At 38.2% G+C, this 60,948-nt stretch overlaps 2 protein-coding genes across 3 annotated transcripts; one reads left to right on the forward strand and one right to left on the reverse strand.

The window, feature by feature from the left end:
* Positions 1-28,159: 28,159 nt before the first annotated feature.
* METTL4 (methyltransferase 4, N6-adenosine) lies at positions 28,160-43,733 on the reverse strand. 2 transcript variants are annotated; one of them, XM_050321627.1, is made up of 9 exons: positions 43,511-43,733; positions 42,525-43,037; positions 41,710-41,772; positions 40,827-41,187; positions 38,618-38,687; positions 36,701-36,875; positions 36,386-36,492; positions 35,696-35,784; positions 28,160-29,464 (listed from the first exon to the last, which is right to left on the reverse strand). In XM_050321627.1, exons 2-9 carry the CDS (start codon positions 42,954-42,956, stop codon positions 29,322-29,324), a joined length of 1,440 nt encoding a protein of 479 aa, XP_050177584.1. In that variant the 5' UTR covers positions 42,957-43,037; positions 43,511-43,733; the 3' UTR covers positions 28,160-29,321. The 2 variants fall into 2 exon arrangements, with proteins under 2 accessions (XP_050177584.1, XP_050177574.1); XM_050321617.1 differs by having other exon boundaries at positions 28,160-29,467; positions 43,511-43,732.
* Positions 43,734-43,780: 47 nt separating this feature from the next.
* On the forward strand, positions 43,781-59,099 carry NDC80 (NDC80 kinetochore complex component). Its single transcript, XM_050321603.1, has 17 exons — positions 43,781-43,896; positions 45,581-45,846; positions 46,270-46,356; positions 47,111-47,234; positions 47,361-47,533; positions 48,715-48,817; positions 49,644-49,733; positions 51,001-51,094; positions 52,202-52,308; positions 53,138-53,282; positions 53,554-53,759; positions 54,792-54,944; positions 55,210-55,299; positions 56,202-56,294; positions 57,723-57,853; positions 58,345-58,447; positions 58,808-59,099. Exons 2-17 carry the CDS (start codon positions 45,746-45,748, stop codon positions 58,928-58,930), a joined length of 1,923 nt encoding a protein of 640 aa, XP_050177560.1. The 5' UTR covers positions 43,781-43,896; positions 45,581-45,745; the 3' UTR covers positions 58,931-59,099.
* Positions 59,100-60,948: the final 1,849 nt, after the last annotated feature.

The following is a 60,948-nucleotide window of genomic DNA, read 5'->3' on the forward strand; positions in this document are numbered from 1 at the left end:
GTCGATTAATGCATTCAATGTACATTTTCTTCACTGCCATCATTTTCCTGAGGCTCCACTATATATCATTTGAATAACACTCAACATAAATCCCAGATGGCGGCCAGGACTTGCAAATGATCTAGTGTGGCAGGCCCTGCATACATGCAAGGATTCATTGAAGAGAATTGCATTTTAATGGCAGTGGAAGGTATGCCACCTGGCTCCAACTGATAAAAAGCCTACAGAAATGCAACCACATTTCCCCTTCTAAGGGTCTCAGACAGATGGCTGAGTACAGGACCTGCTACTGGATTTGTATAGTCCAAGCAGAATCATATAGTAGAGCTGGACATACAGAAGGATGAGCATCATGTTCCCACATCCTAAGGCAGGCCATCTCAGAGCTGCTGCAAGGCACAGGTGTCTGGAGACATGAAGAGCAGTACAGTCACGCTGCTCTTGGCTGCTCAGAAGTCATTTCTGCAGCAGTGCCACTTCATTCCTATCCTGGACCTTCACGGCAAACAGTTTCCTCAGGCCGTGACACACTTGGGCTGAAGCCCCCAGATTGAAGCAATCAGAATTACTTACACCTGAAGTCCCACTCCCAGGGAGCCTAACCAGCAAGTTAGCAGGTATGTGGGTTGGGTTTGGAACAAAAATTTCAGCTTTGGTGAGCCAGGGGTTTAATTTACACTCTCCAAATTTTAGTCTTCACAAATTGACATTTTCCAGCAAACTCTTATTTTCTTGGATTTTTGTTTGTCAGCTCTCCTCTGCAACACAAATGTTGTTTAATGTGCTCCATTTGGTAATAAATGTAATGTGTCCCTTCTTTCCATATGGGTATTTTCTTCCAATTTTGCTCATATTCAGTCTTAAGTCTTCTTAAGTGAAATTCAAGAAGTAATTACATTTTTTATACCATATTTTCCTCTCATTTAAATATGATTAAATCCCATAGAAATCTTGATTTCTGTGCTTCCTTTTGCTTTTTGTTTCCTGAACTTTTTTCCAGGATGTCCTGAAACTTCCTGAATGTTTCTTGTGCTCATACAGTCACCAGTGCTAAGTGCCCAAATTAGCTTTATAAGTGGAAAGAATGTTGTGCACTATTTGTAATACAGTTCAGGCTTCAGCAGATATCCCTCATGAAGATGGAACATACCAGCAATATATTTCTCCTTCAAATGAAATCCTATTCTGTTCTGCTACAACCTCTTTTTTTTGCATACTTCTGCAGACTGTGCTAAATTGACCTCTAAAAAGGAGGAGAAAACAGAATTTACAGCACAGAGAATTTACATGGTTCAGAGGAATATATGATGTCAGAGAACGGTGGGTTAGAGAAATCACAGATCTGATTCATTCTGGCAATTCCTGACTTTCCTCTGTTATTCTACAGAAATGCACAATCGGTAAAACGCTGGTCCTTGGCATACATCTGCCTCACTGATAGCTCTCACCCACAGGAGAGGGGGAGATTAGAAATTATTTTGGCAAATGTTTATGAAAAGGAGGAAGAAAAAAAAAAGGAAATGTATTGGGTCTGGCTGAGCTGGAGTTCATTTCCCCACAGTAGCCCTCACAGTGCTGTGCTTTGCTTTGGTAGGTAGAAGGGAGTTGATAACACGCCGGTGTTTTGGCTGCTGCTGAGCAGGGCAGGCACAGCATCAGCACTGTAACATCCCTTCCTCAGTCGAGGGCAAGGTCCTGGGAGGGGACCCAAGTAGGCCAGCTGACCCAAACTGACCAAAGGAATGTTCTGGACCATATGATGTCAGCTCAGATATAAAAGCTAAGGCAAGGAGCACAAGGCAGGCATTCATTGTCTCCAGTGGCTGCCTGCTGAGGAACCATCACGTGTGCTGGAGCCCTGCTGCTCGGGAGTGGCTGACCATTGCTGCCCACGGGAAGTAGAGAATAAACCACGTTATCTTTCGCTTTGCTTTTGCACACACAAGCTTTCACCCGGCTTCTACTTCAAAAAACTCCCTTATCTGTTACCCACAAGTTGTTTTCCACCTTACTGTCTCCCCTGTCCAGTTGGGAAGGGGAGTGATAGAGTGGCTGGGTGGGCATCTGGCATCCAGCCAAGGTCAGCCCACTACAGAATAAAACCATGAGTGAATTCAACCCACAGGTTCAGAGAGAGGCTAAAGGCAGAGTAAGGAACAAAGATGCTACCCTAAGGTGCCCATAGATCATTTCTCTCACGAGTCACTGCTAGAAAACACATGCTGAGTCACGAGCACTATGAGCAGTAGCTTTAGGAGAGATGATTGTTTGCTAGTTGAAATACTATGTGAAAGGTCCCTCAAAACACTAATTTTCCTTGGGAAATATTTTAGGTCATTCAAGAAGTACGCAAAACAATCTTCCCTAAAACCCAGCTGTCCCTCAGTCAGTTCAGGATCACGAAGAATTAACTGCTTATTTCCCTCATATTCCTATTAAAAGGTTATATATCTTAAACTCAGGAGTAATGAGAGGAAAAACAATGACATTCAACCTCTATCCCCAAATGAATCTCTGCTAGAAGTTTTTCATGTTAAATGTCGAGATCCTTAAACAACTGTATTTCAAATTCACACACAGGCGTACTGTGCTTGCATATTTAACTATGTTTTCCTGTACAAAACCTCCTTCTGTCTTACAGACTGAATCACTAGCTGAAATGTCCCCTCTGGCCACATTTAAAATCTTGATTATAATCCTTGATGAAACAGGGAAGTGAACAATCCTTGTATTTAATCATAATAAATTAAACTAATGAGCTTTCCTGGCAGATTTATTACTTTTCAAATGGATGAAGTTCCACTGACTGATCATATGCAAACCAAAGAAAGTCTTATGTAAGGGGAAGGGGTAGGGAAAGGGCACGTAATATTTTACTTGAAAAGAGGACATTCCTAATATGTTCCTAAGAACAACTGGGCTTGTACATTTCCTTCACACTTGCATGAGGACTGGAGAGGAAGGGTCAAAGACAAAGTTCAGAGACTCAGCAATGAGGTGGAAAGATGCAGGATAGTGCCAGGAATAGTTTTAGCTAATAGCAGTCCTATCCGACACAAGGAGATAGACTTTAGTTCTTTGCTGTTGCATTCACATAATGCAACATAGTGACTCTTCTGGTACCATTCTAAAATACATACTCCAAAACTGCATGTACTAATTTAAGACAATATATGCAAAAATGTAATATTGTCCACTTAAATCCAAGCAGCTGTTGGAGAACATTTCCTTTTTCACCAGGAAAAGAAGCTCAGGATGGAGTTCGGTCTTGACCCTGCAGAGCTGTTTCTCTGTAATAAGGGGGTAAAAGCCTGGATCCTGAGCTGCAAGCAGAATCAGATGGGAGAGCTTTTCTCCTTGAGCTTCTGGACTCTTTCAAGCTCTGAACAAAAAGTATGCCCTCTCTTCACGCTTGTCTCAAGGCTGTACTAATGTTGGCTGATAGCAGAACAAGAGAAGGCATCCTCCAGTGTGAGGTGACACTGGAAGAGAGTTGTGACCATACCTGAACTTTGATGGGCAGTATTTAGCAACAGGACTGCAGGTGGTGTAGCAATAAAGATAAAAAAGTTCAAGGCATGAAAGGACATAAAAATCTCCATATCTAAGTAATATTAATTTGCCCTTGTAATTCTTTCTCATTTTCTTTTTCTCCTGACAATCAGATAAAATGTGGGAGGCCAATTGTCTGCATGGGGAAGTCAATCACTGCTCTGCAGCCACCAACAGGGTGAATTTAGTCACTGTTTAAGGGGAATCACAGGTCTGAGTCAATTACTGCAGACTTTCTACACACCACACACTTGCTTCTTTACTCCAATAGAAAACCATTTTGAAATGCAATTCTACAACTTTTTTCACACGTCTTTCTGATGCACTTTTAACAAAACAGAAGAAGGAAAGTGTTTAATGTTTTTACTTCTGAAATTGTGATCTTCATACTAAGTCACTTTTTACCACATAGCACCGGTCCAAGGACATGGTTAAACTTTGTAGGCATGCCTTTCAAAGATCATTTGAGTTGCAGGCACCTTGTTACAAGAAATGAGTAATGTTGTCTTCCATTGCAGATAGAAGTTGTTCCAGACACAAGTTGCAAACTTGGGCATCAAAGAATTTCTGGTCCAGTGGAGTCCTCACAACCATGATCAATATATCAACTGGATATTGCTCAGCAGAGCAGTATCTGTAATTATTTTCTTCTTTTCACCTCATGAAATAACAAGTGAGAAAAATCCTCCATCCAAAAGCAAACCAAGACACAGAGATATACTGCAAAAGTGACAGTGAGAAAGCTGGGTAGATGCTTCATTACAGGGTTACGGGCTACCAACATCAAATTGATGTTCCCACAGCAAAAACCAAACAGGCTCTGGCTACTAACATTCATTTTTCTCCCTACTGCATGCCTCTCTCAAAAGTGGTAATCCTCTGATAATTGCTACTGGATTACCCCTAAGAAATGGATGAAATGGGGCTCCCAGCACACTGTGCAAAGGCAAACATGACAGAAAGAGAAGTGATATTAAATTGACAGTGTTCTAAATTTCCTCTGTCTAGGTTTGCTACTTCTGGGTGACTGTGGATTCAGTGTAGCTTACATGGAGAATTTAATTAAGGAGGGCCAATGGAAGCAAACCTTTTTCTTCCCAGCACCTGTACTCTCACTTCAGATTTAGAAGCTTGCATGGTTACTGCAGGAAGCAGTTATACAGAAAAGCAAATCTTAATTGTTCTTCATTCTTAAACTGTTTGATTACATCTGGTAAATATTGTGCCCTTAAGTCATTTAATAATTCAGCTTTTCCACTTTGAAATTATATTAGTGCTGTATGAAAGGTTACCTGGAGGGCCAGTTCTAATTACTGAATACATACTGCATAAAAATATTCAAAATTCTTTCCAAACATTTGTCAATCCCAGCTTCAATAATATTCTTTTAGAAGGATAGTTTAATTTCAGTGTGCCCATTTAACTTCATTTCTTTTTCTGATTTAAATGCTAGCCTACTCCAGTTGTGGGTTCCTGGATATTTTGGAAACAGGTGGCTGTTAAACCAAGTTCTGGTTGAGAGGATAGCATTAATCAATATACTGCAATTTGCAAGACACTTAAGACTTGAATCCCCCATTAAATCCAAATCTACCCTCACAAGACACTAATTATGGAAATGTATTCATATATTTCAGTGATATTAGTTACATAGCTACATCTGCCTCAGACAGACAAATGAAAAAATACTGCTGTGGGTTAAACATGGAGCTGTTAGGCACATGAGAAGATAGATGTAGACCCAGACTACCACCTATTACGACAGAATTTTATTTCTGTACACTTATAATTGTTCCATAGTTGATAGATAATTTCCAAATACAGTCATGGAACAGAAACAGATGAAAATCAGAAGTGTAATCTTTCAGTATAAAAAACCTCAGATTTTTACATTGATTACAGTCCCAGACTAAGCCAATATTCATTTGGACTCACTAGACTATACTCTCCATCATTTTACATGCTGTTATTTTGTGCAATAAAAAGTATAGAAAGCACAGCAATATCTGTCAAGAGTATTGGCAAAAATAAGGCACTGGATTTCAACAATTTTGCTAGTTACGATATAAAAAATTACCCTATTACTATACCTATAATAAATAAAAATCTTTTCAAGGATTTGAAAAAACTGATATTACAGTCATGCAGATTAATAACGCTTGAGGTATCTAAATGGGAGAATAATGTCTAAGATAAGCAAAGCCTTCTAGAGCCTTCCCTTACAAACTACAGTCATACACTAAAGACAGTGCAAAGTTCAGCAAAGCCAGCTGGAAGGCTTCTGTGAGCCTCAGGAGGGATTGATCAGACCATGGCAAAAGCATTTCAGTCAAACATAAATGGAACTCACATTCATTCAATACTGGGACATCACTGGTTTGAAAGATAGAGAGGTTTTCTGTCTTGTTTCATTGAAGGTTCGATGTAAAACCCCTTACAAGTGGATGAAACAAAATGGATTTCACTACCTATCAGGTCACACACAACCCAAACCCCTCAACTCCCACCAGATTTAGTGTCTGTTCAAAATAACGAGGCACTTTCCTGTTTAAATTGCTAAGGCTTTACTTTTAGCACTGCAACAATATGGGGTGGTTTAGGTGGAGCTAAATTTCTCCACAGGAAAGAAGATCTGCTACTGCTTGAAGCCCCTCACACGCACACACACAAAACAAACACCAAAAAAAACCAAACAAAACAAACCAAAACAAAAAAAAACCACACTTTGACAGAGGGCATGTACTAACTATTTCAAAGTGAAAGGCAAATATTTGGCAAGGTTGTAATAGACTCAGATAGACTTCTCCAAATGAATACCATGTGCAACCCTAATTGCTCTGCTATAATGAATATATCTATTTCTTCAGGACTGGAACAGGGGTGCTGACAAAAATGCAAGTACAGAATCCAACACCTAACCTTATTTTTGTTAAATTTCTTAACAAAAGAGGTTATATGTGAGGACAGTGTGCTGCTTTTTGCGTTTTTGCTCAACCATTAGGCTGCACAGCCCTTGGTCTGTCTGGTTTACTGGCCTTAGAATGTGCTATTGGAAAGTCCTTCATTTATTTCCCATGATCACTCTATGATGACCTCACCAGCTGAGGCAGATTTGAACTTTCATTTAAAAGAAATAAAGATAAACCAAACAAACAAAACCAACCAACCAACCAAACAAACAGAAACAACCCAGACAAAAGGGACATGTCTACATCATTTGTCTCTGAATTGAAATTCTCTGAAGTGATTTGATGTTGTTGAACTTCCTGGTCAAAGAATGGCATTTTCCTGAGGTATCCCTACTGCCTGTTCTGAACACCACGAGAGAGGCTACAGGGGAGCAGGAGTTCTCTAAATAAATCTTTCCAAAAGCCCCAAGTGACCAGAACACAACTTGAAATGATCATAGCCACTTCTTCCTCAACGTACCTTCCAATACCATTCTCTCTAAAGTAAGGGGTAGAGAAGGAGTAAAAAAGCCTCAGCCATCAGGAACTTCTTGATGGAAAGCCCACTTAGTTTTGCAGGCATGACAGAAGCCAAAACTTGGACCTCCTGAGGTTTATCATCATTTGAAACTACACTGCAAAGTCTTCACTGCTTTAAGACTTCACCTAGGAAAATAAAAAATGGTAGAGAATGAGGCTGAATGCTACACGTCACTAGCTGAGCCGTTTTGGAAGAGATTCCAAGAACTCATTCTTGAAATCTATACTTGAGAGCACTGCTGGTACCAAAATCATCTTGTTTTATTGTGATGTTGCTTTCACCTAGGTGGGTAAACGTTCAGCTTCCAGCTTTGGGACAAATATCATCTCACTTGTGAGGTTCTTTGTCTTCCAAACAAAGCTTTGAATCTTTTCCTAAAGAATTTCAGCCTGATGGATATTGGCAGTAGAAGGTGTGTTAAATAATTCATGAAGAGAAGGATGGACACAAGAAGTGTCAGCTTTCCTTTTTATACCCTTTTCCCCTGCAGCCTTTGAAACATATTTTATGCAGTTTCTTTATAATTCATACAAATATATAAAGGCTAACCCTTCACATTAGGTTCTCATGAATATACTGTGCAAATTCATATGCAAAGCAGATGTAACCCTCAGGCCATTGGCACATGCCCAGCTGCAAAAGAGGTAGCACCGCGTCAGGCAGCATTTTGTTGTTTCTGGCCATCCCCTGAATTTAAGTCAGGAATGAAACAAAATGGAACAGACAAAAGCAGTGTATTTTACACTCCTTTACACCAAAAGTACAAGCACAGATCAGCATACTCTTTCTACCCTTGTGGGATTTTTAGCTGTCTCCAGGGTAAATAAATCGGCTGTTACTTTTGTTCCTTCTCTTAGAAAATATCATCAGTTCTGTCATTGTTTTGAATGTACTGGAGTAGTAAATACTTTTATATCAAAAAACCGATTCCATATGTACAACAAACATCCTTTATTTCAAACACACGTATATTTGCATTGCTTTCTTAGAGCTGGACTATGACTAAAACAAATGGATTATCTCATTCAGGAAAATCTTCTTTCTAATCATACATCTTGGCATCATATATTTTGACAAATACCTTAGCTTACTAGGAACCTGCCATAACACTAGTGTCAATATGGAACTGAAGAGAAGTATCTTAAAATGTTTGCTCCAGCATGATCCAAAGCCAACTGAAACTTCTGGAAAGACTTTCACAGTCTTTCCTGAACTTAGTCCTTTAATCCCTTCCAGAATCACAGTTTACCATTTATTGATACTCCCACCTAAATAAAGCTGAAATATTTGTGCATCAAAGAAAGTCTGAGAAAAGCAAGACCAAAAAATACTTTCAAAGAAGAGTTTCCACTAAAAATTTAATATTCATATTTTACCACTAGGCTAAAACACCAGAGAAAACAGCGTATTATAACCCTGAATGGTGACATAAGACATGCATTAAAATCTTAATTAAAGTGCATTCTGCGTAACAGCAAGTCTTGGCAGTGCAAGTCATCTACAAACACTATAAAATGCATTTGAGATTTGAAAAGAGCAGATACAATTCTTTAAAGTTTATATATATATATATATAAAATTTATCTCAAGAGATAAGAAGGAAATTTAATAGTATTCAAATTGCCCAACATTTTAAGTTTGCCTGAAATTATACACACATCATATAATCTGGTCCTTATAAATGTTATTATTTATCCTGCCCAAAGCTATCAGGCTATCTAGAGGGAGGCCCCAATAAACTGCTACTGTTACAGATGTAGACAAACCACAGCTTTTTCCAGAAAGGGCTTAACACTTGTAGCTCTGATCCAACAAATGCTCTCCACCATAATCTCTTTGGCATTAATAATTTATTATACTTAATGAGACTTCTAACATGCAGAAAATTAGACAAGTCATTATGTCTTCAAAGGCTCATTTCCCGCCAGGCAAAAGTAAGAAAGCAGCAGACACACAGTAGAAGAATGTGATCGTTCTGGCCTAGACAAACAGTTCACTAATTCTTTTTTCAAAGGTATGAATTAGTCATCTCCAGTTGCCTCTTATGAAGCCATTGCTACTTAGTTTTTATATGTAACTGTGTGTCTTAAATCTCTATTTTCAAGTGTTGCACAACTATCAACTAGCATTAATGTGATTGCAGGCTCTGTTAAGGTCTGTTTGTCTGACAGGCTTTTTAAAAGCTTAAAGGAGTTAATTTCCTCTCAGGTTGCTCCTCAGCATTGAGCCTAACTTCAAAACAGTAAAATCACTCTTTTCCCTCTTAAAACATCCTTCATTCATTTCACCAGCAGAAATTCTATTTCCTTTGTACAAATATTTTTGTTTATTGTCCCCATGACAGTGAGTTCCAGCAGCAGTAAAAATATGGTCCGTCTCCTCTTCCACTGCTTCTTCTCTTCCTTTGGATCTCTTGTGCACCAGACTGGAGCTAGACTAGAAGGGTCTTTACCAAAAGAGACTACTCCAGGCAACTTTCCTGGGTAAGGCTGACTGGTTCAGATTAAAACCTCAGATTCAGACATGCTTGAACATTGCTCTGACTTGAGACAACTCATCTCAGTCACACATAGGCAGAAGAGGAAGTTGTCCTTGCCATATAAGAAGAGCCATTGCACCTTTGTGAAGAAATTTTAGAAACAAGGAAATATTCTACCAGAGTCAACACCTGTTCCTAAACCTCGAGACTATGTGGATACAATTAGGAACATAAATTTTCTTCTGGGTCCAAAAGCAGGTGCTGCTAAAGGCTGGCAAAGCAGTAAGCATAGGTGCTGCACAGTGTTCTCTTGACTTCAGATCTCTCTTCCTCTGTTAAAACAGCAAACTGAGTCATTCAAAACACTGACAAAGCTGAGATGCAAAACCTTCCAGAATACATCTAAAAGCAGCAAATTACCCTTCCAGGAGAGATGTCAAAAAAATGTCAGCAAAGGACACTGCAGGTGTTAACTTGGTTTTGTACATATTATTCCCACATTCATGTGCATGGATCCTAAATCAGCCTGTACACTCACTGTGTTGCCTGTGTTTGGTTATAGTTTTATTTTAGAGTGAAGCATACTCAATAAACCAGATAAAAGGAAGTAATGAGAAAAATGGGAAGATGCTAAACCAGGGTTGAGGTCAGCAAAGAACAGATGGCAAGGTAGGCCGGATGTAGAAATAATAGGATATGGATTTAAATTTTGGAAACTGAATATGGTAGGATTAAATAATGCAGATGTATGTAACTTTCTAGTGTGTGGATCTTAGATTTTTAGTCCTTTCTTATCTCCAAAAGACATTCATTTCCAGGGTCTGATCTGGTTTCCACCTTTCCATTCAAATATGACAGATCCAGATCTCACTTCTTTAGGTGTAGGACCAGCCAATATGAAAGGAGAAAATAGGAGATGAAAACAGTCTTCACCTACTGTAGAGACTAAATATTTGCTCAAAACTGGACCCTCTTTTCTTTGAAGGAAGAGACTGCAACCAAATACAAGATTGATCTTGTTTCTTTAGCCTCTTGCACTGCTCCAAGACAGTATGAGTGTGAGCATAATTAGGGATGACCTGTTGAGTCACCAAATTCTGTGACCAGCATGGAATCAGTGTAAGATTCCTCTTTCTTTTTCCTTTGGGAGTAAGGGAGGGATTTAGCATCTGGGATTATTTTCTTGTGCTATGATTTTTTTAACTACTGCCTTTGCGATGTACCATAAAGAATACAAGTACCAATGCTTCTTGAGGTTTCTTCTGCATTTACCTTTTCTCATTAGAATTTATCTTAATAATCACACATTACTCCAGAGCAGCAAAAACGTGTCCTTGTTTCTGTCAGAAATATTGCGCTTAGTATGCAAAGTTGTTTTTAATCTTCAGATTGGTCTGCATACATATAGATGGTGCCTTACAGCATTGTTTTTGCAGCCTTAATGGGGAAAATGAAAGCGCTGGGGCAAAGTAATTGGATTTCAGCTGAGAAGCAGCATTTGAATGAAATCAATAAAGATTCTGTCATCTAATATTTTAAGTTTGGTACAATGTGTATACTGCAGGTCAGTGTAAATTCATTAAAAAGATCAATGCGATGAAATTTGTCTTGGGTGCCTTGAAATATCCTAGGGTGATTTGAGAGGAAGTTGCCAAGGAAACAAAGGATGCAACTCAGAGAAACATTTAGGTGTTTTAAGTTAATGTCTGAATTCTACTGAGTTTCTAAGATAGCATAATATAGGAAGTTGTCATGGAAACAAAATTAAACAAATGGTTAATGAATAGCCAAGATGGGCAATTACTGCAGGTGGCTGTGTAAAACAGTTTGGACTAGAACACCCTTAAAAATGAGAACTCTCCACAGGTTCTTGATTGTTGTGTTTTACACCAGAGAAAAAAAAGGAAATGGTGCTTAGGCACCAAAATGGCAGGTGCATTAGCAAAACCACTAACAGATAGACATCTTTATAGCTGGGTTAATTTTGGATGATATAAATCATAACTCCTTAACGAGCATCTAGAAGCTCTGCTATAAGTAGTAAAGTTACTTCGAATTTCAGATATACTTCCTATATTAATATTCATATCAAATGAAGCATTTTAATTAGAAATACTTTTGAAACTCGATTTGTGTCTTGATTGGTGTCTTTTCTCTGCCACAGGCTTTTGTTTGTGGTGATGTTTTGGTTTTGCTTTTTTACCCTGGGTTTAGTTCAATGTCTACTTTTCTTCAATAATAAATCCTTGCCAAAGTTATTTAAATACCTGTAGCAGAACATAACATTCATTTTCCAGGATCATGCAAGCATCAATGTTTTCCTTCCTTTATTATTCTGTTCCAGCTCCTCAATTTCCCTTCTCATTATGTCAGAGGCATTTCTTAGCATGTGTTACGTTTCTTACAGTGCTTTAGGATCTCAGCACTAATGGCAAAACTCATAACTTTCTATCAAATTCAAAGGAGAAATCTAAGAACATATACAGTATTATGCAATCCATATTCTTTTTTAATGCATTGAGGAAACAATGGCATTGGCATTCTCAGAGAGATTAGCTGATACAGGCATCATAACTGAGCATGCAAAAGGTATTTAATTCTGTTATATACAGACATATATATATACACATATATATATACATATACACACATATATGCACATTTAATACATATAAATACACATATATACACATATATATACATACATATATACACAGACAGATATATATACACATTTCATTCTGTTATATACAGACAGACTACATCTAATGTATAGATAAGATAGACAACATAACACTTCTGCATGAAAATTCCTTTCACAAAGCTACTCAAAATTCACAATAATTTTACTTTCCTGATGAAATCCTGTGTTTAGCCCTCAAATACTTGTTCCTGGGAAGTATTTCCTATCTAACACTCATACTAAGAACATCATGCTATTTAATTTGCTAAAAGCTTCTGGCCATTATGTTCTAGAATCAGCCTGTCACTTGGTAAAAATAACAGCTTTTTGAGATGTTTCACAAACAGTTTTGTCTGCCTTAAATAGCAAGGAATTGAGATGCCAAACACTGGATGACAACATTTGTAGCTACCTAACCATTTGAAGTTATAGCTACAGTTATAAAATTTAAATTTACCTTATGCCATTTCTCCCAGCTACACACGCACAAATTGTACATTTTGAAGTGTATCTGTGCTTGCACAGGAATGAAGCTAAAGAAAGCTTGTGTCATTTTCTTGGCCATTAGGCGTGCTCTGCACTGTAATGAGGTTTAGCTTTTTCATGAACATAAAAAATCTTTCCTTTGTCCCTTTCACACCCCCCTCAGCATATACCCCAAGTGTGACATAGGTTGGTGGAGTATCCATACACTCTGTGGTCCTGTTTGCCCTCTACCTGCTGCCCCAGGTTGATTCAGTGCAGCTGTACCGATGGTGGACGGGAGAAAAAATAGGAAATCCAATCCAAAAATACAAAATTTCTAGCCCAGCAAGACCTCTCTGATTTGTTGTGGGGTTGGTTTGGGGTTTTCTTTGAATATAAGATAGAGTGTTACTGTCATATTTGTCTTCACATCAGCTTCACAAGGTGCACGTGGATGATTGGACAGAAGAAAAAGGACAATCCAACTTTCACAATCTCATTAAAAGTTTTGAAATTTCAGCACTTCCCCAGAACTCTGAATAATGATTTCCAGGAGAATCTCAGCTTTTGAGTAAGCTTCTAGGCTTGGTGGTCATGTAGAAAAGGTGCTTAAAAGGTTTAGAAAGAGATGACAAAGAGACTAAGACCTGTATAGGATTGTTGTATGCTTTTTTTAACATCTACATATCTTTGAGAGGCTTAAATCATAATGCATGAATGATTGGAACTGGTCAAGAATCAAGACTCTAAATGTGAATCACATTTAACATGAATGCATGCCCTTGGAAACAACACACAATTTCTTTTTCCGTCAATCCTCCTAGCAGAAAAACTAAATAGAACTAGGATTTCACCAAGCACCAGATGCTGTCCCTGAGCTATGAAGAGTACAGTAAGATAAAGAGAGGAAAAATAATTCATTGTCATTCACAGCGTTGTAGTTAAGACTACCTTGCCCTTAAATGTATTTTGCAACCTGTATGATTTTGTAATTGTACAGCTCTGTGCTAAAGATAATAAAATAACCTTGAGTTCTGCTTCATAGCAACACAATCAATTAAGTACTTACATATGGACAAACACTTGAATATATTGTATTGCTTCTGGATGCTATGCTATATTTCTCTCATAGACTGCATTCAATTAACTCAAGGCTGTTGCTAGTTCCTGAGCACGCTGCAGAATAAAGTCCTTCACAGAAAGGGCATTTGCCTCTTGTGCGTCAAGATACTAAAACTTTAAACTTGAATGAATCCTCTGAAAGTTTAATTTCAACACTATTTGTGCTAGAAAGTCTCTTTTAAAGGCCTGTTGTAGTTTAAGGCAGCTGAGGAAGCAAATCAGACTCTGGCTTATTGCTCACTGCCCAAGGATGGTGGAGTCAGCTGGATAAAAGCAAAAACGCGTCTTTGTTTTCCAGGTTTGTTATGCAGTCAAACGCCAGATGTTCTCTGGAATTTTTTTTTATAGCATTTATTAGAAGTCATTAAGTTTCTGAGATCATGAGTAAAGGGGCATGGGAAACCTTTAAGTTAGTTTTTTCTTTCTTCTCTACTATTTGTATGAAAGAGCAAGAAAAAATAAAGCATTACGGTTTAACATCAGTATTTGCCCAGTTACTGATTTTGCTTGATGTTCTGCAAATACAAGCTGAAGAGATATTGAAGCTATGGAAATCCTAGGGTACACAGTTATGCTACTTTATTAATTGTCTGTCCTTCTTAAATGCTTATATGGGTTAGCATTCATGCAAGATTCAGTGGCATCACTGGGATTTCTTGCATACTTTGAAATGACCAGTGCTACTAGATTCACTCAGGGGTGACAAATTGTGCATTGCCTAACTAATACAATGATAATTTCAGACTCTGACTATTCACAAAAGGCTACTTGCATCCCTAAAAAAATATTCATGCTGAAATTTGTACAGAAATGTAATGCTTGTACCTGTGAAATTTGCAGCAATTCTATGAAGAAAAATGCAAAACTCCTCAAAAGATTCTTTATGAATGATCTTTCCAACTGTAAATGTGAAAATTGAACCTTAAAAAATTTCAACAGTCCATTTTCAATTAACAGAACTTTCAAAATAAACAAGTTTGTGCACTTTTTATTCTTGAAAAACACAGCTGAACCAAGAAGAGAGACCAGAGCTGTCTTCCCAGGAGAAGTCTGTTAAATAATTAACATAAACCCCAATAACTTTCAGGCACTTCAAACTAGGCACAAACTACAGAAAACTCACAGTAGTTAGTACATCAGAACCAGGGATTCAAACCGTTTTTACTCACTTGTGCAACTCAGGGCAGTTTGTTTCTCACTGAAGTGCTGTTTACACAAAGCATCCATAGCTGAGAAACACGTTAAACATCTTGTTTATGGAAATTTCCATTAGGAAACACAGACTGCGATATGGCAATTTAAAAAATAAATTAAATCTAGACATGGCCCTCTCAAAGGCAGAGCAAAGGAAGGTTTTCCAGTGCTTTGGGGAGAATCCTTCCAGTGCTTACATTCTCTTTCAGAGGCTTTCAAGTCTCTTCTAATCTGCAGACCTCCCCACAGCTTCACAGTATGGACTCATGGATACATTTAGGCCTATGGCCAAAAGACCTAACAGGAATCGAGCAAGAAAAGACTCACAAAACTGTGAAGATTGGTCACTTGTTTAGCACCAAGACAACAGTTGTGCACTGCAGGATGTGAGGGTGCACACCCATGAGTCAAGTCTGGCAAAGTCGGCACGGTCTGGTCTGAGTGAACGCAGGAGAGAGCACAGAGGCAAGACTCTTAAATGCTGGTTGTCACTTGCTAGGGGCTGCAACATCTGGGGTGCTCCCCTCCAGCAGTGGCACCAGCTTCTCCTCCAGCTGAGAAACCAGGCCACCTGGTCTCAAACCCATCTGGTGCAGGGTCTGCTAACCACGACTCCGGCATCTTTCATTCCAGGTGGAGAAATCCCAACGTGAGCCATTCCCTGGGTCAGACTGGGCACAGCAGGCTGCATTGCTGAGTCAGACAACCTTTCAGCAGAGACCTTGGCTTTAGACTATGCCCTTCACTGGGCCAGCAGGTATCTGTTCAGAGCTCAGATAAGCCAAGGTGAAAAGTTTAAGTGCGCTGCTGACAGAGAGATTTGCACTAAAATGTAGGTGGGAGCCTGAGTTAAGCCTGTGGTGAAGACATGCTCTCAGTCTAGATATTCAATCACAAGACTGGCAGATACAACATGCATCAATGTGCATTTACTGTCCTAAATCACACTGTTGCTAGTGCCAGGAAAGAAAAACAAATAAAGCAGAGAGGTAAGGACAAAACATGACGAATGAAAATACATATGTGCATCCCTAAGCACATGTGCCCACCCCACATGTACACTGCATGGTGTAATTTCATTTCCCATGATAACACCTTCAGGGACATAGTTCAATTTCAGCCATGAAATATAGATCCAGTATTTTGAGTATGTAATACATTTCAACTGGCCGGTCACTGGTTGATAGTTTGGGGCTGAAGGAAACACTTTCATTCATTTCACTGAGGGTAATCATGGTGTGCAAAGCCACTGATTAAAATGATAACCTGAAAGAGGGCCAGAAGTGAGAGAAAACCTCTCTGCTCCCTCCTTCTTCTACTCGCTTCCCACTCCTCGGCGCTGGATTCCTTAACCTTTGCCACAACTTGCTGATAAATAGTCTGGGCTAAAATTAGATATATAGCAAAGGGTAGGTGTTACCATCTGCTGCATGTTGTTAATTCTTGATGGCCTGATAACATCTATTTTTGATGGTCTTTATTAGCTTTCTGGGGAGGAGACTAGAGGGATAGGGCTCTAGTGCCACCCTCTGTGGTTTTCAGTATTTGCTGCTTTTCTTCAGTTTGCAACCACTTTTGCCACAACAGAAGGCTTTTAGAAGAATGAGCTAGGTAAGACAGGAGATCATGGGTATGCACACAATAAATGAACTGTCAGTGACTTCTAGATCTGCTTTCAGTCCATTTAACAGCCAGCATGTCTTCTTTCATGCAACTGTGGACTGTTTTCTCTTCTGTGATCTTTTTGTTGTTGTTGAAAGCAATAGTCAGAGCAGAACTGAGCAATACTAAATTGTCCATCCACCTTGGTTCTCTGGTAAGACCAAACCTCTCCCAAACACTGAGCATGTTTAAAAACCTATGCACGCTGCAAACATAAGCTTATACTGGCAATGAGTGACTGATGGCTATGTTACCTGTTAAGCAAAATAAAGTTCCCAAGCAAAATAAGTATTGGTCTTTTCTATTAATTGCCTGGGAAAGTACCAACTGTACCTACCAAGTATTTTTATTGCTTAGAGCTAAAGAAATACAATACTCTCATTTCAGCTGGATTCTCAAGATGACTATATTTTGTGACATTCAAAATCATGTGAGAGCATAAATAAATCTCAAGCAAATCTAAGTGTGGCATGACCTGAGATCAATTGTTGTGAACACCGTAATGTACCGCAGCATTGCCTAATAGAACATCATTAAATTACATTATTTTAGACATTATCCTTCATTGCAATGCTTCTCCTTTTTCTCATCCGGTTCTGAATCCTCCATTTTCATTCTCCACCTACAACCATGCTCCCAAAGATGGAGTAAGCAAGGCAGAAAAGCATACATGACTCTCAACCTACCTCCATCACAGGTCAAATTTTCAAGAAATAAGTGAAAATCTCATGAAATATTTTAAAGGTTAGTAGTGGAGGCTATCTTTTTAATACAAGCTTGGCATGCATTACAAGTTTTCACCAGGAATCCTAACCTTTATACAGACCCTTTTTTTTTTTTTTGATTCAGACTTCACGTAGACTTCTTACTTTTATCATGAAGATCCTCATAAAAGTTCCCTCATTCCATGCTACCAGTCATCTCTTGTTGATCATACTCAACGATTTCCTTTCTTCTCCTAGGTGCCAGAGATTCGGTCTGACACCAGCCACAACAATTAAGTGCTTCCTCCTCTAATGAACCAGATGATGCAGCAGTCCAGCTCTCACTCCAGCTGAGCTGCTGTCCTGGCTGAGTGCCTCTGCCATCCTGGCCCATCTGCCCAAAGCTCTTCCTGAGAAGGCTTAGTTGTGTTCTTCCACCTGCATGAAACAGACAACCAACCAAGCACTGCTATCAGGACTGGCAAGTATATTTGTTTTCAGCATCTCTGTGGTGAGTCAGTGAGACAGATGCACTGTTGAGGGCTAGAAAAGTCACATTGCCTTTTTATGAATAGCTGAGATATTCAAAACTGCAAAACAGCTTCCCAGAGGAGGCGAATGCATCCCAACCTGAGACGACTCAGGCCCTCCTGGAAGGCTCACTGTCTGGAAACGTTAGGAGGTAAGAAATATCAAGAACAACTGTAAATGTCAAAGAAGAGAGTTACTACTTGCAAGTGATACATTAAAAATCCCCATCCAGGGGGAAAACTGTATCTGATATTAAGCTCTCCCCAGACACAGAGCTCTCCTAAGTAGAGATGCAATACTTGTAACTGGAGTAGATAAATGCTTTGGCTGCTTTTAGAAAGCCTCCTGAATTATTTGCCTTTTTCAATCTAAAGAGATTCATATCTCAACATGAGCAAGCTACACTAAGACAAGCAGGAAAAAGGGAATGTCTGCAGGTGAAAGTGTTACCATAAAAGAGAAAGCACAGCTCCAACACACCATGTGACCTGGAAGCAAGAATTGCTACTTAGCTCAATATTTCTAAAACTGTGGTCTGTGATGTTTCTAAGGGTCAATAAAACATATAAAAGGTGTTAAAAATGTTAAGATCTCAGGAGAAGCTGTAGTTCATTTCTGAAGGATTTAGGTTACAAATGTGGATTATAACATGAGGCTGCAACGCTCACAAGATGGGGAACTGCAAATACCCTTAAGTTCTAACAGCATCTCAGTTCCTTCAAGGCAAGGGATTAATTAAAAACACATGAAGCTGGCAGTTATGGTTTGGTTTGATGCCCCTGTAAGACATGGAAGGAGCTGTGTCTGATGCAGTGATTAAAAATGCTGGAATTACATTGAAAGAAATTAGTCAAAAAATAGTCACAGATGGTTTAGAAAATACTACGCCTGCCTTATAGGGAGCTATCTGTTGTTTTCTACAGTCTGAATAAGCTGAGAAATTCACAGAATGATCATCAGTGATGAGGAACGTGGACACCAGAAACTGTTAGCACAGGGCTAGGCCTTTGCTTGTGTAACCTAGCACAATTTCATCAACTTCCATGAAACTTCCCAAGTTCATACCACCTGAGGACCATCACAGGTACCTCCTGCTATGAAGAAATGTGAGAAAGATTAAAGGTATTGCAAAAATAAAATCACCATCTACAGAACCCACTCAGAGAAAGAAAACTAAATACTTGTATCTCTAAATCTCAACCACATACTCCGTTCTCTCACAAACACACAGATGCATGGAGTATGCAGAAGGATAAGGACTGTTTGCTCATCCCTGGCTATTACAATAAAGGAAGATAAGTAAAGGAAGATAAGTAATCCTCTGTAATCAAATCTGTATGAAGCTTTCATTTTTTCATAATAAAACATTCATGTTACAGATGCCCTGACAGATTTTACCATCTTGCCATTTTATTGATTCTTAAATAGGAAAGCTATCATACTTCTGACTGCTTCTCATGAGGAGACTAATTAGATTATTTCATCATCTGGTTCATCAAAGCAGGAAATACTTAAGTGTCACAGCTGGTCTCAGACTAAGTATCTAGTACCAAGATTTTAAATGAAAACTATTACATCTTCACAGGGTAAGTATTTCATAAATGGCTAGACAGTAAAAAAATGATGAAGATAATAGATATAATCTCACATCTCTGGGCTGCAAAGGGAGTCTTAACTCTACCACTGCATTTGGATTTATTTTCTCCTGCTTTTGCTACTACTGTCATCAAACAGGCTTTGCATAATGAACAGATCTGGAAAACTGAGAGAGCTATTTAGATTTCCAGCAAAGATTTATGACTGAGAATTAAAAACTCTGAGGCAGCATCTTCATTTTAGGTGAATCCCCTGTTATTGATGCAACCTTTCAAAGAGGAGTACTCAACACTACGGAAGGATCAACTACAAGGAACCCCCTTGGAAAGGACCCATCCTACTGTACAGTCACTATTCACTGCCCATCATTCCTTTATGAATTTGTGAGAGATCTTCTTCTTCTGCACACACCACTCTGTGCAATAAGCAAATCCTCCTGTAAAGAAACATGTGTGACAAAGCCACATATTCAATTTTATCGTGCTTCACCTTCTCATATATTCATGTCCTCTGTACACAGGGGACAAGAATAAACAAGCTACTCATCTGAAAGAAGAGCTTGTTCACCATAGTGATTTGGAGTGAAATTGTTACCTGTCACCAGCAGACAGCAAAAAACACCTAGGCTTTGAAGGTCTATTTAAGGTCTATTTAAGCTCTAAAAGAGCAGCTTGATAATGGGAAAATCATTTCCTTTAAAGAGCATTCTCATGAAAATCATATGTAAAAGCAGAGTCTCCATACAATACCAAAACCTCAATAACTTTGTTATGGAATAATATAATCCTATTTCTCTTACAGACCTATAATGTCATTATGTAAATGGTTATACAAAGCCATGATTATATCAACAAAATGAAATTGTTGTGTAAGACAGTTCCCAGTCCCTCTAAATGAGTGTTTTCAGCACTGTAGAACCAGAAAGTTTCCTCCTATAATGCTAGAAGTAATGTTAACATTGTTGACTCCCATTGCATTTTTAGCTTTGATGGTTATCACAATTAACCTTGAAGAACACAGGACCAAAAAAAATAATATATATGTGGAAGTTGCATCACACAGTGAAAATTGTAATAACATTTAGATTCCTCTTATGTTCTGCACTTCCTTGACCTTATTAGAAATTTAGAAATCCTTGTCATTTTGCCTGCCAGTTAGCTGGTCAGAAATAGTTCTTTGTAATCTAAACCCTCTTGGTTTTTTTTAATGAGTTAGGCTGTAGGCCTCATAAAATTTTAGATGGAAGTTTTGACTGGGTCACTTTGATGCAGAAAAATATAATTTTTATGTCAGAACTATCTTTTTGAAGTTATATGAACCAATAGATGAACCACGAACCTCATAAAAGGACACACACTTTCTTTCTAAACTCAACCTAACTTTTGGAGTGCACAAAGTAATGAAAGATACAAAAGTCACATCATTTAAACCACACATGGAACTGTTTGAGGACAGTAACAGTATCATAAAAATATTTTCAACAGGCTGTCTCCTGAATTAATAGCATATAGCTGTTACAAGACAATGTTACTAAATAAACCAGTAAAATTTAGCTACAAACTTTAGTTAATGATCCTATAAAATCATGACCCATGATGCTGATATTTTTAGGCTATTACATTATTAGCTATTCTTTCACTTTCTAACTTACATATGATAATTTCTGCCTTTGTGCTGGTTTTATCTGGGATGCAGTTCGTTTTCTTCATAGTAGCTAGCATGGGGCTATGTTTAGTATTTGTGATGAAAAAAAAGGTCAGAAATTAAATTCAGACTTTTGTACAATTCTGTAAATGGCTGTAACCAGCAGAGTACAATCCACTGAGCTAACAATGCTGGCTGGGGGAACTGCACTCACTTTTTTTGTCGAAAAATGCTTCCATCTCCAAAAAGGCAAAGAGGTGGATCTTTACAGATTATAAAGTCTCAAAAGTCTTTATGAGGTTGTCCACAACTGTGGTTTAGAGAACCATGACCAGTGCAGTGGCACCAACTGTGATGTGTACAGTTGTCATTATTCCACTGCATTTTGGGCACTGGTTTCCACTTTGTGTGTTATTTCCTCTTTACAGTGCTCATTTTCTTACACAATAAATGTTAAAGAAATTCTGTATAAGGAAGGAAAGAAAATGGAAAAGAGGAGGTCTATCACAGGCGAAGGTGAGGAATATCCCACCAGTTCCAGATGCTTAGAGGACTGTAGGGTCCACAACGTGAGGCAAATAGAGGCAGTGTTACAGGCAAAACAATAATGTCTGACCTTCCTCTTCCTCAGCAGAAGGTACTGTTTGGTTTTTACACAAGAAAAAGAAAACTGAACAAGAGTCCCCAATATTCCAACTAGCGATAAGCAATACTGCTATTTTATTTTAAGACAATTTACTTACTTATAGGGGAAAGAAGAAGACAAGCCATTGCATACTTAATGTCAGGGGGAAAACTCTTACTCAAATATTTGCCTTCATAGAATTTCTTTAGTAGTATTTTAACCATGAATAACATCTCCCTAATTGATCTGAAAAAAGTCCTCTATATTAGGAGTCAAGGCTATCATTTCCTTTAGGATCATTAAATGAGGCCTCACTTTGCTCTTTTGTTATCAAAGAGGTAGCACCGGAAAACTGATAAATAAAATTCCCCTTGTGGAAAAGAGTCCTGCTACCGTACTGTTGTTCTATTTAACATATTTCCTACTGATTCTTTTCTATCCTCGTTCTTACAAATTAGGCAACACAAAGATTAACAGATAAATCATACACCTTTCTCTCATTTGGCTTGAGCGTTTTTTGTACACTCATGACAGCAGCCAATTTTGCTGTTGCCACAATTTCACATCCTCAACTCCGAAAGTGTGGCCACATGGCACTTCAGATGCCTCAGGATGGCTACGATTGCACATTCAGTGATACTGTTGCTTACATTTACCAAGCAGCCCCTCCTTCCCTCGCCTCCAGCTACTTGTTTACAATCCCATGCTACACTCTGTTACGTACAGTTGTTTGTACAAGCAGGTAATAAATCAATTCAAACCACACACTTTTACAGCCAAGCCTTCCCAAAAGTTAAAAGAAATCTAAGGCGATTCCAGTAACATCATTGAGACTATGATGTAATGAAATTAAGTTACTGATAGGTAGGTGAATGTTAGATTGAAGCAAATCAGTTGAGAAATAGATGGAAAAGCAGAAATGAAGAAGAACTAAACAGCAGCAACCAGAGGTTATGGAAAATCAGATTTATTTTGTTGAAAGTAAATGACTAACTACTAAATGAAATCTGAAATGTTCTGAAATGAATAATGGAAATCCCAGATTTTCTCATCATAGGGAAAATGCCACATTTCTTAAGCAAACACTGGGATTTCATTGCCAAGACCCCAGTGTCAACAGTGCTTCTCAGCCCTTCTTTACATGAGACCAATAGGGAGCTAAAAAGCCTAAAAGCCTGAAGAGAGGAGCACTGCAGAGCTCTGCCTGCTGTTTGGCAGCCAGAGTGCTTCCAAGAGTGCTGGCATATCTGGAGACCAGGAACATTTTGAATCTCAGCCCCACAGCGCAAGTAATCCCAGGGCTGCCCATGTGGCAGGCTCAGACCTAAAGCTGAAAGGTCAGGCACTGCAGTACACCAAGAGAGTTCAGCAACTTTAATAAAAAATGTTTGCAAGTGAAAAGCAACTCTCCTTAGAAAACTTTCAGTCTACACAAAGAACAACCCTGATGAGGTGATAATCTCATCTTTCAGATTGCAATAAAAATCCTCATAGCTAGTCCCAGCAAGGTGACCCAGCCTCATCAGGGCAGCTTTGATGTCATTTTAGTGATGTCAAGGCACAGTGAAGCTGCCAAAGGACCAGTGAAACCACGCACCTGTCCAACCCTCTGCGTGCTCCCCATGCTTCTGAGATGTGGCCAAGGGTCATGGGAACTCACCCCGGCAGCTACTATGCTGTTCACTTATCAGTACCAATGTTATGCCTTCAGAAAAACACCAAGCAAAAATACATCTATCATGCAGGCCCCAGGTAAGCTTTTAAACCATGTATGTTATTGGGGCATCTCCAAACAAATAATAAGTACCTTTCCCCCATAAATTAGTAACATTAGGACACTGAGAAGTAAAAATATGATATTATATTTCTAGCAGTGCATATCTCATTATTCAAAGGACTGTGTAATGCTGATTCACACCAGTTCAACAGACCAGCTTTGCATGCACATGCACATACACAACTCTCTCTACAGCATACTGGCAGACCAGTCACTCTCCCAGCGCTATCTGATCAGAGCCTTACAAATGCTCCTCTCTCAAAGCAGACTGTTAGCTGCTGCCACGCCCTCCCACATCTGACCAACAGGCCACAAACAGATTGTGCTTGTTCTCAGGTCATCACCATTTAGTTTGGAGTACCCAAGGTGCCTTCTCCAGCAGCAAAGAGCACTTGTGGTTGAGCCACAGAAATAGCTTTCTGGGAAACATTTCCATTGTACTGTTCTGTACAAAGCTCCCTTCTCTCCTTAGGAACAACTTGTAAGACCCAGTTTAAGAGCACTGGCTTTCAGGAGCATCCCATCTCAAAGATGTCTAGTTAGACTGGTCCAACTTTCTTGACATGCAAGTTGCTTCTGACAACCAGACTCTCCACTCACCCCTGCCACATGGTGATTTGTAACTGTTGGTTCAAGCTCTGTCAATGCAGTAAAGCAGATTTTGTCCCAAAGGAAGATATGTCCCTAACAAGAAAAAGGCCATGCCCTTGTTGTATGAGTAGTGGCTTAGCTACACCTACCAGCTTCTCTTCCTGGTTGTTTTTTTCCTAACTTCACACTATTCCTGAAATAACATCAGCATTCAGTTACTACTAATGGAAAATACTTCATCGTTTTAGGAAAGGGATTTTATGATGTTTTTTACTGTAACAGCAGAGCCCTAGATTCACACAAGTCACAGAATGTACCTGTGTTACTGATACTAGCCCTGACTAAAGCACTGTGGGACTCCTCCTGATCCTGGGAGCCTTCCCCACAGAGTCAGGGTGTATCCAAGGCACACAGCTAGGTCACAGAAACATTTTTTAGGTCTTGCAGTTTAGAAATTGGCTCTATGAAACCTCAGCTCCTTTCCAGTAAGGATCCAACTAGGATACTTCCAGTCATTACAATCTAACCATGTTACTGTGGCAAAAACTGTAAAGTCAAGCAAGATCCACTAGACTGGTCAGACCATTCAGAAAGCGTTTAACACCACTGTTTAATATCTTCATTACTGACACACACAATGACCGAGTGCACCCTCCCCAAGTTTGCAGCAGCAGCAAGCTGTGGTGTGGTCGTTGACGTGCCCAGTAGATGTGATGCCATCCAGAGGGACGTGGAAAAGCTCAAGAAGTGGGCCCATGGGAACCTCATGAGGTTCAACAAGGCTAAGTGCAAGATGCTGCACCTGGGCTGGGGTGATCCCCAGCAACACTACAGGCTTGGGATGAAGACATCAGAGCAGCCCAGCCAAGAAGGACTTTTGGGTGCTGGTGGATAAGAGGCTGGGCTTGACTCAAAAATATCTTTTTGAAGCCCAGATGGATAATCACATCTTGGCCTGCATCAGAAGAAGAATGGCCAGCAGGTCCATTCTCCCCCTCTACTCTGCTCTCATGAGACTCCACCTGGAGTGCTGTGTCCAGCTCTGGAGTCCCCAGCACAGGAAAGAGATGGATCTGCTGGAGCAAGTCCAGAGGAAGGCCACGAAGATAATCAGGATGGAACATCTCTGCTGTGAAAAAAGGCTGAGAGAGCTGGGGTTGCTCAACCAGGAGGAGAGAAGGCTCTGGGAAGACCTTACTGCAGCCTTCCAGTACTTAGAGGATGCTTATAAAAAAAGATGGGCACAGACTTTTTTAGCGGGACCTGTTGCAGTAGGACAAGAGGTAATGGTTTTAAACTAAAAGAGCAGTAGGTTTAGACTAGATACAAGGAACAAACTTTTTACGGTGAGGGTGGTGAAAACAAGAACAGGTTGCCAAGAGAGGTGGTAGATGTCTCATCCCTGGACACATTCAAGGTCAGGTTGGATGGGGCTCTGAGCAATCTGATCAAGTTGAAGATGTCCCTGCTCACTGCAGGTGGGTTGGACTAGATGACCTGTAAAGGTCCCTTCCAAATCAAACTGTTCTCTGATTCTATGAAAATACCTGACAGGTGGGACACCACAGGACTTCTTCCAGCAACTTGACCATTCCTCATCCCTTGGCTATTCTCTAGCCTTCCATTCCCTTCTTGTTATGTCCAACCCAAATAAGCAGTAGGTAAGTCCTAAATAGCATATTGAGGCAAATGAACATGATTCTCAAGCCACAATAGCATTTACCTCCCATAATTTTATAGTTGTTTATGCAGTTTGGACATCTATTTTCAAAGTCAACTCTTTACTGCTGCTGACACCTATCCAAGACAAATGCTACAAAGAGGTAAGAGCTACTCACTTACTTCACTTTTTTAATAATGTTTACTCTTGCAAAAGAAATTTTCTTTCCACAGGAGTTCATGCCTAGCAATCACTATTCCATGGGAGTTCATGCCTAGCAATTACTATTCCAAAAACATATCTTACTGGTATAATTCTTTTTTTCTTCACAGAAGTTTAAAAATACAAGTAAAGGTCATATGCTAATTTGACATTTCAAAATCATACTCAAACCTGAAGCTTCATAAAAGTAAGTTTGATTATGACACTTGATGTACTCTACATATAGGAGCAGCTTAAAATCACTTCTTTTTGCATTATGAACTGAGATACTTTTGCAGTAAGACATAATTTTTAAAGGCTTTAAATAGTGGAGAACACCTAGGCAAAGCAACTTCTATCGTTGTCCTGCTAAAATAACAATAGATGTATCAAATAACATACTTTCTGAAAATTCTTGAGCAATCGCAGTTGTAACTTCACTGAGCTCTTCTCACAAAGAGAATTTACAGATGAAAAAATTATATTTCATCAATGTTGTTAGTAAAATACAAACTTCACCTATTTTTCCTTGGAATATGTGATACCAGAACAAAAAAAGCGGAGAATCTCTTTTAAAACAGGGGGGAAACCCCTGTAACTTTTTAGGAACACTTAAGAAGTACAGAATACCTAGGCTGCAACTTATCACATACACTTTAACATCTCATTACTCATCTCATTACTCATGCTGTATTCCCACATCCCTATCTTCTCCCTTGTTCTTTCATTTCTTACCAACTTCGTAAATTCTTCAGAGCAGGTTTTCTTTTTTATACAAAGCTTGACACAACAGAGGGTATCTTTCTACCACCAAAGTGGAATTAAGTAATAACATTATCTATGTTACAATATTATAGATATTATTATTATAGATAACTATTATTTTATAAAAGGAAACTGCATCTTAAATTGTCCTGTCATATTAGCTGGCTTCACTCCTCACTTTTTCAGCATGCTGCAGATTCTGACTCGGAGGAGTCATTTGACAGACACTGAAAGATCTGATGGCTGGTTAGGAACAGCTGGGGTTTTGGACAGCTGGAAAAGTGTAAGAGTCTACTTAAATTATGAATTAAGCACAACGGGCCCATGATAATGTTTAAAAGATGATCCTGAAACTATCAACTGCTAATACCACCATGAGATTTCCAAGTTAGCAATAAACTTTCTCCTCCTGAGAAAATGCAATGGTTTCAGGTTGGCTGCAGATGTAAGAACACCACTTCTGTCCTAGTCACGAGGTCTTCGTCATAGCCAGAGCAGTGGAAAAGCAGCAGAGCAGTTGTCCAAGGCACAGTTTTGTAACTGTTTACAAATGACAGGACCAGGTATGCCTTAAACTCCAATCTTCAACTTTTGACTTAAGAGTCTGAGAAGCTGAGTCCGGCTGCACAAGTCCTGTACATACAAACCATACTTGGGAGGCTGGATGCCCAGCTGCTCAGCTTCTAGTTTAGTGGTGAGCACAAGTGATGCCAGGTTGAGTTGGACTCAGTGATCTCAGAGGTCTTTTCCAACCTTACTCATTCCAGAAAGCCACACTTTGCAAAGGGACTCCACAGAAGGGACAGATTAATAAGATTATCGATTTTTAAACAGCTTGAAAAAGGTCATTCCCTTAAAAGGGTTCTGCTGCATGGCTCCAAGGAGAAAGGGAGTTTCCTGATCTCTCAGATTGTTGATCTCTTTCCTTTATTTGCAATTAAATCTAGAGCCATTCACAGCAGCACACAGTGAACAGACATTATTGTCATTTCTTGTGCCGTACAAAGGGAAAACAATGTACCTGCAACAGTTATGATTTATTCCCTGCTTGAGTCTCATACGCTCATTTAGTACTAGATCAGACCTGCTTGGGAGGGCAAGGGAATTCTGTGTGGGAATGCAGAATCTACAGGTAGGAAAGATCTTGTAAAACTGAAAGCAAATAAATAACTTTCTATCCCTTACAGCTGTAGGTAAGGTTCCTTAGATACTGAGAGTTTAAAAAACAGACTAAATAAAATCATGCAGCAAGAAATGTTTTCCCTGGTAACTACTTTCAGTGTTACATTATTTACTTCTTTCGAGTATATGTTTAACTGCTGGGGGAAGGAGGGCGAAAAAAGCATTTTCCTTGCTTTGCTAACTCCACTGCTCCAACAGGCAAAACATGAAACTGAACAGTAATATAGAAACTGGGTCTGCAAATAACACACAAGTTTTTATTTTCATTTTTATTACAAAATTAAAAAAAATAAATGTTATCAGATTAAACTTTAATTTTTAAAAAATCTTCACAGGTCATCAGACTAGCAAAAGGAAAGTGAAGGTAAAGAAGGTATGCAATGCATTTTGTTCCCCATTACAAACAGCCAGGACTCAGGAGCTTGCCATCAGGAAAGTCAGCTAGTCCAGCACCTCAGCCTCTAGTGCTGCAAATGAGCCAATGACAGAGGCTTCATTACATTTTCTTTCTTTTCCAAAGCAAATCTAAGCACAGCGAAGGACACACAAAGTGTATCATTCTTTAAAAAAAAAAAAAGAAAAAAAAGAAAAGAAAAAAAAGAAAAAAAAGAAAAGAGGGTCATCTCTATGTTAGCTGAAAAATACAGCTCACTGGCATATCTTTTTAATGTTCTAAGAAGACAAGGAAGGAGAATTTTAAAAATACATTTAATCTGTTAAAAGGTCAGAATTCATAAGATGTTGAGACTGATCATTTACAACGTGTTCAAAAATTAACAGCATATACAGAAAGATATAATTGCCAGCTGTTTTAAAAGTATAATTTTACATAGAATGTGGTCAGCCAAAAATTCACAAGCACCGCTCCTTTTATTTCTTCTGAGGTATACAGACAGATACAAATGTGGAGGAGGACACACTCCCTCCATAAGTATTTTAGATAAAAATCCATTCTTCTGCAAAAAACAATCTTCTTTAAGAAAGAATATATAATTCAGAACTGTTTACTTCCACTGACACTCCTTAAAGAGTTATTGTCATTCTTTAAAAATAACACAAATGCTACAATATAGCACTTGTGATGTGTTATTAGCTCAGATTTAATAGCTGTAGTAAGAATACTTGAAGATATCATTCTTTTCTTGAGGTTTGAAAAAAAATGGGGATGAACTTACACTCCAACACCAGTATTTAAATATGTTCAGGTCATCAAAATAAGGACCACCTTGTACAAGCAAAGATACCATTAAACAGATACTCTGTTACTTCAGGAATTTTAACTGAAATGCGATTGGTTTTATTTCTGTTACCTTTAAGTGAACCATCAGAATTAAAAACAAGTTCAAGACGCCCTGGGAAGGCACAGAATTTCAGAAGATATAGATGTACAAGGCCCAGCTTAGTTTTCCTTCTGCAGAAGAGTGAAATAATCAATGTGCTGAAACTTCAGGACCTCGTTTCCCCAGCTGGTCCAGCCAGGCTGGAGGTTGCGAGCAAACAACTCCAAGCATTCCACATCTGGCTTGATAAACTCTGCCAGAACTGCTGTGCAAGAAAAAGAAAAAAAAAAAGAAATCAACAGTGACAATGGTACAAATAACAATAGTAAACACATAAAATCTCCCCTGTGATGCTAGTGGATGAAAAAATGAATGTTTCATTAAAAAAAGAGAGACAGCAAATTAATTTCAGGGGTTTCATCAAACAGCTGGACTATTTATAGTGAGAAAGTAATTTTAAATAAGTGCCCTTGAGATTCTGAACAATACTGCCAAGGCCTTCAACAGCCTTGATTTATTGGTTTTCATTTAGAGAAAGGGAATGAGGATTTATTTGAGCCTCTACATAGACAAGTTCTGAATTTTTTACTAATATCAACAAAACAACTCCTAAAGATTAACTTAGCTCCTGTAAGACAGGGGTAACATTTCTAAAAATAAATAAATAATCCCTTTTCTTAATTAAGATCACACTCTTTTCCTTTGCACCTTAAAGGGGATAAAAGCATTTTTGTGATGACTGCTAAGAGGTAAAATAAGAGGCACCAGTTAAATAAGCACAGCACTAAAGGGCTATAAAAATGCAAGCACTACTTTTTCCCCAATACCAACTTGGCAACAGAAGAGATATTTATATAACTCTGTTCTTTTATTCAGTAACAGTAAATCTCAAATTTCTTTTACAGTTGGGCATTTTTACTGCTTAAATCCAAATAGATAGATGCCTGTCATTAACATTAATGATGTAAATGTCACAGATTATGAATATGTGGTAGTCAACCCACCACAGAATGGTATTCTTGGAGTGATAGAAAAAGATCTTGTAAATGTTTTACTAAATGTTTTACTTGTCATACAGAGCCATTTATTGTGTGGCTGGTTCAAACAAATCCTTAACTAGGTTTCACAAAACAGCTATGAAGTTATTGCATACAAAAATATGCATGAGAAAAGCAAAAGTTTAAGGAGTACAGAACACAGAGAAGGCAGAAAGACCAAAAAAAGACTTAAGAACTTTATATAAACTAAAAATTATATGTTAAGTTTTTGGGTTTGTTACAGAAGACAAAAGAAGAAAAGTAATGAAAACATTTACAAAGGATATCTTGGTGATTTTTTTTATTAGATCTCCCAGCAATTTCTGAATCTCTGTCACTTAAAAATACAACTCATTAATCCAACAGTATGCTTGGTGCTTGATTCAGTCTCTTCAGGTATGATCACTGCAGACCATATCAGCATAAACCATTCACATCCAGTCAGCATACACCAAAGTATGAGAGGGAATGCTTTTTCTTGGTTTATTTGGTGCAATCCAAGTTCTGATCTTTGCAGGAGGTTTGCCTGTCACAGATTGCCTGTGTGAGCCCCCAGCTGATCAGATCATGGATTGCTCCTGTTGCAGAAAAGATGAGCATCCACTTTGCTTTCTAGTGTTAGCCAGGCCCAGATGCATTTCCTACCTACATGATCACCTCTTAAAAAGCTTCAATATATTCAAAACCTTTCCATAAAAATTCTGTAATGGGCATTTCCAGGCTTTCTTGGCTTGGCACAAAAATCTATTCTCCTCTCAATCTTTAACAAATGTCACATGAATGTCTCAGATGGGTTATCATCAAGGCAGCTTTTAATCTAAAAAATACTGCTACCAGCAGGAATCTTATTCCAAAAACCTGCTTCTTTTAAAGACAAGTTAAAATGCTTAAACAAATCTAACATTTGCAGAGAAGTCTGGGAAGTTTAGAGGAAAATGTACATTCTGACAGAAAACTTGCTGCACTGTTTGGTGTCAAGGGAGCTCATCTAATTAGACACCACTTATGAGTAGCTGTTTTTATACCATCTTGCAAACCCACCATATTTTAAAAATGTGGTAAAATTTACTGTTCTTCCAGCTCCATTTAGGTAAGGATATCTGGTGCATCATTTGCTGCCAACATGAGAGGGCTCAAGCACCTCTGCTAGGAGGACAAGCTGAGAGAGTTGGGGTTGTTCATCCTAGAGAAAAGAAGGCTTCGGGGAGACTTTATTGTGGCCTTTCAGTGCTTAAAGAACTAACTTTTTAACAGGGCCTGCAGCAATAGGACAAGGGGTAATGGTTTTAAACTAAAATAGGATCGATTCAGACTCGTTATAAGGAAGAAATTGTTTACAGTGAGGGTGTGGAAACACTGGAACAGGTTGTTCCGAGGTGGTAGATCTTAAAATGCATAGGTTAAAAACATCATCGCAGCACTAAGTCCAGCAATCAAAAGCAGTTTTAACAAGCACCAAAAACTTCCATGTGTACAAGGACAAATTTGAAAAGCACACACCGGAGATTCAACCAACTTCAGAGACTGGTTCACCAAAAAGCAAAAAAGAGGTAGCCAAAAAACTGATCAGTTCAGCAGAAGCAGGAGGCATGTCACAGTATTTCTAGCAATTTGGTCATAGAATTTAAAAAGGAAGTCCCAGGAATCTCCCCTCTCCTTCTGCTAGAGAAAGGTACTTTTTAAAGTTAGCGGCTTTTTTTAAAAAAGAGAGAATTATATATTATATTATAAATATTATATATTATACATAATTCAAGATCACATTATAGTATGATTTTTTCATTGCTAGGTTGTAAGCATTTACATAATCACATCAGGCAGTAACTTGCACTGCAATGAAAATTACCATATCAAGAGGGCTCCATTTTGTTGGCTTAAAATCTCATTACACCCGTTTCCTTAAAATAGGAAAAGTCAGTGTTTAAGTTAGAAATTACGGCTTTTTTGTTAGACCTTTTTATCACTGGAAGGCTATCTTAACACACAGGTATCTGACTTGCAGCCCTCAAGCAAACTCTGGAGTTTTCTTCCTCTGAAAACAGGTTAGAGGAGCTCCATCAGCAGAAAGATTAAATATTCAGTTATTCTACCACAGGAATAAATTGAGAAACAAAGTCCACCATACAATTACTTCTATCCACTTACAGATACCACCAACAAGAAATAGATTAAATAAATGATAAACAGACTATTCTTTATCACTTACAGGTGTCACAAACACTATGACAGCAACTCAAGCACTTATATTTGGGCATCTAATGCCCTAGGATATGTGATGCTAGCACAAAGCTAGCTGGTAGACATAACACTGGTCTTCCAGAAAACCCACTTCATTCTGAAGTGCAATCCAGCAGACACCTGTCATACCTACTCACTCTTAATCCCAAACACGTATTGAAGATGCATGCTGCTAAAAATGTTTAAACAAGAAAAAAGAGGAATGATTTTTGAAACAAGCAACAGTTTCCCCTTATCTTTTGGACTTCCACTGCCTAAAAAGCAAGTTCTGCACTGACAAACTGGATGCATGAAGTGAAAGTGACTGTTGGCTTTTCATTGTCTCATCAGTGAACCACGCAAAGCACACAGCACACAACTGAGCTCATTTTAGAATAACCCTTCAAAAGAGTTTGCAATGTAAAGGTTCTTATTGCCCAGTTTGTCTAAGCCCAGAACAGAGTAAGACCAGAAAAAGATCTGAAACTCGGCACAAAGATGGCTTCACACCCCTGCATCTCTCCTGAGCTTCAAGTTAAACTCAGACACTGATGCACCTATCAATTAGTCTAACAGTAAGGGTTCACAAGGCACATAAGGAAACAAAAGGCATTTATTTCTTCTTAGTTCCAAGAAAACCTTTATAACATGGCCTAACAAGCCAGGCTTGCTACAAGAGCAGGGCGTTTCCATGACTTCCCATTGCATTGTTCTGCTGAGGATATGCAGAGTGGCTAGAACACAGTCAAGAATTAATGCCAGTGTTTTTGGGCATACTCCTACATGACAATATTATTTTCTAACAATATAGGTACATACTTAAAAACTGGAGGAGAAACAGCTGTAACAAGCACAATCAATAACACTGTAAAAGGAGAAAAAGCGATGTGAAATTATGTAGAACTTTGTACATCTGTGTAACAGAATGTCCTTTATGCCTTGTAAGAGCAACACTGAATTGAATTAGGAAGAAAACCTGCTGTTATTTGAATCAAAACCTGGAGTAATAAAATTTGATTGTAACACATTTGCATAAAGCAGCTTAAGTACATTTACAATGACATATTAAAGCTCTAAGCATTGAACACAGCACATGCATCACCAAAAACCCCTACAGTTGCAATTTCATGGTTAAATGCACTGTAGGAGCACAAACATCTCTTTTTGATGGCTTACTTTAATTTACATCTTTCTCTTCCCCCAGGAGAGATAAACTGTTATAATCAGTCATTAAGTGGCTACATATGTATCAACATACTACCTTTACTATTGTAATAAGAAACAAAGTGCCAGACACCATCATTAAATACTAATATTTTTGGCTTTGTTACCACTTAAACAAAGCATAAAGAATGCGTGTGACTCATCAAGTGTCCCTCTCACCCCTCGCCAAATCTCTGCTTCTGTTCAAATTTCTTCTGAAACCCTCGAGGATGTGGCTTAGCTGCTCCCTACTGGCCACTCGAGGGTATTGTCCGGTTGTAAAAGCAATACCTTGTACAGCACTGAAGTCAGAGCATCAGCAATTAGCTTTTGCCTTATGGTCTACCTTTTCATTACATAACTATACTCTGAATGGAGCTGCCAAAAAACCATAGGATACACGTGGATTTTTATAAAAAACTTGTAAGTCATTGATATTTGCTCCACAGCAAATTCATTTTTTCAGAGAGAAAAATAAATGCTGCACAATATTACCAAATCCCAGCATTCAAGTAAAGGCTTAGGAAACATACAAGAAATTAGCACCAACAGTTTCTTTTAAAATCCATTCAGGATCATAATTTGTAAAGGAATCCCAAATACAGTTTCTAGAGATTCCGCCCTACAAAATAATTGTCCCAAGGACTGTTCTGGCACTAGAATTTCCTGTAATATACACAAACTGTTGTTTTGCACCCTCGGATACCTCACAAGTTTCTTGTTTGTGTCTGAGTTTGCTGCTAATCCTTGGTTTGCTGAAGAGGCCCTAGGTGACAGCCTCACAAATCACCACCCTATTATTCATTACCTTAAATGAACACATATAGTTCCTGCTCTAGTCTTAATTCTTAAAGATGTGGCTTCAGAAAGGCAAAAAGATCCTCCTCGAATTGCCTTTCTTCTTTTCTGTTTCTAGCAGAAGTATGTCCCATCTACTAGTTTTTGAACAGGTATATATGTGTTAATAAATACAAGATCCCAAACACAAATTTTACAGTGTCCCAGAAAATACAACAATTTTCTGGATCAGAATCCTAACTGAAGCTGTTCTATTCCTTGGGAACACAAAAAAGAAAGCGTGTCAGTGAAGCAAACTGTGACAAATCTCCTCTTCAACAGCATTACACACTTCTTCTACCTGCCTTTTCTGATGTGACTACGCTCGCGAAGACTGGCCATTATTATTACATAGCACCATGTGCACCTGGTATATTTGCAGATTCACCATGAGCTTCCCTCCTGTGGGAGGATGAAACCGTGTTTGTGAGATGTATTAAATGTACTTCTTACCATAGCCTTGTAAGGTGAAAGAAGTACAACTTCTTATTGACAAAATTAGTCAGAGTGCTCCAGAACAATGTGAGAAAGGTAGCAACATATCACATACAAGTCTTTAAATTCTTTGGACTAAACTCCAAATAGTTGGATTTATACCCACATTAACTGGCTGGCTGGAATTACTGCACCAACTTCAGTAAACTAAATACAGTTTCTCAGAAATATGCAGGGCCTGCCTATTTGTTGCTTATGATTAGCAGTCTTAAAATAATTATGCTTTTGGATTTAAAAGCATAATTTTACTGCAGACAATTCATGCAGAAATGAAAACTTTTCCTTCAAGATGACATAATAAAGGAAGAGTTTTCTGGTTTTATTAACTAAGTAGAAGATATCCTATTTTATATATTCCCAACGTTTTCTCCCCACAAGGTATTTTAGATCATTTATGATAACTTCATACATGCAGTATCTGTAAACTGCTTGTGCAGTATTTAAAAGACAAATTCTGAAAAAGGCAGCTTTTTTTAACACATCTACTCAAAATATTCACACAATAATGCTGGAAGTTCTAGTTTTCACGTTCATTTTCAGAGATCAAGACTTACACGCCTCACAGCACTCTAAGAAATGTTGAGGAACCACAAGTTCTGTTGAGCAAAATTGTTTGGCATATGGAAAATTAAGGCACTCTCCTAGAATAAGATATCCAAGTCCACTGCATTACAGAAACCTTATGCAACAAAACCAAATCGTACCAGTAAGAGGAGGTTTATGTGAATGCAGAGTGCAGGGTATGCTGACGATTAACTTATGCTCCGGAACTGGAAGTACACCTTCAGATTTCCTGTCATATAAAGAACAAGAACAGAAGCATGAGAATGAATGACACCCGATGTGGTGCTGCAGCTCTCACAGAGCTACTTCAGATGAGAGGTAACACACAGGATGCTCATTCACAGTCAAACTTTAGGTAAGTCCAAGGGAAGTTAGAAGTTGCTCAGACATAGAAAAGGACAGTTTATGAAATCATTGAGGCTTTAGACACAGCTTGGTTAAGAACAGCCACACAAAGCCATTGAGAACAAATCACATAGTCCTGTATCTCTTCATGAGTAGAAAAACAGCAGCATCCCCAAAAGGGCATCGGCCTGTGCCAAGGACTCATGGTCCAAGACATGTCAGCAAAGGAAGCCCTGCCCATGAGAATTTTGTCCAAGCTACTTCCCCAACACAGAGAGATGTAAGGAAAAGGCAAAGACTTACATTCTTTAATCTCACTAAGGCACACCCTTATCCCAAAGCTAGTAAGGCTATCTTTAGGTCCACAATTAGCCAAAAGATGATGCCACGAGATTTTTGGATATTACACTATATTATAAACAAGTGACATATACAAAGGGGATCTTAACATCCTCAAAAAGACATTTACCGTTCTCCTGACATACCTTAAAGCTTCCTTTCCATCTCCTTGAACTCTCCCCAATACAAGAACTTCATAGGGCTTTTTGTGCAAAGAATCCAAAGGCAATACAAATTCTCCAGCCCTAGTAATCTGACACAAAAGAGTTAAAAATACACAGTGGAAGATTTTAACATGCATTTTTCCCCAAGACATTTTCTTTTAATAAGAAAAGAGGACAGTGATGATACCAGTGCTTTCAAATACAGAAGCACATGGTAGTAAATTATAAGAATATAAGGTGTCATAGTAGAAGTCCACTCAGTCTCCAAGAAAGCAAAAAAACAAATTAAGAACTTACTTTTACCCAGTGCCACTCAGCAAGCGTCTTCACTGACCAATGGGGATAGAGTTCATCCTTAACAAAATGTAAGTGCTTCTGTCTATTAGTTACCCATGTGACTACAAGACAATTTGGAGCAGCTAGTGTTGGTACAGGAATCTGCTTGATTTGCCATGAAGACAAGTGGCTGTACCTATACACCAATATAGGGAGAGAGCAAGTTAGCATATATCAAATATAAAAACTGCAAAGCAACACAAATGGATAAAAAAATTATGCGGACAGGACATTTCAAGAATTATCTCTTGACAACCAAAGTCATAAAAATAGTTCAAGGCTGACACCCAGTGGCCAAAGCTGACAGATTTTATATAAAATCATTAGTGTATGGACTTAAGTTATACTGAGCAGAAACTTTAACTAAATATTTCCACTATTCCCCCAAATAAAGCATTATGAGTTGTGACTCCAATGAAGTCTAAAAGCCCATATTTCATTTAAGAACTATCATATGTAATTCAATATACTCATCTTTACAACCGAACAAAGCTATTTAGTTAAAAGTAGCTTCTTCCGCAACATAGTATTATTCGCTTCTCACAATAAGCTCTCTTCTGAATGAAAATGACAAGTGAGTCATTTGCAAGTGCAAGGGCAACACTAATTTGACTGGTATGTTAAGAGGTCATAAAAGATAATTTCTCCAATTATTTGCAGAAGTCATTCATTTTTTTTAATTACCAGTCATGGCAGAAATTCTCTAGTTTATTCAAAATTGTTCTGCACTTTCCTGAGCTAACTGAATGCTACATCAGTAAATACAGCACACTTTCCAGATTCTGTCCTGTTCCATCATTCTCTCTTGATGCTATTCTACACTATTAACAAGTTGTAATTCATGGAATCTACACATTGCAGCATCAAAAATATTGGGACACTGCCCACTGGAAATGATTCAAAACGATTAGCTGTCAACAAGGTAATTAAGAGCAGTGATAGCTCCTGCACCTTTTGCTTCTATTTTGTGAGGGAGAGAGGGTCTTACTGGCTAATTTGTGAATAACTGCAATTTTCCTCTGAGTACCATACATTGTCAAGAAATTTGAATGAGTTCAACTCAGTTTCTATAGGTTTCTGTAAGGCTTTCAAAGGAAAGCTTCTAATCAGACTCTGCATCTTCAAACTATATCTCCATAAAAAGCTTCAAAAGCTATAGTAGTCATTAGTCTAGAAAGTTGTAAGGTCCAATTTCCTGTCTGACCTTCTTTCACACAGATATAATTATGATAATCCATAGGGGCTCCCATTCTATGAAGGTAATCCAAGAGGGCACCACTGGCATAAGTCTGATGGTACGCAGCAATGAAGGAAGCCCATAACAATTTAGTTAATGGTTTCATAAACCACAGTACTTGAGGATTTTACTGCTGCATTATCACTTTCTTCTACCCATTAGACTGAAGCTCAAGCTATGGCTCAAATTAAAAAACAAACACCAAAAAAACCCCACAACCAGGACAAACACCACCACTAACACTTACGAACAAGATTTCAGTTCTGGAAATACTTACACATTTATCTAGCTTTATGGCCACTGAAGTAACCTTATTAATTACAAATTAATATCTGCATGATCTGGGACTTACAAAACAGCTGACACTAGACTTTCTCTGAAATTCTCAAAGACTAACATTCTCTCACCGGCTAGGTATTTTAAGATCTATTCTTGCAAATATTTTGTACACCAAGTATCCAAGCCCTTTCAGTGAAATCCCCAAGACATTCCATAAACTTGAAGGTAAGCATATGCCAAAATATTTGCAAGTTTAAGCTGCAGTCTCACATTATATTGGTCTTGGATTTCATCAGTACATTAAAATATTAATTACCCTTTGTAAGCTACAACGACAATGTTTGATTTTACTTTAAAATTACCTGTTACTCCTTTTAACAGACTTGTTCTCCCATGGTGGATCAATCACAATTACATCATATTTTTTCTTGTCTGGCAAGTGAAATTGAGAAAAAAAAAAAAGCCAGTCAACTATCCTTTAAAAGTCTATGAGTTAAAACTGATTTACAGCAAAACTGCAAATTTCTTCTGTTCTTTTCAAATAAGAAGTTAAAAGACTTTTGGCATGCTTTTTAAAATTCAAATAATCATATCCTTCGGAGATTTTTAGGCTGGTTACCTAGGGAAAGGACTTTTATGTGATCTGTGTCAGATCCCTCCAAGAAATTTTGAACATCTTGAGGATTTTTAGAAAAAAAAAATATGGAGTTCAAGTCTCAAAAATGAAAATTTCTTGAAGTTTCCTACCAGAAGCTATGTAATAAGGCACCCAGCTGAGAGAAAAGCTGAAGCCCTGAACACAAGATTCCTGCCCTGTTTGATCTTCGAGCAGGCCAACAGGGACGTACAGAGCTTCAAGGAAGCCCTGGAAAACTGTGTTTTGCACTACTGGAGGTAAAGAGAGACAAGATAGCTACATCCAGTGTATGAAATGTAAATAATGGACAAGAAGAAGAGAACTGAAAAAGAGTTTTCATGGGCAAAGCTGAGTTTACTTCAGCTGGAGGAGAGAATATACAGGATACATCCATGAAAAACCAGGACTCTCCAATTTTAATTTTTCCAGAGAATATATCTGTCCTTTCATTGAGTCTGATGCTAAGAACAATAGATTAGAATTAGTATTTGATGTTCATTAAACGTGCTTACTATATCTTTTTCCCTTAGGATTGGATGTATTAACCTTACAGAGGACTGACTAGCAAGAATTCTCTTTTTGCAGGTGAAAGGGAAGAAGAAAAATAGTAATTAAAATGAACAGCAGACTCCTAAAAAAAAATAAACTAATAACTGGCATTATATTGACATTCACTGTTGCTTATTTCAATAAAGAATTTGCTCCAATTTTTTGGACTGCTCTCTGACCTCTTGAAGAATCCAAACATGCTTTCTTATATGCATAGCTTTGCACAGTGATAGCAGACCGAGAATGATCTTCCCTCTTTCCTACAGCTGCAAACAGCTAACTGGCTAAATTTTGGACTTACTGGATCATAAGATCCTACCTCCTGCATGTCTTCCTATTAAAAAAATAAATGGGAAAAAACAAACAAAAACCCAAAACAGAAACAACGAACATTAAGTTACATATCTTTCCTTCCTTCTTGTACGCAACTAACAAATCTAAAACCACTGATTAGAAGGTAGAGCAGTAATCCCCAGCTCTTGCTCACAGGCAACATCTTTTCTGTAAGACTGTCTGACAAAGCTAAGCTGCTACTGATATTAATAATAATAGTAATAATAATAAAGTCAATTTGAAAGCTGATGGAATGGTGAAGTACAGTGAAGACTGGTGCATGCTGTCAGCTTAAAGCTTTGATTCACTTTTACAGAGAAGTTATTTACCATAAAATCCCACCATTTCCCTGTCACTGATTCTGGCTTAAGCCAGTGCTCTCAGCTGTGAAATGTAGCAGCTGAGACATCAAGCCATGCTTGCTACTCCTGGTCTTGCTAAAGTGGTGCTCCCCTCCTGTTGGGCGCAGCAGCCTCTCCAACTGTTATCTTCCCTGGGGGATACTGGGTTTTGTTCCACAATCAGTTTATGCCAATCTAAAAAAAGACCCTGCCACCACACAGGATAAGTCTGTAAAGGAACTCTTCTTTTAAGGTGGGCATTCTTATCCCTCTCCCATGGTTTAATCCAGCTAAAAATCAATTCAGCAGGACCACCATCCTAGCAGCAGCACAGACTTAGCTATGTTAAAGCCTCATCCTGTGGGATAGGGATCCAGTACCACAGCTAGTCCCCATCTAATGCATTTACATGACTTCTAGGCTGACAGTGGCTCAGAACATGCTCACAAACTGCTGTATTTTGGCAGAGATTTTTAAAGCAGTCTCCTGGAGACAAACAATCCCCCCATGACACAACCTCCTAACAGCTCAAGATTCCTTTGAAAATGCTCAACTATTCGCAGAAAGTTAGAAATACCACTTTAAAAGCCTGCAGCAGCAATTCCTCAGTGTGATGCTGTATATTAAAATCTGTTCATTGAGCTCCTATTCATCTCGACATTAACTGCTCTATTCAGGCAAGAGAGAATTCTAACACCTAAAGATACTTACAGTTCAGCAGGGGCTGTAAACATGAAATATCAGATAAAAGGAAGCTGCTTTTTGGTGGCACCAAGTACTTCTGCCCCATTAACACAATTATCTTTGCATGGTTTGAGGTGTTTTCTGTAACACAAGAAAGCAGGTCGTGCTCTGGACTGGAGGTGTCATCCTCTAGCACATATACAGACTGATGGTCACCTTCATTCACAGCTGGAAACTGCTTTGCCATTTCACATAACTCAGCCAACCCACAGACAACAGGAATATTATTCTTCCTGCAACTGGGTTCTGCAGTCCTTTGGTGAAGAAAACCACTTTTGAGTCCTTCTTGGACTAAACGCAGAGTGCCTTCCCAAATCAGCTTCCTGACCTGTATGGTCATAAAGAAACAAGGGATAAAAGAAATGATCTTTCAAGTATCTACTTGACCAGGGAATGAAACCAAAATCAAAACATTCTTCAATGTGCAGGGAGGGAAAAGGATCCTTGCCAGTTACAGACAACATTGGCTCAAAAGCTACAAGGGCATGATGATAAGGCCGCGTGCCATGGTCCAACACCAGCTGGCAACCAAGTACCACTCAGCTGTTCACTCACACCCCACAAACCCCACTCCCTGGTTGGCAGGAGAATAGAGTTACAAAAACCCAAAACCTTGTGGGCGAGATAACGCAGTGTCCAGCTCCTTGAAATACCTCAAATACAATTTCACATGTCTCTACAAAGAAGATCTTCTCTGTAAGCACTTTTCACTTAAGATTGGAGAGACTGACCTTCCCACCAGTGGAACAAGCTACAGGAACAGAACTTGTTTGCAGCCATGCACTGCGCTCTGTACATGCCTAAAGACAGGTATCACGTACTCACAAAATATACTTTCGTTACAGCTTACCTTTGAATGGTATTCCAAAGCATTCAGTTCACCTTGGTTGAATAAACATTTCCTTTTACGTTTCTGCAGAATGAGCAAGAAATGAAAAAAAAAAAAAAAATTCACATTACTCTGCGAGAAAAGGAAAAAAAAATATTCAAACATACCTGAATTAAAAATTAACTCTTTTAAAAGCAGAAGAAACTGTATACCTTTTTTTTTTTTTTTTATTTGACAAATACAAGTCAAACAAGAAAAAAGATCTAGGTTGCTGTAGATATCGTCAAGTTACATAGATTTAAAGCTGTGTTATATTACTCATGTCCCTGGAATCTGAAGGTACCTGATGCATGCCACAGTTGATACTCATGCCTCCTTTGGGCCCACACTAGAAGTTTCAGCTGTCAAGTGCAGTTTACCAACAAAAGAAAATTAGCTATGTTTCATTGATTACATTTGTTGTTTTAGACCTGCAACTCAAATTATTTTCTTTTGTCCATAAGAAACAATGCTGAACAATACTGAAAGTTAATTCCTATTCTCCTTCCCAGCTTGCTAATATGCACAATCTTGACAGCAACCACAGTTTGAGCCTGACTACCACTGGTGTCAGAAGATTTTTGTGAGCTTCTGAGTCACAAAATGCACATTACTGGCACACAGAACACAAGAATATCCTCATAAGTGCTTATACCTTCTGTGCATCTTGAAAACACAAGATGGAAAAGTTTCTGCTTTTCTGCACAACCTCAGAAGACTCGGGTATGCAAAACAATGTTAGTAGTAAATTACTTATCACAGGATTACTGTAGCTTACTGTATGACAGAGAACATACCTTCCTAGGACTGGCAACAGAATCTTCAACACCACTCTTTGTTCCTTCCTGGTGTTCCTCTCTGTTACTGTTGACCTTTTTTTCTGCCAGACTCATCTCAGGGCACCCCTGACATAGCTGCTCCCCAGGAGGTGCAACTATATGAGGCTTAGAAATGTCAAAGAACTCCTCTCGAAACACGTATCTTATTTTTGCTGGTTTACCTTCTGTTTCTATGGCATCTTCAGGGCTATGAGTAGGACCACTGCTCAATGAGGAGGTGGCAACAAAGGTAGAAGAACCATGACAGTCTTCAGTAGACGTGACAGAAGTATCGAGAGTGACACCACCAGGGCATGCAAAGGAGTTACAGATCTCATAGCCACACTGGTTGATGAAAGACAGATGATCCACGAGCCATCCCGCTGTCAGACGATGTACCACGGACATCATAACCTTCTCTTTCAGGAGGAAAAATCAACTTCCTGAAACTGTAGCTTTCATCAACCACACACTTCCCGGAGTAAACTCCTCCTGTGGGAATTTTTATAAGAAATCACTTTTTAGAACTATCACTGTTTTAATAAAGTTCAGGTGGACATTTCCATGCGTGCACAGGACACATTGTAGAACCTCCTGACTTCAGTTGTTTTCCCTGTTACGTGCATCCCTATTTTAGCTTCATCCCTCTAATGCTTTATTTTTCTTAATAGTAAGCAAGTTTTATATAAGCTTTTATCCTTTCACGCCGCATGTATTTACTCTAATTCATTCAACAATACTCTAGTTCATTCAACAAGTTGGAAAATAGCACTGCGGTTCTGTGATCATGCCTATGACTATACGACTAGTGCACGTATATATATACACAGCATATATATATATATACACACACATGGATATACGCATATATACGCTATATATACACACACTACGTATAAACACATACGCTTGCACTATATATATATACATACAGATGCTGTGTATACACACACATATACACATACCCACACAGACGACTGGGACAGCGCTCGGGAGCAGTGACACAGGCACAGAGGCAGCGACGGCACCAGCGCTGCTGAGGCCCAGCGCCGATGCCCGTCCCCGGAGGCACCCAAAGGCAGAAAGCTCGGGGTTCTCGCTGCGGTTGGAAAAAAATCCCCGGAGCTCGCCCGGACGCGGCAGCGCCTCACACCCTCCCCGTGGGCGCCGCCATCTTGCCGTACGGCCATGGCCCTTCCCCCGGGCCCTTCCCGAGATGCTCCCCTCGCCTCCCTGTCCCTCTCCTCCCTCCGTGACGCAGTTCCCTGTGACGAGCCTCTGCGTGACGTGGTGGGCGGGCGGATTTGAATTTGAGCGGAGGAGGAGGGAGGTGGCGGTGCTGCTGCAGGAGGTAACGGCTGGGACGGGGCTCTCCGCGGTGCGGGCCTTTCCCTCTGAGGGGGGCGGGGGGGCTGCAGCAACAACAGCAGCAGCAACAACAACAACACCGCCCTCATCGTCGCCAGCCCGGGGCCGGTGTCCGTGAGGCGGTGGCGAGTGCCGCGCTGGCTGCCCTTGTTTCCCTCGGTACGGTTTAGACGCGCTGTCAGGGCGAGCGGTGGGAGCTGCGCCCGGCTCTGCCGCGCTCCCTCCCTTTTTATTCCCTGCTGGCGTGTTGGCTGCAGCAAACTCTGCTCTTAAATCTCTGCTCAAACTCTGCTCTTCTGGCATCCTGAGTTGTATTAGGAATAGTGTGGCCAGCAGGACTAGAGAAGTGATTGTTCCTCCTTACTCGGCACCGGTGAGGCCTCACCTCGAGTGCTGTGTCCAGTTCTGGGCCCCTCAGTTCAGGAAGGATATTGAGGTGCCGGAGCGAGTCCAGAGAAGGGCAACGAAGCTGGTGAAGGGTCTGGAGCACGGTTCTGATGAGGAGCGGCTGAGCAATGTGCGGTTATTTAGTCTGCAGAAAAGGCGGCTTGCGGGGGACCTTATCGCTCTCTACTGCTGCCTGAAAGGAGATTATAGCCAGGTGGGGTCGGGCTCTTCTCCCAGGCAACCAGCGACAGGAGGAGAGGACACGGCCTCAAGCTGCACTGAGGAAGGTTTAGGTTGGACACTAGGAGGAATTTCTTCACAGGAAGGGTGACTAGACACTGGAAAGCGCTGCCCAGAGAGGTAGTGGAGTCACCATCCCCAGAGGTGTTCAAGAAAAGACTGTATTTGGCACTCAGTGCTGTGGTCTAGTTGACAGGATGGCCTAGTTGATAGGCTGGACTTGATGACCTCAAAGGTTTTTTCCAGCCTCATTGAGTCTATGATTTGAGAAACTAGTCACTTGGTTGTATTTGTGAAAACACTCTGCCAGTGGTGGGTGCCTGTTGAAGTGATTGAATAATGTAGCTTCTTCCCCAGAGCCAGTGAAATCATGGATATGCTACTGTATGAACTGGCCCTGAGCTAAACCTCTAACGTGGTTTGTGAGCAGTGGAACTAGAAGCAAAATGAAACATAGTTTATATTGATAATGCGTTTGATAATGTTTTTAATGGAGGTCTTTTTGATTAGTTATAATTCAGTCACTTATGGCCGTCCCACAAATAAAATAGATCCTCTGTAGAGGGTGAAAGTTGGCAGTTTTTTCCCAGAGTTAATTCTATTTACTTCAAATTCCCACTTAATGTCGCGTTGGGGACAGTGGTATTAATATTCCAGTTTGATTTATATTTTGTGTGTGTAGTCTGAAGAGAGCCATAATATTATCTCAGAATACATTTTCCAGATATTGTGCTATGATACTGCAAGATCTTTTGCAAAATAAGTAAGCAGGCTAAGAATTAGCTGTTCAGGAGTAGATGAAGGGCTGAAGTGCTGGAAACAGTAGTCATGGTAGTGTAGCTCACTGCACTGAAAAATTTCCCAAGCCTTTTTACCTGTGGAACTTGTAGGTTAGAAATGACCAGATATAAAGAAAGGTAAAATAGTAGGTTTGGAACAAACACTGACACTTTCATCAGTAAAATAGTTTATTTAAAAGATTGTGGCTGCTCCTATGTATTTCTGGAGTCTAACATAATCACTTTTTTTTTTCCTTAAAGAAAATCCAGTATTTCTGTTAACTCCATCGCACTGTTTGATCCAATGTCCAGTTCTACTTGCTTACTCTGATCCTTCAGAAAATCATTGTGGAGTTTAAAAAGACAAATACTCTTAGATCCTGGATTTTCTCATACTGAGGGATTGTGATTTACAATTCAGTCACAATGAGGCGAAGCTCAAAGATCACTAGAAGCAGCGGTCGGCAATCTATGATGGCACTGAGAGTGCAGGACAACAATAAGATGGGTCTTCAAACACCTCAGATGTAAGTGTTGCTGATCACCTTGCTAAGAATAGCTACATAAAACTATATCTGAAGAGATTTACTTTGGTGTGAGTAGTAACTGGGAAAAATGGAAAAATGGTGAGAAGAAAGCTCCTTGCAGCCAAGGATGTTTGCACAAGTGCTCCAGTTCTGCAAAAAGACTTCCTGTAATCTTTTTGTGTACCTGTGACATGTTTCACATGGTAACACGTTTTCTAACATACTTGTTAGGTGGTGGCTGGGTGCCTCTATAAAAAATGCAGAAGTAGTTCTGATAATGGACAAATAATGCATTAAAATTGGTTGACTTTTCTAAGGTGCTGCTGCAATGAAGGTGCTTAAGCTTATAGGAGCGTGTTTATAGTTCTTGCATGAGCAAAAATGGTAGAAATAGTCACTTGAATCCTTCTCCATATTCCTCAGGATGGAAAAAGGTATGTTTGGGAAGCTGAGCATGAGCAAGCCTACACCTGCAACATCAGAAAGGAAAATCAGCATTTTTGGGAAGAGGTATTTATAACTTTTATTCTCTGCTCTGTAAATTAATACAACAATGCTCCCACATAATTTTGTCATTTTTTTCTCCTAACAGATTTTTCACTATAGGGAATAATTACCTGAGCCAGCAGACCTTCAGATCTGCCTTACTCTACTCTTTGGTCACTAAGCAATAATTCTGTGGAGTAAGAATTGCTTTGGGAGCTGTTTTTCCTTGGGAATGATATGCACTACAGACCTTATGAGCACCTCAATACATTGTCCTGTTCAAGGAAGAATGGCATCTCCAGTACACTCTGCCTTGGTTTCTTCTCTCTAAGATACAAAACTTCTAAAATTCTGTGATCTTTCTGCTTAGTTCACAATTTTCTGTGTTTGGATGTCTTGCAGGTATCTTTCATAGGACCCCACTGTTGCAGGGGTCTATTCCTTTTAAATATTTCTTAAATATTTTAGTATTTTCAGCCACCTACGTCATTTTATCTTCATCTCTGGAGTATTTTTTTGCTCCATAAAAATTTCTTTCAATAAAATGAAGAAGATATTCATCTAGGATGCAGTAATCCCTTTGTTGTGCATGTGCATTGTGGTTTCCAAGTTGATGATTTTACTCCAATCATCTTAAATACAGAGAACTTCACGTATCACTTTGCATAAAAAATGCAAAGGAAACATAATAATAGCAATTTTAGTGACTCAAACATTCAGAGAGGTGTTTTTTATAATATGTATTGTCACAAGACCTGTATTTACTGTTTGTCCTTAGAGCTAGCACGACTGGAGGGTCGCGCAACAGTCAGTACGGTGTGTTTGGTACAGAAAAGATAAAGGATCCCAGGCCACTCCAAGAAAAGGCGTTCATCCAACAGTGTATCAAGCAGCTTTGTGAGGTAACCTATTAACTTATTCTGAGCTATTATTCTGAGTCATAGACTATGCTAATAAAAGTACTTATTTCCTTGGTTTCAACTTCAGGTTCTATTTAGTGACTAATACACCATGTTTCTTTTTTGTAGTTCCTGGTTGAGAATGGTTATGCCCATAATGTTTCCATGAAATCGCTACAGTCTCCATCGGTTAAGGACTTTTTAAAAATCTTCACTTTTATCTATGGGTTTCTCTGCCCTTCTTATGAACTACCTGACTCAAAATTTGAAGAGGAAATTCCCAGAATTTTTAAGGAGCTTGGGTAAGATGATTATTTTTTAGTCTGCTGTGCTAAATAGATAAGGTTCTGCTTGACAGCTGGGGAGAATGGATAGGCTTCTTTATTCAGATGAGACTCGGAAAGTGCAATGTTGTGAATATTGTGCTTTGCTTTAGCTCTAGGTTTACTCTCCGATTTTTAGACTCTACTATGCATTTTATGTTCAAACTTGCAGAACTATAGGCTCTTGGAAACTTGCCTTGTAATGTAAAATTTAATTGATTATCTTGATTTGTATAAAGCTTTGAAAGACACAGTTTTCTTTTACAGACTTTTCTGTTCATGCTGTTAGAATCCAAGAACTAAAAATTCCAGAATATTGGATCCAGTTAATTTATTTTAAGATTTTTTTTTCCTGTAATCTCTCTCATTCTGCTTTCAAAGCAGGGTGTGCAAATAATGAAAATGACTGCTGAGGTGAAAAAAACACAAAGTAGCTGAGTGGTTTGCTTCTGAATTTGTTCAGTGTTTGGAATCATTAATGCCCCCCAATGCTTTCCAAGAAAGAAAATCGTTTACCTGTTGATAATGGGGAATTTTCAGTCTTATTAAGAGCCACCAATGAAGTGTATTTTACTTCTGTACATTTGAGTCCATGATGGTGTCAAAGCACCAAAGGACTCCTTAGATGTAGGGGTAAATCTGTTTCATTTCCTTCTTAATTAAATTAACTAAAATAAAATTTAATTCATATTAATCTGTAACATTTGAAACAGCTGACATAGCTTGAAATGTTGAAACAGATTACATTCTGCTGCACCAAGAGTGTAATCCTGGATACAAAGACTTATTCTGAGAACTTACTGTAAATTTTCTTTTTTGAGTTCAAGGGGCATCTGGATGACACTCTTAATCATATGGTTTAGTTTTAGGCAGTCCTGTGAGGAGCAGAGAGTTGGACTTGATGATCATTATGGGTCCCTTTCAAATCAAGATACTCTATGAATCATAAAGTGAGAAACCCATGATAATTGAATAAAATAGTGCTGTAAGAACTCAACTTATTTCCTTTGATGTACAGTGTAAACTACAATTGAATTTGGTCTTCCTTCTGTGCCTTCATCTACATATAAAGATGTGCTGCTTTGTTTGCAAAATGTGCTGGTTTGTTTTCATCACTGTTTGCCACAGCTATTAAAAATGTATTTTCTTTGGCCTTGTAGGTACCCCTTTCCTCTGTCAAAAAGTTCCCTGTACACAGTGGGAGCACCACACACCTGGCCTCAGATAGTGACAGCTTTGGTTTGGTTAATTGATTGTGTCAAGGTAACATTTGTCTTCCTTAAGTCAAATATTTCCACTTTTCAGCTTGGAATGTTAATTTCAGTAGAAATCTCATAAATATTTTTTACAAATCTCCTTGTTTGACACTTATGAAAAGAGAAAGGTAGGTGTTCTTACCTGTCATCTGGGAGCTAACCCTTAGCCTTTTTAGTAACTTTTAAACTGAGCTTGTCATGTTATATTTTTTTAAATGTATGTACTGGACAAATTCATGTATTAAAAAAAGGGGAGGAAATGCTGGCTTATATACATACATAAAATGTGAGAAGTTATTGGTTATCATCACTGAAGATTCATGGTACCTTCAGTGCATATCTTGTGACATCTGCCATCCTCTCCTAAATTTGAAGTCTAATTTTGAATTTTCAATTGTAATTATTCAAATGTCCTGTGATTGTTTTACAGAGTGGAGAGTATTGTGCTTGGGTGGGGGGCTAGTTTAGTTTTGGGGGGCTTTGGTGTTGAGTTTTTTCTTGTTGTTTTTTTTTTTAATAGTGGTGGCTCTTCTTGCTGCCAGCTCAGGTCTGAGTAAAATTTGGAATCTGTGACAGAAGTTCACCACTGCTGAATTGGGCACATGTGAAAATCCCATTCTTTATGCTGAAAAGACACATTTGGCTTAACAAGACAACTTGGCAGTGTTGAATGTCCAGTTCCTGCCTCTTCACCCGTGTGTTTAGTCAACTAAACACAGGCTGATTACAGCCTGCTTTGCTGAAATCCTAATCCAGTGTTACTCTGCTTCTTATAATGGACATGAAAACTAATGGATATCTCCACTCTTCGCATGTGCACCTGTGCCTTTCAGCTGTACACTGCCATGAGGGAAAATGCACCATCATTTGAGGAGGGACAGAGCTGGGGAGGAGAGACAGATGATGGAATTGTACATAATAAGGTATAGTAAAAATTAAATTATAATCAGAATTGTTCAGATTAATTTTGCCATATGATGTAACAACACAATTTAAATGTGACACAACAATTTAAACTGTATTCATAGATTCTGTTCCATTTTATATTTATAGGTTTCTCTAGGAAGTATTGTAGCCTTACATAAAAGGCCTGATCAACTAGTTTCCCAAGCAGGCATCATGGCCAGTCTGTTGGTGAAGACTGAGTATTAAACTGAGATGCCTTATTCTCCAAGTAGCTACTCTTTCCTTTCTCCTCTGTGGAGAAAGGGAATTATTATGCTGTTTGTTTATTGTTTTAGTAAGGTTTCTGGTACATTTTTGCTTTAGCACTCGAGTCTCTTGAGATTAACAGCAGTACAGCATAAAGATAGTGACTTAATTATAAATGTAGTGGCTTCTGCCAATATCTACTCAGTTTACTATATTAAATTTGGTTGTAAAGTTTAATTTCTGAGCAACAAAATAGGGTGGTAATGTAATTCAGGTGCTTAAAAATGCAACAGCTTGCTTTCTTTCTAATTTATCATAGATTATTAGAACTACTCAGACTTAACTCAATGTTAACTCACAGGAGGTGTTTTGGAAGAGGTTGCATAATGTGCTAAAACATTTAAATACAAAATTGCAAAAATCAAATTAAATCATAATTTTGGACTAAGATTACAAACTTGACAGTTGACGAGTAAAAATGCTTTTAAACTAAATGTGCACTTCTACAAGCGATATATATAGATATATATTGATACAAAATTTATATTACTGATGTAACTGCTTCTGAAAGATCTGTAATTTAACGTCTCAAGTGAATTCTTTTTGGGTAACCTTTCTTTATTTCCAGATCAACTCTCTGACATCTGCACATTTGAATTTCAATGGTCATATTTACTGAAGAGGTCTGTTAAACAGACCTACATTTTCCACAAACTAGCCTGAGAGATTCATATGCTTTAAGATAAAACAATTTTAAATATTGTATCTACTATCCTTGTTAAATATCTCAGAAAAATATAGTAAGTATTTCCAGACCTTTCTTAATGTGCATTATAGATGCCTCCTCCTGCCTGAATATAATCTGATGGCATTCTGTATTTAAAGGGAGGCAAAAAATTGAATTTTACAGAAGAACAATTGAAACAGTGAAATATCTTCTTTTATCTATTTAATTCCATTGATTGACTGGATCTAGACAATCTAGATATCTTACAGCCCTTTGAATTGTTGAGATGAAAGGTTTTAAATTTTTTTCAGCTTTTCATGGACTATGCTGTGAAGTGCTATGAACTTTTCATGAAAGGGAGAGATACTTTTGAAGAATTGGATGCAGAAGTGCAGTCAAAATTAAGTGAGTTTTCAAGTTTTAGTTATTTAATCGTCTTACTGGTTTCTTTTCTCCTAGCATCAGTTTGCTCTGTTTACAAGTGAAAATGATCTGAGATAAGGGAACTTGAAATTCCCAAGTACTGCTCAATTGCCTCAACTTAATTCTCTTTTTTTTTTTAATATATATTGCTGCTGATACAGAGGGGTGGGTCATGATCTGCTGTCAGCTGTACCTGTGTCACCCTGTTGTTTTTAATGGCTTTGTGACAGGAAACCAGTATACAGTTCTTCAGGTGCAAATTCTATGCAGATGACTCTTGTTTCTGTCTGACAAAGGTTAACATTAAAAAAAAAAAAAGAAAAATATTTTTGGAGGATGCAATCTGGTGAGTAAGAAAGCTCATCTTTTGAAAGCTCTGAAAAGAGTCTGCAAGAGTTCCAAACTCTGTTTTTAGGGTTTCAGCATGCACTTGTGTTTGTTTTCAGGGAGGTAGGAAACTGACTCATTCATTTCAGCAGCTACAGAAAAACAAACAGAATTTAAGAACCAGGAAGAAAAACATTTCTTATTTTCTGTACCCTTTTATGAAAAGTCAGACTAAGGACACTTTGGTTGCAAGCTGGAGACATCAGTTGGAGAGGAAAGAAGCTACCAGGCTGTTGGACATTAGCAGGAAAAAATAATCATGACATTGTTTGCAAAGACTAAGGGGCAAGTAAGGGAAAAGATGTCTCAGGAGACAAGGAAGTATGTAGATGAGAAAGGAGTATACAAGTCAGACTACCTTGAGAAGCTGGAACAGATAAAGCTTATTTAACGACCTCTATCCTTTTAGTGTGGGCTATATGAGAGTTTGGAAGCTCTTACTTCATGGAAGTAACTTTGAGCTCTTTTGTGACACAAGGACTAAGAAACTCATTTATCTTTGTTTGGGGATTTTTGTTTATTTGCTTTGTAATGAATGGGGTTTTTTAGTGGGTTTGTTGGTTGGGTGTATTGGGGTTTTTTTTTAGTGTAAAATGCCCAGATAATGGGTATTTACTCTGCTGAACTTAAAGTTCAGATTAGGTGGTGATAATTCAGTAAGATTAATTTATAACTCTACTCCCTTTTCTCCTCCCCCCCCAGAGGATTTATTTAATATAGATGAATTCCAGATGGAAAGTTTAGCAGCTGACAACAAAAGACTTCAGGAAGAGATTGCAAGACTAGAAAAAGAAAAGGAAAGTGAGCCGGTTAGTAAATTGTTTCTATCTGTTTATACGCTGGAGTTGAATTTTATATTATTGACCGTTATTGTCATTATTAAATGAAGATAAGTTATGATACATAACAACAAATGGAAAGTTATCTTCAGTGCTTTGAGATTTTAATTAAGCCAGGTTATTACAGACTGTATATCATTATAGTACAAGGCATTTTCTGTGGAGTCTTCAGTCTCTATTTGTTTGATAATGTGCAGGTATTTCCAGGTAAAAATGTCTTGTATTGACTGAAATCTTAATAAGGTACTTGAACCACTTTTTTTCCTGAACATCAACATTATCTTTTCCAATTGTGCTGTTATGAGGCGTGGGATTCAGTGGTAACAATACATTTTATGGAAAACATTTTACTTGAAAATATGGATTCTGCTTTTAGTACATCATGAGTTTAAAAATAGGTTAGTGGCTGTGCAGCTGGCAAGTGGAGACTCCTGCCAACTGTGCAAAATGTGCTGTTTGTATTTCCAGCTTTCCTTAACCTAGTTTTACCTGTTTTTTTGTTTTTTTTTTTATTATTCTACTTAAGTTGTGAATTACCTGTAGTAAGAACTTCCTCAACACAATGCCTGATGCAAATCAGACTCAAAGATGAAATGCAAGAGTCTTTTCAGCCTTCTTTGTTGTTATTTTAAAGATGCCTAACTTGACTCAGCTGTCACACAGAAAAAAATTTATTGAAGTCCTTTAATTTTATATTTATGCTATTGTTTTAAGCAGTTACTCTATTGTCTTGTCTGGAAAGTGAAGTAATTATTTTATATTAATCTAACAGTGGTTGTTCTTTTCACCCATTTACTAGGATCGTAGAGTAACACTACGAAATGTGAAATCGTCTCTTCAAGCAGATGTCCAGAAATACCAGGCTTACTTGGCTAATCTGGAATCTCACATAGCCATCCTTGACCAAAAAATGGAAAGTGTTACTGATGAAGTTGAGTCAGCAAGTAAGAAGGTCTTGGTCACAATTGGGATAGTGAAGCTAGAAATAGTTTTTAAATAATTGTAATTCTCAGCTTTAGGATCTCAGAGTGAGATGCTGCTGCAACTAAACTTTCCAAAATGCATTGCTAATAAAGAGGGGTTTTTTTGGCTAATATCTGTTTGTACACTAGAGTAATGAAATATAGATATTATTTACTCATAAAATACAAATGTTAGGTTGAACTACATAGGCTGGTATTTTACATCTGTTTCACAAATGTCTTTTGAACTTAGAATTGGAAGTAGAAGCAATGAAGCAGGAGAATGCCCGGCTCCAGCACATCTTTGACAACCAGAAGTACTCAGTTGCGGACATTGAGAGAATAAACCATGAGAGAAATGAGTTGCAGCAAACCATTAAAAAGCTGACTAAGGAAGTGGAAGCAGAAGAACATCAGCTGTGGAATGAAGAGCTAAAATATGCTAGGAATAAAGAGGCGGTATGTGAGAACCCCACTACACTGAGAGGTGGCTATCAGTTTTCATCATGCAAGCTGAAACTTGGGACTTGAACTATTGTTAACTTCTTTTCTAAATAATCTATCAACAGCGGGGATATATCTTAACAGGCTAAACTGCATCATAAGAGATGCAGCTCGAATATGCACCCTTGTCAGCTCTCTCTGCTATAGCATTATGACCTTTGATAACACAAGAAATTTCACATTAATGTTAAGATTTCGTAGGAAGGAAATAGTGCTTCGAATCAATACCTTTGCATGTGTTTAGGGCCAGATTAGTCCCTTATGTAGAAGTTCTAGTATCTTTTAATGGCCAAATTCAGTTTCTACAAACAGAATGAAAAGACGTAGTCTTGTAAGTGATGGGATTTAAAAGCTTCTGCTTTGCCACCTGGAGAACTAGATAAAAAGGTTTCAAATATATTTTGCATTTCACAGGGTCAAGCACCTGGTATTAACTTAAATTCCTCATGTGCAAGTATGAAGCATGAAAAAACTGGAAAAAATACTTAGGTTCTTTAGTGTTTGCATATAAATAGCACTCATTAATTAGAAATTAGTGTTTAATAAGCTTTATTTAGTATGCTCAAGTTAGTTTGTTACAAAGATATGTGGCTATATGGCATTTCCTGTCAAAACCAAAGAGAGAAAGCATGTCAACATGATGACTGAACTTTGGTTTAGTATTATTTTTAAACATGTTTTTACTTCCCCATCAGCTAGTCCTCAAAAAGCTGGGGCAGGAAAAACTATGGCAGATGAAGCCATTCAGTGTGAGCCATACACACTGAGAAACCTTGCTGAGCAAACTGAAAGAATAATAAAACAGCACTTAATCCAGCAAACTGCTGGACTGTCATTACATACAGCTCTTGAATACTGTGGTGTAACATGGAATTATGTCTGTATAGAGCAACTCAGGAACCTGTTTAAAGTACTATATGAATACTTTTTGCAAAGCTTTTCCCTTCTATCTCTTTTGTGATTTTTGCCCTCTTCTCCTCTGAACAGATTGAAATACAACTGGCAGAATATCATAAACTGGCTCGAAAGCTGAAATTAATTCCAGTAGGTGCTGAGAATTCCAAAGGCCGTGACTTTGAGATTCAGTTTAATCCTGAGGAAGGACCCAACTGCCTAGCCAAATATAGAGCCCAGATCAAGGTAAGTAGAGCCAACACCAAAGGCTTTGGTTATCACTCACAAAAAGATGTGTTTGGAAATGTTGGAAAGGTCTCTCACAATGAAACTTCATTGAAAAGCTTGTGTGATGAGTTGCCATAACTACACTGTAGTATATGAAGAAATTTTAGTGTTGGAGAATACAGCAGCCTAAACAAAAACAGGAGAAAGAAAAGATGTACTGGGGTGCATCTTAGTTCAAACTAACAAGTTGCATTAGCCAGATCTTCTTGTATGCATATTACAGGCTCCCCTTATGGAGATCATAAACCAGACAGAGGAAGATATTAGGAAAGCTACTGAACGGAAAATGTCTTTGGAAGATACTTTCGAACAGGTGTGTTGGTTGGTGAAGATAAAGAGTAAGATACCAAACATAATATCTGCTGGTCCCATTTGACCCTTTGGCATGGGTGGAGTATGGTGTGGTGGGCTGTTTTTTGTTTGGGTTTGGGTTTGTGGGGATTGTTTGGTTGATCAGTTTTTGGTGGTTTTTTTTTTTTTGTTGGTTTTTTGGTTGGTTTTTTTGGTTGGTTGGTTTCGTTTTGTTTTAGGGTTGTTGTTTTTTTTGAGGGCAAGTAAAGAGGGGAGGAAGCTGTGAGAAAATTACTTTAATTATGAGGGAACCCAAAGGTTTTTCTAAGAATTGGGGTCGTTTTCCACTGATTGAAATATTGTGTATTCCCTGCACTGAAGTTTATGCAGTTTATATACATTCGACCATAAACATTGGTAATATTTGTTTTTAATAAGTTGCCCATTTCAGTCTGTTGCGTGGCTTACCATCACTGGCAAATTGTCATCAGCAAGATTTGTAGCAATATTGGGTTCAGGGTGGATTGGAAGAAAGAGAATTTCATTCTTCTTCTACCTCGATTTTTATTACTGAACATGATGGCATGGAATATCCTTCTGGCCAGCTGGCCTAGCTGTGTGCCTTCCCAGCCTTTTGCTCGTCCCTACCCTAGTTAGTGAGGGGCTCTGGGAGGGATAGAAAGCTTTGGATGGTGTGCAAGCACTGTTCAGAAATAGCCAAAACATCGGTGTGTTACCTACGCTGTTTAGCGCCTTATCCAAAGCAAATCGCAATCCAGGCTGCTATGATGAAAGTTAATGCCATCCCAGCCTGGCCTAGGTTAACTTTTTTCTGGGCTACCAGGTGTTGTTTGTGATGGCATGGAATTCTTCTGAATTGGAATTCTTTTGAATTGTGTTTCCTTGGTTATGTTTTCATTCCAGGTGAATGCAATGGTAGCGGATGCGAAAAGCAGTGTGAAAATGCTGACAGAAGAAGCTGAAAAGCTGGATGATCTTTACCAACAGAAGCTTAAGGTAAAACTTCTTACAGGTTGATGACAATTTATCCTTAATGATATCCTTAATCTTTGTATTTATATATAAGGTTTTGGTTCACATTTTTGTTTGGACCTCTGCTCTTGCCTTCTTCCATTCCTCTTTCAGGACTTTTTTATTCTTTTTGGAAGTATTTGATTGCTACCTTAAATGAGTCTGTTTTCACTCTCTTGTAAGAGAATCTGGCATCATACTTTAGCGGATCCTATAAATCATGAAGTACTACATCCAGTAAAAAAAGCAGCAGCAATCATCTCCTGACCTCAGGACGTCTCAGAGCATGCGCTTGAAGGAGGACTAACAAAATCTGCCTTGCCAAATCACTTTGTATATAATGAATACATTTACAGGTTTTAGTAAACACGGTTAATTAGTTTCCTTAAAAACTAAGGAATATATTGATTGACTAAAAGCAAATTAAATGTTTTAATGATCTGAAACTCTTGCTTACTTTAGCTTCCTTCTCCAGCACAGGAACAGTCCTTAATCCCTTTCCTCACTTGTGGTTTAGCAACAAAACATAGCCCTGTTTAACAACTAAGTGGCTGCTTCGATACCTCCCAGCTTCTCTGACAGCATGGCTTTGGTGGGGCTGTGGTGCTCCATGAACTAAGTGTTTAGCATATATGCACTTGTAAATCCAAACTCCTGTGATGTAGCTGTGAAACAGGGCTGTTTTACTGCCAATAACTGCTGAGGTGGCTAAAGGCAAATAATTTAGTTTACTGTTTTCAAAAACATCTGAAAGTTAGCTTTTGGTCTATGCTGTTGCATAAACTTTTCTCTCAAGTTAAGCTCATAAAATACACAGTCACAACTGGATGTTTTTAATAAGACAAGTAATGTAATTTTTAAAATGCTGTCCATAAGACTTAAGTATTAAAATTATTTTGAGGAATCATGTTTCAGAATCTACCAGAATTGCATCTTGAGCTGATGGCACAATTTTGCATGGTTTTGTGGGTTTAATTGTATTAAATATAGTGTCAACACTGTCATTCTCCTTGAAGAGATGGTTACTTGGAATTTTTTACTCAAATGTGATTTTATTTTTTTAAGCTAGAAACAGTTGCTCATGATGTGCCATTTCTAACCTATTTAGAGTATGTAAATAACACTTTTTGAGATTAACTTTGAAGGGAAGATTGCTGCAACACAGACCTTTAAATATGGTTAAAGGAATAAAGAGAAGGTTAGGCTGATTCTAAGAGGAAGATGATAGAGAAAATACCTGAAACTTTATGTTTGGGAGGGATGTCCTTGGGGTTTTTTTCAGTTCTGAGCTTGGAGTTACTTTTGTGAATTCTGAATTCAAGCATCAGGATGCAATCAGGTAATATAAAGGAGGAAAAAAGTCCTAATTATTCCCAAGGTATGCAATTTTTTTCTCTTCTTCCCTTATTACAGGAAGTAGAAGAGGAAGAGCAAAAATGTGCAAATGAACTTGAAATGTTAAAGAAGCATAAACAATTACTCGAGAGTGGTGTCAATGAAGGTCTCAGTGAAGCCACAAATGAATTGCATGATCTCCAACGACAGTAAGACCCACACCTTCAAAGTTTCCCTAGTTTATTTTGGTTTTTACCGATATTCTCTTGAATTCTTACATAAAATTGTTTCAGCTTTTATCCATCTCATTCTACATTAATTTCACAAGTTAGCAACTCAAAGTTGTTTCTCCTCAACAGTATTTTGCTAGAATATTTGTCTGCTCTATCAGAACTCCTGTTTCCCATGTAATTTTTTATATATATATGATTATAATAAGGAAATTAGTTTGTTTCCTAAGTTATGTGACAACTAGATTTTATATGTTAAAGTTTGAAAAGATACTCTGCCTCTAAGGTGCAAGTGTTTCTTACTGGTCAGCACAATACAGTCCATTCTTCTAAGCTGAGTATTTATATACAAATCTAACTTCCTTCAATTTAATACTAATAGAAAAAAGAATGGGTAAACATGACAATAAATCAGATTCGATGATTATTTTGTAGTTATGGGCATGACTTTCTGATATCTTTATTTTTAGATATCAAGTTGTTGTGCAAACAACAACAGAAGAGAGCAGAAAAGCTGGTGACAACCTGAGTCGTCTTTTAGAAGTGATTGGTACTCATGTAGTATCTGTAGGGGTAAGTAAATCTGTAAATTTGATATTCAGAATCAAATCTCTCTAGAGACATATGAAACTGCAGTTAAACATAAGGAAATTGGAACTTACTGTTTCCTACAAGGTATTAGTTATTTAGCTGCTGCACTGAGTCTGTAGATTCTAGATACATTTTTGACAAAGCCTTTGGTGTAAATAATTAGAATTGATCATTAAATTTTAGCAGTTACATCCTGTCAGGTTTAACCTGCTTCTGATGTCTTTCAGAAAAGTGTTTAACTGAAATCACCTAACCTGTGCAATAACTGCTTAAAATGCTTTAGCAGAATCAGAGACTATGGACTGTGATAGACCTAATAAACTCTTTGTAACTCTTTTTCAGAAATACCTTGATGAACAGAATATGAAAATTGAGAGAGATTATGAAGAATTCATGTCCGAAGATCTATTGTCAGATTTGAACAGAATTCTAGACAGTTATAAAAAGAAGGCTGAAAGTCTGTAATTACTAAAAAAGTGAAGATGAAAATTTTGCATTTCTGAATGGTATGGGACCTTCTAAAAGGAGGGTACTTCTGGTGTTTAGCAGTGAAACTGGTTTTAAGTTTAAGGAAGTATTTATTAACTTCCTTTGTTTTGTTGACACAAATGCATTGAAAAAATAAAAAAAATTGCATTTTCTTAAAAAAGGCTTTGCTTACACTTCCCACTTACAATATCTTATATGCTTACAAAGATCTGTGACAGAACAAGTGTGGAACAACTGCATTTTGTTTTTTCTTTACAAACAAATAATTTTCTAGGAATATCAGTACAGCAGAAGTAGAGCTAACCTGTTAAAATAACAAAGGCAGAGTGGAATTTTGATGGAACCACAAGTGACAGGACAAATGCAGAGGGTATTGACAACTTGAAATACTGCTACTCAAAAATAACTAGTGGGTTTTGTAAATGTACAAGGTTGTTAAATGATAAGAGGCTTTCCCTTCTAGAGTATAGATTGTGCATTTCATTGTATACATATGCATTTAGGGCACATATGTGACCATAGTACTTGTACAGGAGTCTTGTGAATAGTCTGGAAAAAAAAAAAAGAATAGTCTGAAAACAAAGTTCTCTAGGTGCTTATGATCCCAGATAAAACTACACTGAACTTGTTGAAAATATATGCCAGAGATAGCTCTAAGCAGGACAACACAGGAATTCTGGCTGTATGTCTAATTATTGTAGGTTTGGCTGAAGTTAGATACATCAAAATGGTCTAAAATGTGTCTGCATTCTGTTTTTCAGCCAGTAGGACATACTCTATTTGATTTTAATTCCCCAGGAAAGTAGCAGTAAAATTAGAGTATGGGGACCTCCAGTCCGAAAACAGAGGACAAAATGTATCAGAGGAATGATATGTGGAAGTAATAATCTATAATCTACTTTGAATATCATTTTGTGTTAGGAAAAATAAAAAAAAACAAAAAAAAAAAAAAACAAAACACAAACAGTATTCGTGTCTTGGATGGTTTAGTTTTTGATGGTATTTCCTAATAAAAGTATTTGAAATATTTGAGTGTTGTTTTTAGAGTTCAGAGATAAATATCACTGATTCAAATATACAAAGTTTAAAACAACTTTGCAGTTGTTCAAAAGCTGTTAGCAGAAGATAGATAAAGGAAGTTGCTCCTTAATTCTATAAATGGATCCCTAGGACACATGACAACTTAATTTTGACCATCTGAACACAGACTGCAAATAAAAACTGAATTGTCTCTAATTCTAGGCTATTTTTGCAGAATGCATTTTAAATTCAGTTGTCCTTACATAGCGTGAGAATCTTCCAGTTCTGGTATGAGTATTTTGTTTCAGATATTATGATAATTATGGCATTATTTAAGCTTCTGATTTCCTGTTCTTTTGTGATACTCCAGAAGTTTAATTTGACAGTTCTAAAAGTTTTCTGGCAGGTGGGTAGATTTACTGCTTTCTTCTGTTTTCCTCTTTTTCCTTTTACCTTTACAAAGTCTTGGAGTTTTGGGGGTTTTTTCTGGTAACAGCCTAGTCCTTACTGAATCTCGGTTCCTTCGCTTTAGAAACGTTTTGCTTTTGTGATTTTAATAATACTTTTGCTATCTAAAACAATACTCCTCTTATTAAGAAAAACTGTAAACTCTACCATACAGAAGGGGTTATGCTCTCACTTGGCTGCCTGATACCTGTTTGTCTCTGCTTCTATAAATGACTGCTCTTGTGTTTATGAGCCATCTGCAAGTTCCTTCCCATATTGAAAGTAAGGTAGTTATTTTTTGTGTTCTGGAATATGGCTTTTAAGTTTAGACAGCAGGCCTTAGAACATAACTACTGCTCTTGCTTTTGCTTTTGTTTCTGTTTTTATCAGAATTTAAAGTCTTAATCAGAATGTACCATGGCACCTGCACATTTCAGTAGTATGAGTCATTTGTAAATTTTTGCTTTTGTATGGATACAGTTGCCTCATTTATTTTAAGTGTACCTTTTGTACAGTTTACTTAGCAT

This window comes from Myiozetetes cayanensis, unplaced genomic scaffold, assembly GCF_022539395.1.
Source record: "Myiozetetes cayanensis isolate MyiCay16 unplaced genomic scaffold, myiCay2020 scf1, whole genome shotgun sequence".
Lineage (NCBI taxonomy): Eukaryota > Metazoa > Chordata > Aves > Passeriformes > Tyrannidae > Myiozetetes > Myiozetetes cayanensis.

Excerpts from the sequence above, each read along its gene's own strand:
- METTL4 (XM_050321617.1), bottom strand. The coding sequence starts at position 42,956 with ATGATGTCCGTGGTACATCGTCTGACAGCGGGATGGCTCGTGGATCAT. Across the intron at positions 41,773-42,524 it reads CTGTTGCCAGTCCTAGGAAG|AAACGTAAAAGGAAATGTTT; the intron begins GTATGTTCTCTG and ends CTCATTCTGCAG. Across the intron at positions 29,468-35,695 it reads ACATAAACCTCCTCTTACTG|CAGTTCTGGCAGAGTTTATC; the intron begins GTACGATTTGGT and ends TTTCTTGCACAG.
- NDC80 (XM_050321603.1), top strand. The coding sequence starts at position 45,746 with ATGAGGCGAAGCTCAAAGATCACTAGAAGCAGCGGTCGGCAATCTATG. Across the intron at positions 52,309-53,137 it reads AAGAAAAGGAAAGTGAGCCG|GATCGTAGAGTAACACTACG; the intron begins GTTAGTAAATTG and ends CCCATTTACTAG. Across the intron at positions 56,295-57,722 it reads TTTACCAACAGAAGCTTAAG|GAAGTAGAAGAGGAAGAGCA; the intron begins GTAAAACTTCTT and ends CCCTTATTACAG.